Below are 72,089 nucleotides of genomic sequence, written 5' to 3'. Positions count from 1 at the left end.
CATTACATTTGTCTATGTTGCGGGTCAGCTGCCACTCTCTGCACCAAGTGCCTATCCGCTGCAGATCTTCCTGCATTTCGCTACAATTTTCTAATACTACAACTTCTCTGTATACTACAGCATCATCCGCGAAAAGCTGCATGGATCTTCCGACACTATCTACTACGTCATTTATATATATTGTGAAAAGCAATGGTCCCACAACACTCCCCTGTGGCACGCCAGAGGTTACTTTAACGTCTATAGACGTCTCTCCATTGAGAACAACATGCTGTGTTCTGTTTGCTAAAAACTCTTCAATCCAGCCACACAGCTGGTCTGATATTCCGTAGGCTCTTACATTGTTTGTGAGGCGACAGTGCGGAACTGTATCGAACGCCTTCCGGAAGTCGAGGAAAAGTAGCCTCTACCTGGGAGCCTGTATCTAATATTTTCTGGGTCTCATGAACAAATAAAGCGAGTTGGGTCTCACACGATCGCTGTTTCCGGAATCCATGTTGATTCCTACAGAGTAGCTTCTGGGTTTCCAGAAACGACATGATACTTGAGCAAAAAACATGTTCTAAAATTCTACAACAGATCGACGTCAGAGATATAGGTCTATAGTTTTGCGCATCTGCTCGACGACCCTTCTTGAAGACTGGGACTACCTGTGCTCTTCTCCAATCATTTGGAACTTTCCGTTCCTCTAAACCCCGGACACGGGTCATTGTCTTGTTGTCGATGGTTGCAGCGGCCCACAAATGCAGCCCTTCCGCGAATTCAGCGCAGAGAACCAGCATTTAAACACTGGTCCAGCTGAGTACATGTTCGACACGGTGGGCCACGCCCAGCTCCTGCCGTGTGTCTGCCTGTGAACTCTGCCGCCACAGGACCGTGGCGGAGGGACCTCTGCCGGTCTGCTCAGCCAGCGCAGGCAACATTGCGTCATCCGTCCGTCCCTGCTCCTCGCCGTCGATCCAGACTTCAATTCCAGGCAGCGCTGTCGCCGTGCCACTGGAACGACGCGATCTTTCACATTAGCTGTCTCAGCTCGCCTCACACACCGGAGACGCCAGTGCAGTGCTCTGTCTCCCGAGCAGTGTGTGCACGCCGGCTGCCGACTGTCGTACACCTGCAGCTACGACATCCGAGTATTACAAGGGAACTGCGGACCGCGCCGGACAATGAAGCGCCATCAGAAGAAGTCTGAACTGTATGAATTACTAAGTAATAAATAAAGAGTTGTTGTATCTTCACCAGGACCCCATCTGCTGCTGTCAACATCCACCATTTTCGAGAAAGCCCAGCTCACTCCCAGACGGCCTACCTCTCTCACCTGTATATATATCTATATATACATGCCTCACACGACCCATGGACCTTGCCGTTGGTGGGGAGGCTTGCGTGCCTCAACGATACAGATAGCCGCACCGTAGGTGCAACCACAATGGAGGGGTATCTGTTGAGAGGCCAGACAAACGTGTGGTTTCTGAAGAGGGGCATCAGCCTTTTCAGTAGTTGCAGGGGCAACAGTCTGGATGATTGACTGATCTGGCCTTGTAACACTAACCAAAACGGCCTTCCGTGCTGGTACTGCGAACGGCTGATAGCAAATGGAAACTACGGCCGTAATTTTTCCCGAGGGCATGCAGCTTTACTGTATGGTTCAATGATAATGGCGTCCTCTTGGGTAAAATATTACGGAGGTAAAATAGTCCCTCATTCGGATCTCCGGGCAGGGACTACTCAGGAGAACGTTGTTATCAGGAGAAAGAAAACTGGCGTTCCACGGGTAGGAGCGTGGAATGTCAGATCCCTTAATCGGGCAGGTAGGTTAGAAAATTTAAAAAGGGAAATGGATAGGTTAAAGTTAGATACAGTGGGAATTAGTGAAGTTCAGTGTGCAGAAGGAACAAGACTTCTGGTCAGGTGAATGCAGGGTTATAAATACAAAATCAAATAGGGGCAATGCAGGAGTAGGTTTAATAATGAATAGGGAAATAGGAATGCGGGTAAGCTACTACAGACAGCATAATGAACGCATTTATGTGGCCAAGATAGATACGAAGCCCGAACCTACCACAGTAGTACATGTTTATATGCCAACTAGCTCCGCAGATGACGAAGAGATTGATGAAATGTATGATGAGATAAAAGAAGTTATTCAGATAGTGAAGGGAGACGAAAATTTAATAGTCATAAGCGACTGGAATCCGATAGTAGGAAAAGGAAGAGAAGGAAACGTAATAGGTGAGTATGGAGTGGGGGTAAGGAATGAAAGAGGAAGCCGTCTGGTAGAATTTTGCACAGAGCATAATTTAATCATAGCTAACACTTGGTTCAAGAATCATAAAAGAAGGTTGTGTATATAGAAGATGCCTGGAGATACTGACAGGTTTCAGATAGATTATATAATGGTAAGACAGAGATTTAGGAACCAGGTTTTAAATTGTAAGACATTTCCAGGGGCAGATGTGGACGCTGACCACATTCTATTGATTATGAACTGTAGATTAAAACTAAAGAAACTGCAAGAAAGGTGGGAATTTAAGGAGATGGGACCTGGACAAACTGAAAGAACCAGAGGTTGTAGAGAGTTTCAGGGAGAGCATTAGGGAACGATTGACAAGAATGGGGGAAAGAAGTACAGTAGAAGAAGAATGGGTAGCTTTGAGAGATGAAATAGTGAAGGCAGGCGAGGATCACGTAGGTAAAAAGATGAGGGCTAATAGAAATCCTTGGGTAACGGAAGAGATAATGAATTTAATTGATGAAAGGAGAAAATACAAAAATGCAGTAAATGAAGCAGGCAAAATGAAATACAAACGTCTCAAAAATGAGATAGACAGGAAGTGCAAAATGGCTAAGCAAGGATGGTTAGAGGACAGATGTAAGGATGTAGAGGCACATATCACTAGAGGTAAGATAGATACTGCCTAGAGGAAAATTAAAGAGACCTTTGGAGAAAAGAGAACCATTTGCATGAATATCAAGGGCTCAGATGGAAACCCAGTTCTGAGCAAAGAAGGGAAAGCAGAAAGGTGGAAGGAGTACATAGAGGGTCTATACAAGGGTGATGTTCTTGAGAACAAAATTATGGAAATGGAAGAGGATGTAGATGAAGATGAAAAGGGAGATATGATACTGCATGAAGAGTTTGACAGAGCACTGAAAGACCTAAGCCAAAACAAGGCTCCGGGAGAAGACACCATTCCATTAGAACTACTGATAGCCTTGGGAGAGCCAGCCCTGTCAAAACTCTACCATCTGGTGACAAGATGTATGAGACAGGCGAAATACCCTCAGACTTCAAGATGAATATAGTAATTACAATCCCAAAGAAAGCAGGTGTTGACAGGTGTGAAAATTACCGAACTATCAGTTTAATAAGCCGGTGCTGCAAAATACTAACACGAATTCTTTACAGACGAATGGAAAAACTGGTAGAAGCACACCTCGGGGAAGATCAGTTTGGATTCCGTAGAAATGTTGGAACACGTGAGGCAATATTGACCCTACGACTTATCTTAGAAAAAAGATTAAGAAAAGGCAATCCTACGTTTCTAGCATTAGTAGACAGAGAAAGCTTTTGACAATGTTGACTGGAATACTCTCTTTCAAATTCTGAAGGTGGCAGGGGTCAAATACAGGGAGCGAAAGGCTGTTTACAATTTGTACAGAAACCAGATGACATTTATAAGAGTCAAGGGCATGAAAGGGAGGCAGTGGTTAGGAAGGAAGTGGGACAGGGTTGTAGCCTATCCCCGATGTCATTCAATCTGTATATCGAGCAAGCAGTAAAGAAACAAAAGAAAAGTTCGGAGTAGGTATTAAAATCCATGGAGAAGAAATAAAAACTTTGAGGTTCGCCGATGACATTGTAACTCTGTCAGAGACAGCAAAGGACCTGGAACACCAGCTGAGCGAAATGGACAGTGTCTTGCAAAGAGGATACAAGGTGAACACAACGAAAGCAAAACGAGGATAATGGAATGTAGTCGAATTAAATCGGGTGATGCTGAGGGTATTAGATTAGGAAATGAGACGCTTAAAGTAGTAAATGAGTTTTGCTACTTGGGGACCAAAATAATTAATGATGGTCGAAGTAGAGAGGATATAAAATGTAGACTGACGATGGCAAGGAAAGCGTTTCTGAAGAAGAGAAATTTGTTAACATCGAGTATACAGGGAGGCCAAATATCTCACGAAGTAAGCATCAAACGAAAAAATCTACAAAGAACGAAACTCGTCTAACTTGAAGGGGGAAACCAGATGGCGCTATGGTTGGCCCGCTAGATGGCGCTTCCATAGGTCAAACGGATATCAACTGCGTTTTTTAAAATAGGAACCCCCATTTTTTATTACATATTCGTGTAGTACGTAAAGAAATATGAATGTTTTAGTTGGACCATTTTTTTCGCTTTGTGATAGATGGCGCTGTAATAGTCACAAACTTATAAGTACGTGGTATCACGTAACATTCCGCCAGTGCTGACGGTATTTGCTTTGTGATACATTACCCGTGTTAAAATGGACCGTTTACCAATTGCGGAAAAGGTCGATATCGTGTTGATGTGTGGCTTGTTGTTACAAAAATGCCCAACGGGCGTATGCTATGTATGCTGCTCGGTATCCTGAACGACATCATCCAAGTGTCCGGATCGTTCGCCGGATAGTTACTTTATTTAAGGAAACAGGAAGTGTTCGGCCACATGTGAAACATCAACCACGACCTGCAACAAATAATGATGCTCAAGTAGGTGTTTTAGCTGCTGTCGCGGCTAATCCGCACTTCAGTAGCAGATAAATTGCTCGAGAATCGAGAATCTCAAAAACGTCGGTGTTGAGAATGCCACATCAACGTTGATTGCATCCGTACTATATTTCTGTGCACCAGGAATTGCATGCCGACGACTTTCAACGTCGTGAACAGTTCTGCCACTGGGCACAAGAGAAATTACGGTACAATGACAGATTTTTTTGCACGCGTTCTATTTAGCGACGAAGCATCATTCACCAACAGCGGTAACGTAAACCGGCATAATATGCACTATTGGGCAACGTAAAATCCATGATGGCTGCGACAATTGGAACATCAGCGACATGGTGGGTTAAAAAAATGGTTCAAATGGCTCTGAGCACTATGGGACTTAACATCTGAGGTCCTCAGTCCCCTAGAACTTAGAACTACTTAAACCTAACTAACCTAAGGACATCACACACATCCATGCCCGAGGCAGGATTCGAGCCTGCGACAGTAGCAGTCGCGCTGTTCCGGGCTGCGCGCCTAGAACCGCTAGACCACCGCGGCCGGCCATGGTGGGTTAATGTATGGTGCTGCACTATGGGAGGAAGCATAATTGGCTCCCATTTTATCGGTGGCAAAGATGTTTCATTGCTTGACAGAATGGCGATGTACTTCCAACATAATGGATGTCCGGCACATAGCTCGCATGCGGTTGAAGCGGTATTCAATAGCATATTTCATGACAGGTGGATTGGTCGTCAAAGCACCATACCATGGCCCGCACGTTCACCGGATCTGACGTCTCCGGATGTCTTTCTGTGGGGATAGCTGAAGGATAGTTGCTATCGTGATCCACCGACAACGCCTGACAACATGCGTCAGCGCATTGCCAATGCATGCGCGAACATTACGGAAGGCGAACTACTCGCTGTTGAGAGGAATGTCGTTACACATATTGCCAAATGCATTGAGATTGTCGGACATCATTTTGAGCATTTATTGCATTAATGTGGTATTTACAGGTAATAACGCTGTAACAGCATGCCTTGTCAGAAAGGATAAGTTCACAAAGGTACATGTATCACATTGGAGCAACAGAAATAAAATGTTCAAACGTACCTACGTTGTGTATTTTAATTTTAAAAACGTACCTGTTACCAACTGTTCGTCGAAAATTGTGAGTGACATGTCTGTGAGTATTACAGCGCCATCTATCACAAAGCGAAAAAAGTGGTCCGACTAAAACATTCATATTTCTTTACGTAGTACACGAATATGTAATAAAAAATGGGGGTTCCTATTTTAAAAAACGCAGTTGATATCCGTTTGACCTATGGCAGCGCCATCTAGCGGGCCAACCATAGCACCATCTGGTTTCCCCGTTCAAGCTAGACGAGTTTAGTTCTTTGTAGTTTTTTCGTTTGACGCTTATTTCGTGAGATATTTGGGTCGGTCACGATCAATGGACCACCCTGTAGATTTAAGTGACAGGAAGTCTTTTCTGAAAGTATTTGTATGGAGTGTAGCCATGTATGGAAGTGAAACGTGGAAGATAAATAGTTTAGACAGAAAGAGAACAGAAACTTTCGAAATGTGGTGCTACAGAAGGATGCTGAAGATTATATGGGTAGATCACGTAACTAATGAGGAGGTACTGAATAGAATTGGGGAGAAGAGAAATTTGTGGCACAACTGACTAGCTGTGCATTTCGTGCAACTGTTTCGGCGTCGTGATCGGCCTCATCTTAATGCGGCTGTTAGACACGTTAACATGCGGCTGGAGAAGGAACTGATGGGAGAGGGCATGGGTCACATTTTCGTGCTGCCAGTTGAGTCTATCAGTAGATCGGGTCTCACTAGGCATGGCCTGCACCTCAATATATTTGGGAATGAGATGCTGCCAAAGCTTATAGGTGACAGTGTAGTGGATGGTGGTATGATCACTCATGGAAAAATTCCTGTGGTAGTTGGCGTTATAGCTGCGCCTTTTTTAAATTGAAGTCAACTGATAGGTAAACCTGCTTAAAGGAAGTGCCTCTAAGGGCTCCCCTTCAAAGGACATCATGTTTGCAAGTAGAGAAGGAATTAGCATATTCCATCAAAATATAAGAGGTATTAGAGATAAATATAGTGAACTGCTTGTAGATGTTGACTCTGAAATTATTGGTATATCGGAGAACCACTTAAATAATTTGACAATTCAGAGGCTTCCTTCACCATGATACAGATCAGCTGGCTGTTTTTCGAGGAGTTGCTTGTTGGGTAGGGGAGTGGCGATGTATGTAAGAAACACTATTTCGTTTAAGGTTATAGACGTATCAATACACTGCACTGAACAGATATTTGAATGTTGTTAGGGGCAGTTGAATTTAGTGAAATTAAACTTCTAATTGTTATTGTTTACAGGTAACCTAACTGTGACTGCAGAGCATTTCTGCTCAAGCTATAGAGGGTTCTTGATTCACCTTATAGGAAGTACCAGAAATTGGTTATATGTGGTGACTTCAATATAAATTTTATATACGATGGTGCAAGAAAAAGGAAGTTGGTAGATCTCCTAAATTCATACGATCTGATGCAGACTGTGTTTTTAACAACTAAGGTACAAGAGAATAGTAGTACAGCCATAGACAATATTTTTGTTCATTCTTCATTACTAGATGGGCATTCTGTTAGTAAAAGCCTTTCAGACTACAATGCACAAAATGTAACACTAAAAGGCTTTAGTACACTAACCAATGTCACGTATAATTACAAACTATGTAGGAAAGTTAATTCAACAGCAATAGAGAGTTTTTTAAACCTCGCCAAGGAACAAGAGCTGCAGTATGTTTATAGTACCGATGGCATACATGTCATATTGATGCTTTCCTTAACACATTTCTCATGCTCTTTGAGAGTTGCTTTCCGTTAGAACATTCTAAATGGGGTACTTGCAGCAAAAGGCGGCCCAGGTGGCTGACTAGTGGGATAAGGACATCATGTAGAGCAAAGCAGGAATTGTATAAAAACGTTAGAAGTAGTCACAATCAAGTTATAGTAGCCCACTACAAAAACTACTGTAAGGTGCTTAAAACGTTATTAGGAAGGCAAAGAGCATGTGGTATGCAAATAGAATAGATAATTCACAGGATAAATTTAAAACCATATGGTCGGTTGTGAAGGAAGCGTCTGGTCAGTGGCACAAGGTTGACTATATAAAGTCAGTTCCTAGTGAAAATGTTTCTGTTATTGATAAATCAGATATAAGTACAGTGTTAAACAATCATTTTCTGAGGATTGCTGGTGAATAAAATAAAAAATTAGTTTCTACAGGGAATCATATAACTCTCTTGACAAATGTATTTCCGACATTGATGTATGAAATACTCCTCTGTGATACAGATAAGGGGAAGATTGAGTCAATAATTAAATCATTGAAGGCTAAGGACTCATATGGACATGGTGGAGTGCCTAGCAGAATATTAAAGTACTGTGCTGCACATATTTGACCTGTATTTAGCCATATTTGTAATTTTTTCTTTAGGAATGGTCAGTTTCCTGAACGATTAAAGTACTCAGTAGTAAAGCCGTTTTATAAAAAGAGACAAAGGGATAATGTAGACAATTTTAGTCGTATTTCTGTGCCATCAGTGTTTGCTATGTAATGATAATGGATCATTTTATATCACACGATTTTCTGTCAAATGTACAGTTTGGCCTTAGAAGTCGTTTAACAACTGAAAGGGCTATATTCTTTTTTCTGTGTGAGGTACTGGAGGGGGTTAAACAAAAGGTTTCGAACGCTAGGAATATTTTTTGATTTAAATAAGGCGTTTGATTGTGTTGATCACAAAATATTGCTCCAGGAATTGGACCATTACCGAATACAGGGAGTAGCTCACAACTGGTTCACCTCTTACTTTAGCAACAGACAGCAAAAGGTCATTTTTCACAGTGTTGAGAATGTCTGTGGTGTGGGGTCCGAGTGGGGTACAGTCAAGGGGGGGGGGGGGCGCTCCAGGGTTCAGTGTTGGGGCCACTCGTGTACCTTATTTATATAAACGATATGCCCTCTAGTATTACACGTAACACTAAAATATTTCTTTTTTCTGATGACGCTAGCTTGGTAGCAAAGGATGTTGCGTGCAGCATTGGCTCGGTTGCAAATAGTGCAGTTCATCACAGAAGTTCATAGCTTATAGAAAATAAACGAACGCTAAATCACAGCAAGACTCAGTTTTTACTGTTTCTAAGACACAATTCAACAAAAGCTGACGTTATAATTTCACAGAATGAGCATACGATTGGTGAAGCTAAACAGTTCAAATTCCTAGGTGTTCCGACAGATAGTAAACTATCGTTGAAAACCCACATTCAGGATCTATATCTACATCTACATCTACATGGATACTCTGCAAATCACATTTAAGTGCCTGACAGAGTGTTCATCGAACCACCTTCACAATTCTCTATTATTCCAATCTCGTATATCGCGCGGAAAGAATGAACACCTATATCTTTCCGTACGAGCTCTGATTCCCCTTATTTTATCGTGGTGATCGTTCCTCCCTATGTAGGTCGGTGTCAACAAAATATTTTCGCATTCGGAGGAGAAAGTTGGTGATTGGAATTTCGTAAGAAGACCCCGTCGCGACGAAAAACGCCTTCTTTTAATGATTTCCAGCCCAAATCCTGTATCATTTCTGTGACGCTGTCTTCCATATTTCGCGATAATACAAAACGTGCTGTCTTTCTGTGAACTTTTTCGATGTACTCCGTCAGTCGTATCTGGTAAGGATCCCACACCGCGCACCAGTATTCTAAAAGAGGACTGACAAGCGTAGTGTAGGCAGTGTCCTTAGTAGGTCTGTTACATTTTTAAGTGTCCAGCCAACAAAACGCAGTCTTTGGTTAGCCTTCCCCACAACATTTTCTGTGTGTTCCTTCCAATTTAAGTTGTTCGTAATTGTAATACCTATGTATTTAGTTGAATTTACGGCTTTTAGATTAGACTGATTTATCGAGTAACCGAAGTTTAAAGAGTTCGTTTTAGCACTCATGTGGATGACCTCACAATTTTCATTATTTAGGGTCGACTGCTACTTTTCGCACCATTCAGATATTTTTTCTAAATCGTTTTGCAGTTTGTTTTGATCTTTTGATGGCTTTATTAGTCGAGAAACGACAGCGTCATCTGCAAACAACCGAAGACGGCTGCTCAGATTGTCTCCCAGATCGTTTATATAGATAAGGAACAGCATAGGGCCTATAACACTACCTTGGAGAACACCAGAAATCACTTCTGTTTTACTCGATGACTTTCCGTCAGTTACTACGAACTGTGACCTCTCTGACAGGAAATCACAAATCCAGTCACATAACTGAGACGATATTCCATAAGCACGCAATTTCACTACGAGCCGCTTGTGTGGTACAGTGTCAGGATCTTGTTCAAAGACTTAATGCTGCCATTTTCGCAACTATTCGAATGCTATCTGAAGTGAGTGGTCGGTTGACACGAAAACTGGTTTACTTCGCTTTTGTCGTATGGTGTATTTTGGGGTAATTCTTCCCATTCTAAAAAAGATATTTTTGGTTCAGAAACGGGCGGTTCGGGCAATCAGTGGTGTAAGTTCACGAACCTCTTGTCGAGCCCCGTTCACGAATCTGGGTTTTTGACATTGGCCTCTCAGTATATGCATTCCTTACTGTCATTTCTTGTTAACAATATTACGTTGTTCCCAAAAATGAGCGGTGGCCGAGTGGTTCTAGGCGCTTCAGTACGGAACAGCGAGACTGATACGGTCGTAGGTTCGAATCCTGCCTCAGGCATGGATGTGTGTGATGTCCTTAGGTTAGTTAGGTTTAAGTAGTTTTAAGTTCTATGGGACTGATGACCTCAGATGTTTAGTCCCATAGTGCTTCGAGCCTTTTGAACCATCTGAACCCAAAAATAAGCAGCTTTCACTCAGTTAATACTCGGCAGAAATCAAACCTGCGTTCGAATTGGACATCCTTAACTCTTGTACAGGAAGGTGTGCAGTATAGTGTTGCAACCATTTTCAATGAACTACCCCTAGAATTCAAAAATCTTAGCAGTAATCCACGTGCTGAAGAGTTTCCTCATGGGTCACATCTTCTATTCGGTCGAGGAGCTCCTTGAAAATTAAACTGATTCTTGTTGTATTGTTGATTACGTTTACTTAAACTTACGGCTTGACTTTTTTCGGGTTCATAAATATTTTATTTTTATCTGCTATTATTTTTATATTATAATTTCATACTGACACGTTCCATGACCTTAGAGACTTGCTCCTCAATTTGGTCCTACGGAAACTGACGTGCAAATAATACACAAATAAAATAAAAGAAGCTCAGGAAGAAGTTTGTGTCAGTACAGAAATCCTCACTGTTTCCGAACGGTGTTGGCTTGCTTGAGAGAGAGAGTTAAGTGGCTTTCTTGTGTATAATGGTAGGTATAAGAGAAGAGCCCGGTTGGGGGGGGGGGGGAGGGGGAGTAATGTAAGGAGCATTTTTATCGGTCGGTCGGTGCTTGGAAAATCAGGAGCCCAGCCAGTCTAAATTCAGTAAGAGGCACAAAACTCGGCCATGCGAGGTTTCCTCGTAACAAATATTCGAGCAAAAAACACTTCATCTAGAACTCAATCTTCTTCTTCACCTAAAAATTTCATCACAAAACTCATCTTCAGCTCCATCACTGGACCGCTGAGAATCACTGGACTCCACTGCCAGAGACATTTCGGGCTGCCTTGCACTTGCAATAGTCATTGGTACCACTAATGACTGATTTTGCAATCACTTCTGCCTCCATCTACAATACTGTGGTGAGATAGAGCAACAACCAAAACACGATGTGTAGGGAAACCTGTTTTCAACACACACCACAAGAGTGACGTATTTCTTTCTGTAGAACTAACCTGTTTGCAAGTATTATCATGGCAATCACTGGGCTCTTCACAATTGCAATTAATTCACTTTGTATGATTATTATTATCTTCCCCCCCCCCTCCCCCTCCTACCTGACCCCAAGTCAAATATGCCAAGCTCTTATCATATTAAAGTTGCCACTGTTTTCAGTTGTTTTGTGAATAATTTTACTGGAATAATTCAAAGTAATTGTGATTCGTGTCTCATTTAGTAGTCATAAGTTTCCTCATTCATTGTTTTGGAAGGCACCATAATTTTTGTGACGTCTCCCAGGCTTACAATTCATTTAGCTCTGGGTCAGCTTGCAAATGTATATTTGGATGTCAGCATTGCACAGCAGTAAATAATGGAATGAAGGAACATGTAGAGACATTGTTAAGAAGGACAGTATGATAAGACGAACGATAAGATGTCTGGGAATAAGTTCGATCATACTGTATTTAAAGGGGACGTATCGAACAAACACCATTGGATTCAAATGACACCCAGAGATGAAGAGGTTGGCAGAAGAGAGGAATACGTGGCAGGCTGCATCGAACCAGAGGGCTAATGGTCCACACATTCACCAAAGCAGAAAAGTAAATAAATATCAATACGAGTACTCTGATGAGTCCATGAAATTTAGAGAGAATGATGAAATTCAGCTACAGTACTTTGTAGGAAAATTGATATATTACAGAAAACATTTTATTCTTGTGGTGATAATCCTAATTCATCACGGAACGCAACCGTTCTACACTTCGCCATCCACCTTACAAGCTGAATAACCGTTACAGCACGGGAAATTAGTCTAAAATATAGTGCACCGCCGGGAAAGACCGCAGTTAGTTCTAAATATTTTGTTGCCTCCATTGTCGAAACGAAGCTTCTAATTTTGCTATCCGGTTACTCGCCTTCTTTGTTGAAATCTGTCCTTTTTACCAACAAACCTTCACTTCTTCCACAGCTGGTTATTTTATCGCCACTGTCGAGCAATAGAGACCAAGAAATGAATTTGCTGGCCATCAGAGATTGTGTAGCGACATCGACTTGCACCGATCGTGACTCACGCCCGAACCGCGGCGGGCGCTGCGGAATGGTCGGAGCCACCGGCTAATGCAACGAGATACTACTCATCATCTGCCCTATATGTTACTATTATTTAGATCCGAATATTTTTTGCTATGTACGACACTGATGATAATTTGAATCTCGCCTCCAGTGTGTATATATTGTCCTCGCTGGATCACGACGCTTATGGCTTTCCACCCACTTTGTTGAAGTACGAGATTGTTTCTCCGACTTTCTTCGAAACTACGACATCTGAGCGTAATGGCAGCTCAGCTGCACTCAAGTACGTAGTACGTTACGTACAGTGATTGTGTATTTGCAGTGGTACAAAACGGTAGTGACATATCCATGTGCAGTTAATCTGCGCACCCGCAAGTTATAAAAGACAACCATTAACGTCTCTTTCGCAGAACATATATATATATATATATATATATATATATATATATATATATATATATATATATATATATATGAACAAATTTCACCTGTTACCTACAAAAACAGACATCGGATGCAGCTTAGTACGAATCTTTAGTTGTCAAGAATAATGGTACTCCTGAAAAGAGCTCACTCAACTGCGTGTTCTTCTTCAGATTCTCAATACCGGTAACGTTGATTTCTGAATGAGTAAAGTGGTTAGGAGGTAGCTTAACACTCAGGCATGAAATTTTTGACCTTCAAATCACATTCTTTCAGTAGGTATGGAGTAGGAGAGTCGACAAGAAACGTATGTTATTCATAATGTTTTGAGTGACTGTGGGGAATAAACCATTAATAAACACATGCACTTCGGATCGCCAAAGATTGCAATCGGTCGCTCACTTCAACTCCGCCACACACTAGAGATTTACCAAGCAGATTCAACCAGTGTTTCAAATGTCAGTTTGTCGTGAAGTTCTGCAATGGAAAATGAATTACGTACTTGGCCAGCGAGGATAGTGCGCTGATTAACAATTGCAAAAGAAAAAAATATGTAATTGGTATTGATGAGAGTTGTTTTGAATCATCTTTCTTGAGAGCTGTAAGCCAGGCCACAGAATATATTACATTTTTTACTGATACAATGTGTTGCGTACATTTTTCATTCTGTATTTCATAAATACATTTTTAAGCCCATTGTTCTTTCTTCAGTTATTAGTCTTGCAATTTAACTGCCGGCCGGGTTGACCGAGCGGTTCTAGGCACTACAGTCAGGAACCGCGCGACCGCTACGGTCGCAGGTTCGAATCCTGCCTCGGGCATGGATGTATGTGCTGTCATTAGGTTAGTTAGGTTTAAGTAGTTCTAAGTTCTAGGGGACTTATGACCTCAGAAGTCCCATAGTGCCCAGAGCCATTTGAACCATTTTATGTAATGTAACTACAAAGTATTTACACAACTAAGTCACATATTTGCACAATAGTTTTGTAGCCTCGAAATGTTATTGATAGTAGCTCTGATGGTCTCCATAAGTTTTGTTGAATACTGTACGTTAAAGATCACATGAAACGACAAGGGGACAGGGAACTGACACACGACTGTAACGCATCTAAACATATGAATAAAAATGCCCACTTAATAAAACCTCATTTTATTTTAAAAAAAAAAAACTTTACTAATGCGAGTAGCAATTTCGTATACGATTTAAGTCCATCATTTGTAGGATAGTACGCTCGATTTTCCATGAATTTCTACAGTATATGCTTCAAAATATTGCTTGCTGCAAAACTGAAGAGTACCAGTATCTATAGTTTTATATACCTCCTTAGTGGCAACTTCTTCTTCAACTTCAGTTTCGGTCGGGTTTGTTCTTCCTGAATAACTATGAATTCTCACTTCTTCCTTCTTCTAAATTCTTACTTCAAGTGGCCGCAGGAAAACGAAACAGACATATACAGCCACACTCAATACCCAGCCAAAAATTAGTCGCAGTTAGGCAGCCATATTGGTATACATAGCCGATTCGTTGCAAGCCATATGTCAGATTGCTTGGCAATAACGAGCGAACAGCGACCTATCGTTGCGATCTGAGATTTCCCCACTCACGTGCGGTATGCGGACAGATTGCGGAACCTGCTGCGATCCGTCGCTTCTGCGTGCGCCCCTCTATGTCACTCAGCATTTAAAGAAAGAAAAAGCATTTTAGCAGTGTCAGGCTGAACGCGGGTGTTTGCTTTGTGCATGACTAAGGAAAGTCCTTGAAGCATCAAGATTAGATACGCACGGTTTCTTTATAAGCGCAGCCGACAACGAGTTGCACAGAGAGTCCCGCACACTTTGTTGGACACGTAGTTTTCACGAGAGTCAGTTATGGGTGTGAAGTTCCTGAAAAAGGGTAAGTGGAGTATAACATGGGATTTTAAAACCTTTCGATCAAGGCCCCAATGCAGTTCCACTGCACTGAAGTATTATTGGAAGTAATTTTTGTATGCATGAGCCTAAAGTTTCGGTGACAGGAACGAATACCGAAGCTTCGAGGAATAAAATCTCAGCATACGCCAGAGAATGCGTAATCTGCCCATTTTTACGTTTTTATTCTCAGTATTACAATTAAGACGAATAGTACTAGCTTGATGCTAGTTTTGCATTCCTGCAAGTAATGACACATCTTTGTTCCATCACTTACTAGTATTATAATTGGGTTTTCGAAATGATATGACAGACAGCAGAAGCTTAATGATAATCTTTTGGTTCTGTACTTCCGTGTTATTTTTCTCTATTGTGAATATTTTCTTTCTTTGCTTCATTTTAAAGACAGTTTTTATTCAGTATATGAATCGGAAATATTGTCAAAATAATCTTGCATATCTCCGTTTTTCTATACGTAGCGTTATCATCGACATGCAGTCTGAGAGTGATGCATACCTTCCTTTGTTAACACATATACGGTTAACATTGATAATATTGAACATTCACTGACCAATGTCAAAAGTTCTATGAGTCAGTCACATATTTGTAAAAATATTCCCTTTCATAGCAGCCTAGTTATCAATCGAAAACGTACAACGACAATTGCCTTTCGAAATTAACCTGTGGTCTTGCAATTCCTGTTTGCAAGATATGGTGTATAAAACGAGCAATAAGTGTTTTATGCCAGTGCTCTTCTCGAAGTGCTGATTCTTTGTGAGAAAATTATCTTCCTTCAGGAATATCAGAATGTTCGAAGTGCCGTATTCAGTAGGATATGGTAAAAGACAGAAACTAAGAATTTGACCTGTAATTCTGTTTATCCGTTTCGTTTTCTACAACGCAAGTTACGCTCTCTATATAAGCGGCGCATGGCAATTGCAGTGACTTCTAAATCAATAAAATTGTACTAAGAAAGGGGTTAAATCCGCAGCGTACTGATTGTCAAGTTTAACAGCAATTCATTTAAGGCATGGCACCTTAGTCGCTTTGAATTTTCTAAATTGTATTTTGATATGCAGAATTTAATCCTCGGCTTCCTGGTACCTTTAGCTTCAGCATCAGACAGATCCACATGAGACTGAACAATGGGTATGCATGAGTTAAATTGCTACCTGTAAGTCCAGTAGCTCATATGACAAGACGTTAGTTTCATCGCCAGGATCGAATTGGAAATGGTTATAGGATTCTTCCAACCGTAAGAACTGAAATTTTTTCTGTCGGTTTCATACTAATCTCGTTTGTTTCTGTTTCCGTAACATTCTACGTATGGTAGAATTAAACGAAGGCGCTTTCTTGCGTTTCTTATTATCTTTTGGTACGCTTTCCTCTTATCGCTTTGGGACTTGATAAGCCTTGACCTCCTCAAGAATATGTCTCCGTACTTCTGTTTTCTTTTCTCTTGGTAGGTCCTTCCCTTCTGGTTAAATACAGTATACCTTTCACTACTCCTTTCGGCATCCAATCATCTATCATCCTCTTCATACGTCATACACGGGGTACACTCTGATATTTAATAAATATTACCAAATCTTTCTCTTGTGTAAGCTGTTGTAATTCATGATGCTACCTGATTGTCCAGCCCTCTGCATATCTCACAGGCCCATTGATTTTGCACAGCATTTTTCTTTCAAATGGCCTTATGTTGCTTATATCCGCCTCTGCTGTAGGCCTAGTTAAATCTTTCCGCTCGAGTTCTGATTTCTTATTTTAATATGATGATCTTTTGTTGCTATGTGGGATGGTGTAAAAAATATTTTCGTAATCAGAGGAAAAAGTTGGGGGTGAAATTTCGTGGAAAGATCTCTCCGCAACGAAAGACGCCTTTATATTAATGATTGCCACCCCACCCTGCCTATCATATCCCTACACTCTTTCTCCCATTTCGCGACAGTACGAAATGAGCTGCCGGTCCTTGGACGTTTTCGATGTCCTCCGTCAATCCTCTGATAAGCATTCTATACCGCACAGTGATACTCCTTAGCAGAGGACGGACAAGCGAACTGTAGCCAATCTCTTTAGTACTGCCGCCTTTAAGTATTTTGCTAACAAAACGCAGTCTTTGGTTGGTTTTCCCCACATAATTATCTTTGTGTTCATTGCAGTTTAAGTTATTCGTAGTTATAATTCTTAGGTAATTAGTTGAAGTAACAGCCCTTTAGATTCGTGTAGCCGAAATTTAACGGATTCTCTTCAGTACTCACGTGGACTCATTACTTCGTGAGAATAAAGTGCTAGCTGTGTTTCACAAGAATTAAGTATCCTGAATCTGTGCTGATTGTGTGTCAAAAGCTCGTTTTCCTAGAGGTAATTCGCAATGTTTGAAAACGTTATATGTACCAAACTCCAACTGCAAATGGGCGTCAGTGATTTGGCTCTATAATTTATCGGACTACTTCAACTTCTTTTCTTTGGTATTGGTGAGACCAGCGCAACTTTATAGTCTGGAAGAGGAACACAGCTCTTGAAGGCAGTTACGGGAGAGCAACCGATCGTCCGTTTATCATACTCCAGGATATTTCGACAGGACACCGGCCTACCGTCCTCGCGTGAGCCATCTAAGAGCGAAGAAGACTGATCATTCTGCAATTTATTAGTGGGCTGAGTGTATTGTGCGCATGCGTTAAGTTCGTGATGACACATTGGCCACACTACTTGGCGAGCAGCGCCTACGCTGGTGAAATTGCGGTATTCAGCTGTCACCAGGATTGGCCTTCGCCGTAGCTCTAGGCGTTCTAGGTCGTATTCGTTTATAGCTCTAATTCACAGAAATAAGGCAAGCAGTCGCTGTTTAACAGTCGATGTTTCTCCTGTTCTCGGCGGCCGACGAATTCGTTGGCAACTTGTGTTCCTGGAACTTACTTATGGTTTTCGATCGCACTAGACCAGCGTGTTCGAGGGACTGTTGTCGCCTATCGCTCGAGGACTGGAGGAAACGTTATGCGCGAATGGCAGAATCGCAGTGTCAGTTACTACAGCATTTCGAAAACAGCAAAAAATTTTCGTCTTCAGGTACTACTGCGGCATAATTCACTCTCTAAGGTGGAAGAATATATCTCGGCGAAAGTTGTTTGTCTTTTAGTCGCTTTTTTGAAAATTAGTTGTTAGTTTTCTTACTAGTTCGTAGCTTTTAAATCGTCATGACCGTTTATGCATTAAATTATTTGTCAACGTTGTTGATTTACAATTCGTGAGCGTAGATCTGTATTGCAATATTAGCTTAGTCTGTTTAGTAGTTCCTCGTTTAAGTAGCGTGCATTTTCGTAGAATTTTTGCGCCAGTTTCGTACACATGTCCTTTAATTGTTCTGATTCCGCTTCAGAGTATAGCTTACATCTGCAGTTGGAAAGCTGTGTGGAACATGGAGAGTTCTTGTTAGAGCTCGATGTATACGGTTTGTACACCCTGAAGGACGGATTTTGCGACAGGTTCACACACAGGATACGCATTTTCAAGCATTGAGGATGAGGCTGCAATATGACCTTAACTACCCTCTGATCCCCCCCCCCCCCTTCCACCCATCCTTGTCGTTGGTCGTTGCACAAAGCGCGCTGTCTGCATTTCCTGGAGGCGGATGGTGATATTTCTTGAGGCACTACATGCGAAAAACCCAGTGTCATCAGTATATTGTACTCGTGAGCTCCTCTCTTCCTTTGACTCAAAAAAGAATATGTTAAAAGTTGCGTTCCAAACAGCAAACGCCTAGCAACTGATGAGAACTGCAAAATGCGCAACATTTCCAAATAAAATTAATAAAGTAGGATAGTTGAGTAACTGAAGACGACCAGTATTTATAACTGAAACTGAACAAAGTTTATTTTACGTAATAAAATTGCATTCACTTGCGAATTGTGGCCTCAAAATAAAAGAACTAAAATAAGACCAGTTTTGACAAGAACAATTCGTCTACAAGGTCCATATACAAGGGCTGTTCAAAAAAAAAAAATCCCGACAATTCCTAATTTTGAGCGTAATTTCGTGTCTTGCAGCGATATGCGGTTAGCGTCCCTGCACACGCCTTTGTTTAATGTGTAACTGCCGGAAGTTTCATTCTTGTATGTCTGTTATTGTTCATTGCTGTATTGAGTAGAACGTTGTGTTACAGGGGCAACGCGTCTGAATTAAATTTTGCGTGAAGCTCAAGAAAATCTTTACAAAGACACACCAAATTACGCAGGACGCCTATAGTGATGAGTGCTTAAGCCGTACTCGGTGTTACGAATGGTTCACATGGCTTAAAAATGGCTGGACGGAAGTTAAAGGTGACCCTCGTTTAGGACGCCCTTCGACGTCTATCGGCGGCACTCACGCAGGAACGTCAACAAAATTGTGCGTGCCAATCGAAGATCAACTATCCGAGAGATTGCAGAAGAATGTAACATTTCAATTGGATCCTGTCATGAAATCCAGACACAGCATCTTGAAATGCATCGTGTTGCCGCCAAGTTCGTCCCTTGGCTCATCCGTCAAGACCTACCATTCTTGTCGTGTGCTTGTTCTTGCAAGGTCAGTAAGCAATATTTACGTCACAGCAAGCAAGAGTGGGAAAATGGGCGTAAGACAACTACCACTATAAACGAAATGAGCGTTTGGCGCCATTGCCCGAGGCCACTTGCGGGGCAGGTCCGGCCGCCTTGGTGCAGGTCTTATTACATTCGACGCTACATTGGGCGACCTGCGCGCCGGATGGGGATGAAATGATGATGAAGACAGCGCAATCCACAGTCCCTGAGCGGAAAAAATACCCGACCCAGCAAGGAATCGAACGCGGACCCATCGGACGGTAATCCGTCACGCTGACCACTCAGCTATCGGGGGCGGACTCTATAACTATACAATAAGTACTACTTTTGGCGAATAGCTAATCAAAATAACGTACTTCTCCTTGATTCCTGGTCTGTGTACAGAATTCATACTCTTTTGGAGCAAACTATTCCTCCTGAAAAATGTGTGACATTGCAGTTATATCACCTGGAACTCCTGGACAAATTCAGCCTTAAACAATAGCTAGTTTCACGATAATATCCAAGCCAGACTGTTTCGCGTTCGGTTTCATGTCATCACATTCCATCAATTCTCATCACCCCGTTGCTTCAATATTATTCCACATGCATTTCTTAGGAGTGGATGCCTACCGGAACGTCCTGCACGGCTTGTAACTCCCAAGAAGTTCGCCGTCGATCCTGATGGTGCGAACCTTAGTGATCATTGTAACGCGCCATTTTTCATTCGGTCTTCATGGTGCAAGTTAATGTCTTGTTTTGAGCATTTCTCGAACGTCGTCAATGTCTATGTTGTGAAATTTAATACCTTCATCCCTTAGAAATTAATCTCTGCAGCTTCCGGAAACTCATTTCCTGTCGCCCTCCTGATGCACAAGGTGGATCATTAGCAGCTAAAATTTTTTCTGTCATAATTGTTAACACAGTACTTTCAGATGAGCCTTATAAAAGATTCAACTTGAGACCTTGCACTCAGGGGGTTCCTTGTGAGTTGCAAATTTCACCTGAAGCATCGTTGGTGAAAATCATTGGGCTTATGTGCTGATTTTTGTGCCATTTTTCAGGTCTCTTATGCACATTGGCAACTGGTAGGATTTTAGAGGCGTAAGCCAAAGCTTTGTCGAAATAACTATAGAGTCTAATTTCCATACGGACTGCACTTGTTGGAAGACAACCAAGACTTTCCCACTTCTACTGCTGATGAAAACATGAGCCTTAGGAAGCCATAAATGAACCAAAAATATTGGCATCTTAACTAAAAAAACTTCCAAGATACGGAAACTGGTCTACATCTTATTGTTCCGTCGGTCACAGATTAATTTGAGTAGATACGTTTCTGCTTCTTTCGCAAATTGTTTTGATCTTATCGCCACTTATTGTTTTCGATATAGAACTGCTCACTCCATCCAGCATAGTAGTCATTAGTGGTAAACGTATGAATATTATTTTTAGCTTAAGTAATTCTCATGTTGACTGAATGGCCTTTAAATTGTAGGTGTAAATTTGGACTGTAAATTAACATTAAACCACCCCACAGAGTTTTTGTTTATGAAATTCAGAGAAGTTACGTATACCTCGGCATTAATTTTTTTTGATGCACTACGGCGTCAACCACCTATCATCGCAATAAAGATTGTATGAACGTCTTACAAAGTTGGGTAAAAAAAGGCTTTTATACAATGAAATATTTCATAGACTGTACAAAAGAAGGCCTAAAACTTCGACTTTTACTGTATGTAAATTTATGTGTCAACTGATATGTTATTATGGTTATCAATATTACTATGATTTATAGTTATGTAACTTACACTGAGCTTAGTTCTCAATATAGTATTTATTGTTATGAAGGTTACATTATTTTACGTAGCACTGTGCGTTAGTTACTTTGTACAAACTATGATGAGATCGACAGCATGTACGCCGCTAAAAGATGGATAGATAAACTTAAAAACTGAAAATCAAATTAATCAATAGATCACTAACGTTAAAAGCATCTGACCTGTACAGTAACACCTCTGTTGTTTCCATGTATGATGACACTTCGACTGTTTTCAATGCTAGAAGACCTTGCCTCGACAATATCAGTTAACACTAAGAGCATATATATCATGTGCACATTAGATATTGGTTATCTGACAATATTATGTGTTCTTAGTAAGTTATATGAATTATATATTCATTTCACCAAATTTGGTACGTGTATCCAAGACTGCCAAGCAACAATTCTGTGCAGTTCTGTGGCGGGAAAAACCACCTACCTATTATAGTTCAGGAGATAAGACGTTATAAACAATGAGACGGGTGAAAAAGTGCATCATCATGCATGAAGTTTAAATTTATTACTTCCGTGCTACTAATTCTGTTCACAATAAATTGCACAGATAGTATTCAAAAAATGGTTCAAATGGCTCTGAGCACTATGGAACTTAACATCTGAGGTTATCAGTCCCCTAGAACTTCGATCTACTTAAACCTAACTAACCTAAGGACATCACACACATCCATGCCCGAGGCAGGATTCGAACGTGCGACCGTAGCAGTCGCGCGATTCCGGACTGAAGCGCTTAGAACCGCTCAGTCACTGCGGCCGGCGATAGTATCCACATATGCCGCTAAATGCACCTACAAAATTATATCTTGGTAACACATATGATTCAGGAGATGTGACGTCATTAAACACTGAGATGCGGATGGAACTGTCGCATTATGCATAAAGTTTAAATTAGCACTGCTTTGCTACTCACTCTATTCGCAACATATTTCGCAGATAATACCCACAAATGTCGCTGAATGTACATACACATGTACTTCATTACCCGACACATAGTTCAAGAGATATGACGTCTTAAGCACTGAGATGCTTGAAAAAATGCCCCATCATGCGTGAAGTTTTAATACATTTATTCTTTACTACTAAGACACTCATACAGTCAGCTTAAGGCAATCCCTGACACGTGGCAGTGCTTTTGACAGTTTTAGACTGCGAAGCGCAAATGGTTGTAGGCGAAAACAATAGCCGTCTATACATCTATGAAGAGATTCTGCCATAGAGACGTTTACAATATCGGGTTGTAGGCAAGCGAAGCAGCTGTATTTATACATTTGTACATTAAGCATTATTTTTTTGTGACTGCTTCCCTACGCACGAACCATGGACCTTGCCGTCGGTGGTGATGGGGGAGGGGGTGGGGGGGAGGGCTTGCGTGCTTAAGCCTTACCGTAGGTGCAACCACAACGGAGGCCAGACAAACGTGTAATTTCCTGAGGAGGGGCAGCAGCCTTTTCTGTAGTTCCAGGGGCAACAGTCTGGATGATTGACTGACCTGGCCTTGTAACATTAATCAAAACGGCCTTGCTGTGCTGATACTGCGAATGGCTGAAAGCAAAGGGAAACTAGTACCGTAATTTTTCCCGAGGGCATCCAGCTTTACTGTATGGTTCAATGATGATGGTGTCCTCTTGTGTAAAATATTCCGGCGGTTAAATAGTCACCCATTCGGATCTCCGGCGGGGACTACTCAGGAGGACGTTATCAGGAGAAAGAAAACTGGCGTCCTACAGATCGGAGCGTGGAATGTCAGGGGGCCGGTAGGTTAGAAAACTTAAAAAGGGAAATGGATAGGTTAGAGTTAGATATAGTGGGAATTAGTGAAGTTCGTTGGCAGGAGGAACAAGACTTCTGGTCAGGTGAATACAGGGTTATAAATACAAAATCAAGTAGGGGTTATGCAGGAGTAAGTTAAATAATGGATAAAAAAAACAGGAGCGCTGGTAAGCTACTACGAACAGCATAGTGAACGCATTATTGTGGCCAAGATAGAAACGAAGCCCATGCCTACCACAGAAGTACAAGTTATATGCCAACTAACTCCGCAGATGACGAAGAGATTGATGAAATGTATGATGAGATAAAATAAATTATTCAGATAGTGAAAGGAGACGAAAATTTAATAGTCATGGGTGACTGGAATTCGGTAGTAGGAAAAGGAAGAGAAGGAAACGTAGTAGGTGAATATGGAATGAGGGTAAGGAATGAATGCGGAAACCGCCTGGTAGAATTTTGCACAGAGCATAACTTAATCATAGCTAACACTTGGTTCAAGAATCATGAAAGAAGGTTATATACATGGAAGCACCCTGGAGACACTGGAAGGTTTCAGATAGATTATATAATGGTTCGACAGAGATTTAGGAACCAGGTTTTAAATCGTAAAACATTTCCAGGGGCAGAGGTGGACTCTGAACACAGTCTACTGGTTATGAACTGTGAATTGAAACTGAAGAAACAGCAAAAAGGTGGGAATTCAAGCAGATGGGACCTTGATAAAGTGAAAGAACAAGAGCTTGTAGAGAGTTTGAGAGACAGCATTAGGAAACGATTGACAAGAACGGGGAAAGAAATATGGAAGAAGAATATGAAATAGTGAAGGCAGCAGATTATCAAGTAGGTAAAAAGACAAGAGTTAGTAGAAATCCTTGGGTAAGAGAAGAAATATAGAATTTAGTTATGAAAAGAGAAAATATAAAAATGCAGTAAATGACAAAGGCAAAAAGGAATACAAAGCCTCAAATAGAGATCGACAGTAAGTGTAAAATGGCTAAGAACGGATGGCTAGAGGATAAATGTAAGAATGTAGAGGCATATATCACAAGAGGTAAGACAGATGCTGCCTACAGGAAAATTAAAGAGACTTTTGGAGAAAAGAGAACCGCTTGTATTAATATCAAGCACTCAGATGGAAAATGAGTTCTAAGCAAAGAAGGGAAAGCAGAAAGTTGGAAGGAGTATGTAGAGGGTCTATACAAGGCCGATGTACTTGAGGATAGTAATATGGAAATGGAAGAGGACGTAGGTGAAGACGAAATGGGAGATATGATACTGCGTGCAGAGTTTGATAGAGCACTGAAAGACCTATGTCGGAACAAGGCCCCGGGAGTAGACAATATTCCATTAGAACTACTGATAGCCTTGGGAGAGCCAACCCTGACAAAACTCTAAGATATGGTGAGCAAGATGTATGAGACAGGCGAAATACCCTCAGATTTCGAAAAGAATATAATAAATCCAATCCTAAAGAAAACAGGTGTTGACATGTGGGAAAACTACCGAACTATCTGTTTAATAAGTCACGGCTAAGAAATACACTACTGGCCATTAAAATTGCTACAGCAAGAAGAAATGCAGATGATAAACGGGTATTCATAGGACAAATATATTACACTAGAACTGACATGCGAATAAATTTTCACACAATTTGGGTGCATAGATCCTGATAGCCTGTGTTCAGTACACAGAACAACCACCTCTGGCCGTAATAACGGCCTTGTTACGCCTGGGCATTGAGTCAAACAGAGGTTGGATGGCGTGTACTGGTACAGCTGCCCATGCAGCTTCAACACGATACCACAGTTCACCAAGAGTAGTGCTCGGCCACGATTGACCAGACCTTTTCAGTTCGTGAGAGATCTGGAGAATGTGCTGGCCAGGGCGGCAGTCGAACATTTTCTGTATCCAGAAAGGCCCGTACAGGACCTGTAAAATGCGGTCGTGCATTATCCTGCTGAAATGTAGGATTTCGCAGTTATCGAATGAAGGGTAGAGACACGGGTCGTAAAACATCTGAAATGTAACGTCCACTGTTCAAAGTGCCGTCAATGCGAACAAGAGGTGACCGAGACGTGTAACCAATGGCACCCCATACCATCACGCCGGGTGATACGCCAGTATGCCGATGACGAATAAACGCTTCCAATGAGCGTTCACCGCGATGTCGCCAAACACGGACGCGACCATCATGATGCTGTAAACAGAACCTGGATTCATCCGAAAAAATGACGTTTTGCCATTCGTGCACCCAGATTCGTCGTTGAGTACACCATCGCAAGCGCTCCTCTCTGTGATGCAGCGTCAAGGGTAACCGCAGCCATGGTCTCCGAGCTGATACTCCATGGTGCTGCAAACGTTGTCGAACTGTTCGTACAGATGGTTGTTGTCTTGCAAATGTCCCCATCTGTTGACTCAGGGATCTAGACGTGACTGCACGATCCGTTACAGCCATGCGGAAAAGATGCCTGTCATCTCGACTGCTAGTAATACGAGGCCGTTGGGATCCAGCACGGCGTTCCGTATTACCCTCCTGATCCCACCGATTCCATATTCTGCTAACAGTTATTGGATCTCGAACAACGCGAGCAGCAATGTCGCGATACGATAAACAGCCATCGTGATAGGCTACAATCCGACCTTTATCAAAGTCGGAAACATGATGGTACGCATTTCTCCTCCTTACACGAGGCATCACAACAACGTTTCACCAGGCGATGCCGGTCAACTGCTGTTTGTGCATGAGAAATCGGTTGGAAACTTTCTTCGTGTCAGTACGTTGTAGGTGTCGCCACCGTTGCCAACCTTGTGTGAATGCTCTGGAAAGTTAAATTTCGCGTCTGTAGCACGTCATCTTCGAGGTGTAGCAATTTTAATGGCCAGTAGTGTACTAACACGAATTCTTTACAGACGAATGGGAAAACTGGTAGAAGTTGATGGCACATTAGGACATGCCGTATATCGGAAACCAACACTCACAAATCTATATCTACATGCCAGTAGCTGCATCACCCTTCAATGAACATAGGTGTCCTTAAGACCTTAGTGCACAGGGCGCATTGTATATTCGATAAAAATAATTTGCAAGAAGATTTCACATGCCTCAAGAGAATTTTTAAAGCGAATGGATTTTCTCCGCAACAAATTCGTAGAGCATTCAATACAAAACATAGGATGCAGGTATGTGATGTGGAAGAAGATGGTAATTCCTTCACATCAAGTGCGCTTTTGCCCTATGTGGGTGCTCTTCCCTCGAAGATGGGCCGTATTCTTGAGAAACACTTTGTTAAGGTGTTCTTCTGGCCCCCAGGAAGATTGCAGCTTTACTAGACTCTGTAAAGGACGATTTACTGCTTCGTAAAGCGGGTGTGTATCAGATTCTCTGAGGAAATTGTGAGAAGTCATACACAGGTCAAACAACACGCACCGCTCATGAGAGATGTGTGGAGGATCGAAGATACACACGCTTATCACAACCAGACAAGTCAGCTGTGGCCGTACATTGTATTGATACAGGGCATTCCGTGAATCACACTGACGTGAAGATCTTAACATCCACCTCTTCGTTTTGGGTATCTGTCTTCAAGGAAGCTAAAGGGATTAGATTAGCTAATAATTTAATAAATAGAGATAATGGTTTTCCTTTGGACAAAGCATGGAATCTGGCTATTGGGGTAATTAAACCGTAGAGAAGTCGTCATGATATCACAGCCGCCGAACATACATCGATAAGCGTATCGAATGTCTGTACGCCTTCGCCACAGGCGGCGGCTCAAGTGTAAGCGTTTTTCCCTTTGCCGCCGTCGAGCATCTGTGACCCGCCGCGGTGGAGCATATACGGACGCGCTTGGCATCTTGTCATCAGTCTTTTGACTCACTCTGAGGATGGCCGGACGATACGCGGCCGAAATATCAGTGGAGGAAATTTTTTTTGGGCGGTTGCATGCTCGAAATTTGATGGGCTATTCATTACGACGCGAGAAGCTGAAGATGCACAAAAACTTTGAGGTTTGTCGATGACATTGTAATTCTGTCAGAGACAGCGAAGGACCTGGAAGAGCAGTTGAATGGAATGGACAGTGTCTTCAAAGGAGGATATGAGATGAACATTAACAAAAGCGAAACGAGTATAATGGAATGTAGTGGAATTAAATCGGGCGATTATGAGGGAATTAGATTAGGAAATGAGACACTTATAATAGTAGACGAGTTTTGCTATTTTGGCAGCAAAATAACTGATGATGGTCGAAGTAGAGAGGATACAAACTGTAGACTGGCAATGGCAAGGAAAGCGTTTCTGAAGAAGAGAAATTTATTAACATCGAATGTAGAACTAAGTGTCAGGAAGTACTTTCTGAAAGTATTTGTATGGAGTGTAGTCATGTATGGAAGCGAAACATGGACGATAAAGAGTTTCGACAAGGAGAGAGTAGAAGCTTTCTAAATGTGTTGCTACAAACGAATGCTGAAGATTAGATGGGTAGATCACGTAACTAATGAGGAGGTACTGAATAGAATTGGGGAGAAGAGAAATTTGTGGCACGACTAGAAGAAGGGATCGGTTGGTAAGACAGGTTCTGAGGCTCTAAGAGATCACCAGTTTAGTACTGGAGGGAGCGTGGAGGGTAAAAATCGTAGAGGGAGATTAAGAGATGAATACGCGAAGTAGATTCAGAAGGATGTAGGTTGCAGTGAGTACTTGGAGATCAAGAAGCTTGCACGGGATAGATTGCGCGGAAAGCTGCATCAAACCAGTGTCTGGACTGAAGACACCACAACAAAACGACTGTTTCATAATTTGAAAGCTATTTTCACGAATACTTGGAAATGAAATTTTTTCGATGTTACTTTACAAACGCAGTTGATGTTTTGTATTAGTTTCTTCTAGACTATAGGCAAAATGAATGCCTGGGCAGCTAGTATATTACATAATCAGTTTTTAATGTAACTGAAAACAAGTGTACTTAACGTGCTATTCCTGTAGCCGTATGACGCGATTTGAAGAAAATAATGCCGGAAGATCATCGTAACTGTGAAGAAACAGCATCAGCTGTGACAGACAGTAAAATCGTGTCTTTCATACGCCACTCAACAGCTATTGGTCACAATATACAGGACATTTATTAAAAAAAAAGAGACCCAGTTGTTAAGCAGCAACAGTAAATAGCTGACACGTACTTTAGGTATGGTTTTTACTCATTCTTATACAGATTCGATACTCTGATGTAGGTGCAATTTATCGAACGATTCAATGAAATACGAGGAGTCTCGGCAGTCTGATACCCCTGCACTTTAGCCCTACAAGTCCTACTGCGTCTGTTAACTCTCCGTCAGGCTCGCCCCGAAGAGGGACAAAGTTAAGAGCGTGGACGGTGGGAGTAATCCAGTTTAAAAAATAAACTTAAATTTTTGCCTAAACTCACCAGAGGTCAGACCTACAATAGCTTGAACCTCCCCTCCATACAGAAATTTACTAGATCCGATGCATCTCTGTGCCTCTCTACAGCGGGATGGCAGTCGGAGTTTGCACGGGCTGCACTTGATTCAGCACCACCAGCGGAAGGTTAAAATAAACAACAGTTAGCGACATGTTCAGGAAAACCCATCGTGGCCCATAATGTGAAACACATATCAGAGCAACTGCAGCTGATTTGATTTGTGTGTCGGCAGGTGACCCGCAACCGCCCCCGGTGGAGGCGGGCAAGCTGCGACTCTACTCGATGCTGTACTGCCCGTACGCACAGCGGGCGCGGCTCGTCCTGGCTGCCAAGGGCGTTCCTTTCGAAATGGTGGACATCAACCTGAAGAACAAGCCGGAGTGGTACAGCAAAGTGCATCCGGAGACAAAAGTGCCCGCTCTAGAGATGGGTAGCGGCGAGGTGGTCGTCGAGTCGCTCGACATTTCAGACTATTTGGACCGAAAGTTTCCAGAGCCACCACTGTGGTCTGCCGATCAGGATAAGAATCTTCACCACAAGCAGCTACTGGAGACGGTCGGGAAGGTTAGTCACTTTTACTGAAGGGAGCAGCCTAGTAAAACATAATGTGCGATTTTCCCATCTTACATTGAACTTTAACCTTTCCCGGGCAACGCTGATGACTTTCGGAGCACGCGCCAGAGGAAAAAAAAAAAAAAAAAGAATATCCCAAACGAAGCCTGAGTCGATGCGTAATTTGAGCTCCACCTGATCTTTCTCTTTTTGGTGGCCAAGTAAGACACAGCATCAGTTTCATACACTATTTTAATGTGTTAGAAATTTCGCTATGCTTTCATCGCTGTAGTTTCGTGCATGTTCTGCGGTTAATTTTGGAAATCTGTAAAATTAATATAACGATGCGACATATGTAATTTCCCACATCTATTACTCACCGGGTACTTAATAACGCTAAATGTACAATGCAGATTCTTCTGCGGTACAAACGAGTTATTAAATCTTATGGCTCAATGTTAATTGTACAATAAATAAAAATTACAAATCGTATAACCTGCTTTAGTGTGTTTTCTGTATCTACATTTACATGAATACTCTGAAAATCACACGTAAATGCCTGGCAGAGGGTTCAGCGAACTACGTTCAAAAGAATTATCTATTATTCCACTATCGAAAATTGCGCGGAAAAAACGAACATCTTTGTCTTCCCCTGCATGCTCTGATTTTCCTTATATATTAATATGAAGCTCATTTCTTCTTATTTAAGTCAACAAAATGTTTTTGCTTTCGGAGAAGAAAGTTGGTGATTCAAATTTTATGAGAAGATCCCGCCTCAAGCAGAAACCCATTTTTTTAATGATGTCCACCCCAAATCCTGTATCATGTCCGTGACACTGACTTCCCTATTTTTCGATAATATAAAACGTGCTGATCTTCTTCGAACTTTCTCGGTGTACTCCGGTAATCCTATCCGGTAAATACCCAAGACCGCGCAGCAGTACTCGAAAAGAGGAAGCAAGAGCGTAGCGTGGGCAGTCTCTTTAGTAGACCTGTTGCATCTTCTAAGTGTCTTATCAATAAATCGCAGTCTTTGGTTCGCCTTCCCCACATCATATTCTGTGTGCTCTTTCCAATTTAAGTTGTTCGCGTCCGCAGCTCGTGGTCGTGCGGTAGCGTTCTCGCTTCCCGCCCCCGGGTTCCCGGGTTCGATTCCCGGCGGGGTCAGGGATTTTCTCTGCCTCGTAATGACTGGGTGTTGTGTGCTGTCCTTAGGTTAGTTAGGTTTAAGTAGTTCTAAGTTCTAGGGGACTGATGACCATAGCTGTAAAGTCCCATAGTGCTCAGAGCCATTTAAGCCATTTTTTTAAGTTGTTCGTTGAATTTACGGCCTTTAGATATAACTAATTTATCGTGTAACCGAAGTTTAACGGATTCCTTTTATCAGTCAAGTGGTTGACATCACACTTTACATTACTTAGACTCAATTGCCTATTTTCGCACCAAACACATATCTTTTTTAAATCGTTTTGCAATTTGCTTTGATCTTCTGGTGACTCTACTAGACGATAGACGATAGCATCATCTGTAAACAACCTAAGACGGCTGCCCATATTGTCTCCTTAATCGGTTATACGGGTACCCAACAGCAGAGGGTCAACAATACTACCTTGGGGAACGCCAGAAATCACTTCCGTTTTGTTCGACGACTTTCCGTCAGTAACTACGGACTGTGGCCCGTCTGATAGGAAATCACGGATCCAGTAGCATAGCCGAGACGACAACGACGCAATTTGAATACAAGCCGCTTGTGAGGTACAGTATTAAAAGCCTTCTAGGAATCTGGAAATACAGAATCAATTTCACATCCATTGCCCATACCACTCAACACTTCGTGTAAGTAAAAAGATACTTGTTTTTCACAAGAGCGATGTTTTCTAAATTCGTGTCGACTGTGTGTCAGTAGACTGTTCTCTTAGAGGTAATTCATAATGTAGCGTTCTCGCTTCCCACGCCCGGGTTCCCGGGTTCGATTCCCGGCGGGGTCAGGGATTTTCTCTGTCTCGTGATGACTGGGTGTTGAGTGATGTCCTTAGGTTAGTTGGGTTTAAGCAGTTCTAAGTTCTAGGGGACTGATGACCATAGATGTTAAGTCCCGTAGTGCTCAGAGCCATTTGAACCATTAACCAATTCATAATGTTCGAAAACATTTCATGTTACAAAACCCCGCTGCACATCGACGTTAATGATATGGACCTGTAATTTAGTGGATTCTAACCCATTTCTTGAATATTGGTATGACCTGCGCAACTTTCCAGCCTTTAGGTACCCATCTTTCGTCGATCGAGCGGTTGTATATGATTGTTAAATATGGGGCTATTGCATCAGCATACTCTGAAAGGAACCTAACTGGTATAAAGTCTGGACCGGAAGATTTCCTTTTATTAAGTGATTTAAGTCACTTCACTACTCCGAGGTTATCTAGTTCCAAATTTTTTGTGTTGGTAGCTGTTCTTGATTCGAATTCAGGAATATTTACTTCGTCTTCTTTGGTTAAGGAATTTCAGAAGCCTGTGTTTAGTAACGCTGCTTTAGCAGCACTGTCATTGATAGTATTTCCATTGCTACCGAGCAGAGAGGCATTGGTTGTGTCTTGCCGCTAGCATACATCACATACGACCAGAATTTCTTTGGATTTTCTGCCGGGTTTCGAGACAAATTTTCGTTGAGTAAACTATTATAAGCACCTCGCATCGGAGTCCGAACTATATTTCGAGATTCTGTAAAAACGTCGTGTCCCAAGAGGGACAGACATGGGCACGTTGCTACCACACAGGGAGCTCACCTCTGTCGATCTTCTCGATGAGTGGAAGTATGCATGGGCTGCTTGCAGTCTCCACCAGCTGTAGGAGACAAGCTAAACAGTTGGTGCGTAGTATGGAACTCGGTGAGGATTTCTTAAAGAAGCAGGGAATTAATTCTAAGTCCCTTGACTACTGAACATTGAAGGTTCCTCTGGCACTGGCACTTCCCATCAGTTGCCCATCTACTTGATCTAGCTCTATCTCCGTAGCAACGGCGGTGCCGAGGTTTACGTAGAGACCAAATTCAGATGTCAGTGACGAGCGACATAGACGCGGTGTCGACTGTACACTGCTGAGTCCCAACCTGACCTGAGTATTGCTGGACCCCTATTTATATCACCAAAAGCTCGTCACGAGGAGGTTCCTCTAAACTGTGACACACGAGGCGGGTCACACAAGTACTCAGTACTTCTCCCCCTGCTACGGCCACATCAGTTCTTCCTGCCGCTAGTGCAGCCCGTCCCTGAAGCTATTTGTCTAGCTGGCGCCGTGAGGTCAGCGGAAGCTGTAATCGCTTTCAACGCGCATCCTGGCAAGTGGCCGACTCCTAGCTCGGCTATAGCAAGAATTGTTCTTAACAGCTCTATTTGAGATATTCGATGAGATGGAGATTTGCGGCATCTCCCATCACTGGGGAAATTTCATAAGCTCTGTCCTCAGAGGTTATCAACTTTCTGTTCCTATCCCCAGTGCCATATAGATAGTCCTCCATTTGTTTCATTCCATCACAATTTACATACAGGTCATTGTACATGGATAATATTTACAAGGAGACATTGCTCAACAATGACAATATTCTTTTTACATGAAATATCCTTTCCATTCATTGTCCACTGGTCGTAAAGCACAACGGCATACCTTACTGCATGTACAGTTTCAAATTACATATCTTTTACCATATTTACATATTTCAGAAAAATTTGCTTTTGCCGTTATTATACTCTTTACTAATCTTAATGAGCTTACAAACCTTTACATTGCTATCTTTGCTAGATACGTAATTTTGGTGATTCCACAACTGAAGTCACAGCTCTCCCCTCCGTTTGTGGCGTTTGACTCCGCTCTCTCCAACGTGCTACTTTTGGAAAAGGCGAGAGTAGGATCGACTTTAATTCGTCTTCGTCGTCATATGAGTCAGAGGTATGCGTGTGAGCGTATCTAACTATTTCTCTAGGTGGGCTACTGTTCACAACAGTGTTTGTTACACAGCACCCTCTACTCATCTCATACAACCCTTTACCACACTTTTTGCAGCATTGTAATATGCACATAAACAGCAAATTATTACTAAAGTTACGCATCTTGAGTAACCCCACAGGGAATACGTAAACATCGACCATCCTCGGAAGGTGGTTCGTTGCTGATATTCAGTCTCATTTTGAAGATTTTTGGTTTTGTGCCCAGCTACATTCGTATCATCTAAATGTCTCACTATATCCTTCAGCAGCAAAACTACTTCGGACACCTTTTGTTTTTCATTTTCCATTTTACAACAGTCAATATCTACATTTAAGGTGGGTGCTATATCCTTTTTACTACTATTCCGACTGTAACATGATTTGCGCTCCATACGCCTTGCATTTACTCAAAAACTTCAGTTTCCCGGTCGTTCGCACAGTGAGGTCTGCGGTTGGTAGATCATTACTGTTAAGCCTTCGTCCTTCAGGATGACAAACAACCATTCGTTGTTCCGTAACTGCGTCCAGATACTTTTGTTCAGTATTATGTACTTCAGATAGCAATCTTTCGGTATCTCTCGGACGAGTTACAGCATGCGGGCTTCGAACCTCTTACGATCATAAGTAGATATTAATACATATTTGGTGCTTCGTAGTTACAGATTTACAGGGTAAATTATCCTGGACAGTGCGTGTACTGCTGTTTTGCTTCATCAGTCACTGAGAAATCTTTTCCTGAAGCTATATACCGTCTCTTAGTATTAACAAACTCTGCGGAGAGTGGCCACATCTTGTACAATTTAAAGTCATTACTATCAACTAGAGGTACATTTAACACATAACGAAAAGTACTGCCAGCTGGAAATACATCTAAATCTTTTATTGTTGTTGTTGTGGTCTTCAATCGAGAGACTGGTTTGATGCAACTATCCATGCTACTCTATCCTGAGCAAGCTCCTTCATCTCCCAGTACCTACTGCAACCTAAATCCTTCTGAATCTGTTATTGTATTCATATCTTGGTCTCCCTCTACGATTTTTACCCTCCACGCTGCCCTCCAATACTAAATTGGTGATCCCTTGATGCCTCAGAACGTGTCCTACCAACCGATCCCTTCTTCTAGTCAAGTTGTGCCACAAACTTCTCTTCTCCCCAATCCTATTCAACACCTCCTCATTAGTTATGTGATCTACCCATCTAATCCTAAATCTTTTATCCGCAACAATAAACTTTGGTCCTCGGTGAGTTCAGTCGGAAATTTGTTATCTTTTAGTTCAACATCAATTAAGTCTAGATAATTTACCACTTGCACAGGATTTACTAAGTGTCGTTCGAAGAGACTCTTCTTTGTGTTCACAACTGCTGCTATTAAAAGGTCATATGATTTCAAGAAGCCAAAAGTGAAACATAAAGCCGTGCATTGCCACTGAAAGCTCTCTCTGTCCTGTCAGAGACGCATCTTCTCATAGTATTCTGATAGTACAGCTAAAGACGCACAGATGCTTCCACCGCAACCTGTCTAACATTCGACAATACGTTCTTCGCGTTTGCTTTTATTTATCACACTCTGCTGAAATTCCAGTCTGTTCTTTTAATACGACAAGCTCGGAATGCATATATATAAATCATTCATTGTCTCGTTGAAGCTCGATGGCTAGGTTATACATATGGATCCAAAATTCCCCTCAGATCCACGTCAATGAAGTATTCAAACTAACTGTGCTTTGGCTTTTATGGTGGAGAATGGCAATTTTGGAAGCACTCAGATTTGTGTCAGCAGCCCCCTTCTTTAAGATATTAATTGTGCCCATCTTTCAGACTGGCAGTATAAGATTCAGCACCGGACATTTAATATAAGAGCTAACTATTGTCTACTTGTTGAATAACGGAATACGTTCACAATGAACGGAGGGAGTAGATACTTCATCTGACATGGATAAATTCGCACTCTGGCATCCTCTGCAATGAGGAAGTTGATATATTAGTGAACGTAGTTGCATCTGTCGGCACTGTCCTTGATTTGAAATCACGTGTACAGACTACTTAAGTGATCTCAATACCCACGGAAACTATCAGTAGCAAGAGATGTGGCATATACCCTAACAAAGGAACGGTGGTTATTATGCAGCGTTACAACCTCAAAGTCTTACAAGGCCAAGGTTCACAACGACACGTTTAGACTGATCAGTGACTTCCACAATCACTCGACAACACCTCAACCGCGTCTTTTCTCCATAATCAACACTTACGGTTCTCTTGCATGTGAGTGTGATTCTCAGTTGGAAGCCGATGTAAACGTATTGTTTTCGTGTCCCAAATTGGACTGTGAAAGATGCGAATTTTTGAAGACATTGATAATTATGAGATACCAACTCCTACAATCAGAGTCTTCTCTTTTGTTCAGTAAAGATATTTGCCTTCATAAAGTGACTGCTAACTTTCTTGAGAGTGTAGGGAAAGTCTTTAAGTTGTAATAGTACTCATATTTTAATTTGTATGTATCAAATGATTAAATTTAGAAAATAGAGTAAACTGATAACACAAAAATGCCTAATGTATTTTCTTATGCTATTTGTCAACAATTTATTGTGGAAGAAATTGTGACAGCTTGAACTTTTATATCCGTATATATTTACTTATATATTATCTTCAGATTAAACGTATACCGCCAAAGCCGACCAACAGCGTGGTTAGATTTTGATGCAGAATTGTGATTGTTTCAATTGTTTGTTATTTGTTGTAACAGCAGTCTTGTATGATGTCATCTGTTATTGTAAGCACCCACCCGTTGTGCTCTGACGAATGCTTCATATTGCAGGCGTTCCCATTGTACAAGAAGTTCTTCAGTGCCATCACTTCACAGGAGCTGGATGAGACAGTGTCCTCTATGGCGGCTGTCATACAGCCCTTGGAGAATGAGCTCTCAAAGACAGGATCCAAATTCTTCGGAGGTAAGGCATATCGGCTGTCATCCGAGTCTAAATAGTTAATATGTTGGTAAAGTAGTTATTCCTCACAGTGACTGTGACGATAATACGTGATATCATACGCAAAAACCGCTCAAAAACTAAGGTGCAAAAGAGCAGCAGGAATGCGGTGAGCGTTGGAGATCAAATATGCGTACCGGCCGTTACTCAGAATGTGCCCAGTGGGGGCCACGCACCCTTCCTAAGGCATGACCTCTTTCTAAGCCGCACCCATGCCTAAAAGGATCATCGTGAGTGCGTGGTCACAAAAGGCCAATGATGTTTGCGATTTACAGCATTCGACGCCGCCCCCCCCCCCCCCCCCCCAATATTGTCTACCATCCATCCGCAATATTAGCTGCTAATGACCCCCTACCTAACAGATCAAAACGAAAATTTCTGTTCCGACACTGACAATGTTGAGTGTTTATGGAAAAAGTTCAAGGCAATCGTAAAATGCGTTTTAGACAGGTACATGCCGAGTAAAACTGTGAGGGACGGGAAAAACCCACCGTGGTTCAACAACAAAGTTAGGAAACTACTGCGAAAGCAAAGAGAGCTTCACTCCAAGTTTAAACGCAGCCAAAACCTCTCAGACAAACAGAAGCTAAACGATGTCAAAGTTAGCGTAAGGAGGGCTATGCGTGAAGCGTTCAGTGAATTCGAAAGTAAATTTCTATGTACCGACTTGGCAGAAAATCCTAGGAGGATCTGGTCTTACGTTAAATCAGTAAATGGCTCGAAACAGCATATCCAGACACTACGGGATGATGATGGCATTGAAACAGAGGATGACACGCGTAAAGCTGAAATACTAAACACCTTTTTCCAAAGCTGTTTCACAGAGGAAGACCGCACTGCAGTACCTTCTCTAAATCCTCGCACAAACGAAAAAATGGCTGACATTGAAATAAATGTCCAAGGAATAGAAAAGCAACTGGAATCACTCAACAGAGGAAAGTCCACTGGACCTGACGGGATACCAATTCGATTCTACACAGAGTACGCGAAAGAACTTGCCCCCCTTCTAACAGCCGTGTACCGCAAGTCTCTAGAGGAACGGAAGGTTCCAAATGATTGGAAAAGAGCACAGGTAGTCCCAGTCTTCAAGAAGGGTCGTCGAGCAGATGCGCAAAACTATAGACCTATATCTCTGACGTTGATCTGTTGTAGAATTTTAGAACATGTTTTTTGCTCGCGTATCATGTCATTTCCGGAAACCCAGAATCTACTCTCTAGGAAACAACATGGATTCCGGAAACAGCGATCGTGTGGGACCCAACTTGCTTTATTTGTTCATGGGACCCAGAAAATATTAGATACAGGCTCCCAGGTAGATGCTATTTTCCTTGACTTCCGGAAGGCGTTCGATACAGTTCCGTACTGTCGCCTGATAAACAAAGTAAGAGCCTACGGAATATCAGACCAGCTGTGTGGCTGGATTGAAGAGTTTTTAGCAAACAGAACACAGCATGTTGTTATCAATGGAGAGACGTCTACAGACGTTAAAGTAACGTCTGGCGTGCCACAGGGGAGTGTTATGGGACCGTTGCTTTTCACAATATATATAAATGACCTAGTAGACAGTGTCGGAAGTTCTATGCGGCTTTTCGCGGATGATGCTGTAGTATACAGAGAAGTTGCAGCATTAGAAAATTGTATCGAAATGCAGGAAGATCTGCAGCGGATAGGCACTTGGTGCAGGGAATGGCAATTGACCCTTAACATAGACAAGTGTAATGTATTGCGAATACATAGAAAGAAGGATCCTTTATTGTATGATTATATGATAGTGGAACAAACACTGGTAGCAGTTACTTCTGTAAAATATCTGGGAGTATGCGTGCGGAACGATTTGAAGTGGAATGATCATATAAAATTAATTGTTGGTAAGGCGGGTACCAGGTCGAGATTCATTGGGAGAGTCCTTGGAAAATGTAGTCCATCAACAAAGGAGGTGGCTTACAAAACACTCGTTCGACCTATACTTGAGTATTGCTCATCAGTGTGGGATACGTACGAGATCGGGTTGATGGAGGAGATAGAGAAGATCCAAAGAATAGCGGCGCGTTTCGTCACAGGGTTATTTGGTAACCGTGATAGCGTTACGGACATGTTTAGCAAACTCAAGTGGCAGACTCTGCAAGAGAGGCGCTCCGCATCGCGATGTAGCTTGCTGTCCAGGTTTCTAGAGGGTGCGTTTCTGGATGAGGTATCGAATATATTGCTTCCCCCTACTTATACCTTCCAAGGAGATCACGAATGTAAAATTAGAGAGATTCGAGTGCGCACGGAGGCTTTCCGACAGTCGTTCTTCCCGCGAACCATACGCGACTGGAGCAGAAAAGAGAGGTAATGACAGTGGCACGTAAAGTGCCCTCCGCCACACACCAAAGGGGACGGAACTGGTGGTATCCAATGGTGAACACAGCATGAGGCTACGGAGCGTAGACGGACTGCTTAGTCAAACAGTAACTCACAACAGTGATATAGTGATAGTGGCACTGAAATAAAGCAGAGTAATGGCAACGATAAAAAAAGAAAACATAGCCTTATATCTCCAACAACAGCTGCCGAAGTTAAGATGTTGTCAGATAGGAAACCAAGAATTTCGCAGAGTGAGAAAGAGGTGGCAGATGAAATATTAGCGTATCCGCAAGAAGAGTCATTGAAATGTGTGGTATCGTACACGTTCGACTGTGCAGACAATGTACATGAGGAGTACAGTGGCGACGGTAACTGCTTAACAAGTGAAAGTAATACTGAAACGGTGTCCAGCCATGTAGTCCATGTAGTTAATCATCCTGTTCGGACAGGGAGCCGCAAATACCGTCTCCAGTGAAACGTAGTAAAGGGCATCGTTGTCCAAAGAGCGGGTACTAAACATAATTACGTGCATGTAAGATCATCCGCAGCGCAGTCGATAAACAAGTATGAACAGATTTCGAACATATTGGCCATGTAGTGCAAAAGAAAAACTATGGATATTCAACGGAGGAGAAGACGTACTTGTTATAAAAACTGGTGTTTGCTCGTTTCAAGGACGCTCGATACAATTTCCAGGCTATCCATGATAATGACCTACTGCGTTATGCACATCAAAGTGCACGCGACATAGATTACAGTGATTTGAAGGGGATGGTTGCATAACTTACAACAGAACTGCAGAACAGGAAGACGTAAGATAACGGAATTTCAAACAAAGCATCAACTTCACGATGCACAAAAAACTACGGAATCCACCAGAAAATTTGTAGATGAAATAAACAAATGTATCCCATTATTGAGTAAGGAATTTGTTTTCGTCTCCGACCAGTCGGGATTTGAAGAGGAAGTGCAAGGAAATAAAAGGAATCCTGGAAGTTAGAGGTACCAAAGGAGTTGTATCAAGATCAATTAACATCAGTGCCATAACGCATTCCTATATAATTATGCCGAAAGTTAATCTAGATGGTAATTAGGCTAGAAAATTATTAACTGTGCTGCGAGAAGTTGTAAGTGCTCTACCCCCTACAATTCTTCTCGTGTGCGTGTCCGTGTAAGAATGTCAGGGAATGTTTATGTCAGCAAGCAAGAATGGCAAAATGGGCGCAAGAGAACTACAACTATCGTATGAGAACTGCTTTTGGCCAATAGCTGGACAAAATACCTCGATTTTGCTTCATTCCTGGTCTGCGTATAAAAATCATACTCCTTTAGAGCAAAATATCCCTCCTGAAAAGTGTGTGACGTTGCAGTTCATGTCATCTGGAACCACTGGACAAATTCAGGCTCAGGATGTTGGTCATTTCCATGCCTATGAAACATATTATCGCACTATCTCCAGCTACATCTTAAAGGATAGCCAGTTTCACGATAAGCTCCACAACAGACTGTTCCACATTCGGTTGCGTGCCATCACATCCCATCGGTTCTCATCATCCCATTACACCAATATGGTTCTTCGTGTTTTCTTTAAGAGCGGATACCTAGATGAATTTCCTGCACGGATTGTAACCCCCAAGGAGTTCGCATTTGATTTTGATGGTGTGAACCTTTGTGATTACTGTGATGCGCGATTTTTCGTTCGGTGTTATGGTGAACGTTAATTGTTTGTTTTGATAATACGTACATCCCATGAAAGTTTGATCTCTGCCCCTCTCGGACACTCATTTTCTGTCGCTCTTCTGATACCCGTGATGAGTCAGTAGCAGATAATATTTTTCCTACCGTAACTGTTAACACAACATTTTGACGTGAGACTTAGTAAAGATTTAAGTTACGACTTCACATTCAAGAGGTTCGTTGTATGCCATGCTCTCGTCTCTAGGCCGCACTACACTTCCTAAGCCACACCCTCCTTTCTACGCCATGCCTCCCTTCCCCTCCGCTCCCCTCTCTTCCAATCATATCCCATTAGTTTACTGGCCATTGAAACAGAACAGGCAGCCACAGCCCCTTAAGTTACGAGCCTTCCACTCAGTACGTATCCCCGGAGCTGCCATCTTGGCTATGTTCAAAAGCTTTTGACCGATATGAATTTTGTGTACGTTGCCGCGATTTTCAAAAGAATCCGAAAGATATGAATTATTTATCAAACATACATGAATGTAACATATAGTATTTCCACTTTTAGATGTCTGTATTATTTATCAAAAATATGGCAGTTTCGTCAACAGCACAAAATGCTTATGTCAACTGTCTGGTGTAATTCCACGTCTAAAATGTCTGTAAAAATACTTGGAATTCGTCAGGAAAACACACACACGCACGCACACACACACACAAACGCACGCGCTCGCACACACACGAAAAAGTATTCTGCACATATCTCCAGCATTCCAGACTTGAGTGCAACTGACGAACCATCTCTAATGTTAGAGCGTCTGTGAAGTTCTCGAACACAGGATGTACTTCCTAAGAATAGTTAGGTGCATTTTCTCTGGTTTTTCGGCAGATACTTGCAATTTACTTTTTGAAATACATAACAGGAGGCAGACCAGAACAAATACTGTGCATAACATTTTTCATGTGGCGACCAGTTTCGACGCAAAGCGCTGGTTTCTTTCCCATTGCAGATAAAACGATTTTTAAAGCTGAGTTTCACATTCCGATTCGACAGACTGGACCCAAATTAGGCTATTTCGATGTATGTTTTAGCGATATGCATAAACAGTAATGGTAAAACACCAAGAACAACCAGTACTGCAACAGCGACAGCACTGCGCGTGTCCACACCGGCTGTTACTGCCACGCACCATTGCTGTTTAGTCGCTGCTGGCGTACTGGTTGTTCTTCTTGCTGTACTGTCCTTGTTAATGGATTTCGATAAAGCGAATATCGCATTAGACTAATCTGTGACAGCCATATAGCTCGGGTATGTAAAGTTCGGCTTTAAAAATCAGCTTGTTTGTAATGGAAAACAAAGCGATACTTTCCATTAACAATGGGCGTCACATGAACGATGTCATAAGCAGTTTTTGTTTTTCGCTGCATGAACTGCATGAACGAAACTGCAAATACCAGCAGAAACTTCACCGATAATGACACTGATGACTCTTAAGAGGGACACCTGGTACATATAAGCGCCTTTCAAGAATTTCCATTTCCAAGGCCATATACGCTACCGGCCATTAAAATTGCTACACCACGAAGATGACGTCCTACAGACGCGAAATTTAACCGTCGGGAAGAACATGCTGTGATATGCAAATGATCAGCTTTTCAGAGCATACACACAAGGTTGGCGCTGGTGGTGACACCTACAACGTGCTGACATGAGGAAAGTTTCCAACCGATTTCTCATACACAAACAGCAATTGATCGGCGTTGCCTGGTGAAACGCTGTTGTGATGCCTCGTGTAAGGAGGAGAAAAGCGTACCATCACGTTTCCGACTTTGATAAAGGTCGAATTGTAGCCTATCGCGATTGCGGTTTATCATATCGCGACATCCAATGACTGTTAGCAGAATATGGAATCGGTGGGTTCAGGAGGAATGCTATGCTGGATCCCAACGCCCTCGTATCACTAGCAGTCGAGATGACAGGCATCTTATCCTCATGGCTGTAACGGATCGTGCAGCCACGTCTCGATCCCTGAGTCAACAGATGGGGGCGTTTGCAAGACAACAACCATCTGCACGAACAGTTGTACGACGTTTGCAGCAGCATGGACTATCAGCTCGGAGACCATAGCTGCGGTTACCCTTGACACTGCATCATAGACAGGAGCGCCTGCGATGGTGTACTCAACGACGAACCTGGGCGCACGAATGGCAAAACGTCATTTTTTCGGATGAATCCAGGTTCTGTTTACAGTATCATGATGGTCGCATCCGTGTTTGGCGACATCGCGGTGAACGCACATTGGAAGCATGTATTCGTCATCGCCATACCGGCGTATCACCCGGCGTGATGGTATGGGGTGTCATTGGTTACACGTCTCGGTCCCCTCTTGTTCGCACTGACGGCACTCTGAACAGTGGACGTTACATTTCAGATGTGTTACGACCCGTGGCTCTACCCTTTATTCGATCCCTGCGAAACCCTACATTTAAGCAGGATAATTCACGACCGCATGTTGCAGGTCCTGTACGGGCCTTTCTGGATACAGAAAATGTTCTACTGCTGCGCTGGTCAGCACATTCTCCAGATCTATCACCAATTGAAAACGTCTGATCAATGGTGGCCGAGCAACTGGCTCGTCACAATACGCTGTTCGGACGCCTTTTGGTAATAACGTCGCCATAGTTCATATTTCCACATTTGCCGCACCCAATCCAGGAAGACACGAGTACCACACTAATCCTTTACTGTGTCCGTACTTATCTACCCGCGTCAGAGTCGCGCTACGTTGCATGTACCGAGCAGCAACGCCCTGATACGGAAACTTTTTGATTGCCCCTTATAGATCCAGATCATGTTTCTATCAGTTACACAAACATGGGACAGTATAAAACAATTAAAAATCTGTTGCAGCAGGATATCGTTGCGACATAAAATTTTGGTTTGTAGATTCATTCAACTTTCTGGCGTGCTCTGCAGAAAAATGTCTCGCATACACTGACGGAAAAAAATCGCCACACCAAAAAATAATTCATGCAGCATAATGAAACTTCGGGAATACATTTGTCTTGGTAACATATTTAAGTCGTTAACATTTGCAAGATCACAGGTAAATGTAAGCGCGAGATAAGCCATTGCAAATGTGAAATGCTGGTACATTAATAACTGGTGAACCGCCATAATATTGAGTGCAAGCATACAAACGTGCATGCGTTGTGATGTAGAGGTGTGGGATGTCAGTTCGTGGGATGGAATCCATGCCTGTTGTATTTGATCGGTGGATATAGGGACGGTTAATGCTATTCGTGGTTGACGCTGGAGTTGTCATTCCATGATGTCCCACACTCGACGGGAGACAGATCTGGTGATCGAGCAGGCCAAGAAAACATGTCGACTCTCTGTAGAGCATGTTGGGTTACAACTACAATGTGTAGGAAAACATCCCCTTGAATGCTGTTAATGAATGGCAGCAGAACAGGTCAAACCATCTGACTGACGTACAGGCTTGCAGTCAGGGTGCGTGGCATCACGACAAGAGTGCTCCTGCTGTCACACGAAATTGCAGAATAGACCATAACGCAAGGTATATGTCCTTTGTGCCTAACAGTTAGGTTGATTGCACTGCATCATCAGCTGGCCTCCCTGTAACCAGCACAGTGCCATCACTCGCAGAACGAGCATTCATCAGGAAACACAACAGACTTCCACCCTGCTCTCCAACGACCTCTTGCTGACGCCACTGAAGTCGCAAATGGCGGTAATTTGGTGTCAGTGGAATGCAAACTACAGGGCGTCTGGCTCGGAGCTGTTCCTGAAGTAACCCATTTGTAACGGTTCATTGTGTCACTGTGGTGCCAAATGCCGCTCATATTGCTGCTGCAGATACAGTACAATGCGCCAGAGCCATACCGATGGTCTTCGCTCTTGGCAGAGCAACGTGGCCGTCCGGAGTTCGGTCTTCTTGCAACAGCAAATTCTCGCGACTGCCGCTGCCTGCAATCTTATACAGTGGCTGCATTCCTGCCAAGTCTTTCTGCAGTATTGCGGAAGAAACATCCAGCTTCTTGTATCCCTCTTATACGATCTCGTCCAAATTCAGTGAGGTGTTGATAATGGCGACTTTTCCCCTTGAGTAACATCAACTCACTATGTCCAGCCTCAAAGGTAACTAACGTTCTCGACTGTTGCGGCGTGTATTTGAAACAAAACTGATTGGCATTCTCATAATGGCGCTACTAGTGCGACTCTCATGAGCTTGGCACGAAACTGAAGTAGATATTATCTTTAAGATTAGAAACACGCCATCCAACTTTCGTTTATGTCGCACCACTCCTTCTTGGTGTTGCGATTTTTTTTGCGTCAGTGTATTTAAAACCTGGTGATGTGCAAAATGACAGCGAGCATTTTAACGTAATTAATGAAAAAGATATTTTCCATATGAGTGTGTAACTGATGAATCCGTCTTGTTAGAAGAACAGTTGGCACCAATTGAAGCTTTCAAAAGCTAGCGGAGCAGTGAAACAACAATCAAAGAGATGAAATACCAAAGAGAGTGCAAAGTTTGGAGTTAGTTTTAACGCAAGGGATCAGGAGATTACTCCAATTTACATTTGGTGTCTGATGTCTTGCTTTTCGCGTATATACGTGAAAACCTCTGTGCACTCTTTCTTGAAACAAACGAACTAGATCAAGTCCATTGCCTGAATTCATTTGGTTTATAAGGAACGATAGAACATAGCTGTCAGTCGTAATACCATTTTTTTATTCTTGTATATCAGACTGCAGCTATAAATGGCCAACTTCAGTGCATCTGGATGAATTATAATCCAACAAACTCCCAGCAGTAGAAGTCACCGTATGACTTTACTGGTGTACAGGCAGAAGGAAACTCTTTGACGATTTTTTCTGCAATTTTATACAATTTTTATATTTTTTTGTAAAACTGTACCCTTTCTAAATTCCAAATCTTGTGGAAAAGGTAATTAAATAAAAATAAAGTGACATGGTAGTTACCTTTCCTTAAAGCAATAACGAAAGCATGTCAACATAAACTGGATAATAATATATTGAAAAGAACATCAGAAAACTGAAGCGAATATAAAACAGGATTTATCTCTCTAAAAGCTTTTATTTCACTTAGATCCTGAAGACAGTAGAAATAAAATGATCTGCAAACAATCCAGTACGTCAATAATACCTTTATGACAGTGGACACTGTTCACAATACTAAGTAATATCGTTGTTTTAGATCTTCAATTTGCTCTCATTTAGATCACAGTAGCAGGCATTCCATGTGAACTTGATGCATACTTTGAGAACTGTGTTGGAACTCTCATTACCAGTGCAAGCTGTTTAACTAGCTAAAAGTACTATTGTTTTATAAAACTGCAATGGCTGAAGCTATTCCCAAGTTGGGCAATGTCTTTCGTTTCAGAGACAAGAAGATTAATGCTTCTGATCAGTGTGTGAGGTGTCTATTGAGCCAGCGGTTTTCCTCTTTTACACAGAATTTCGTACTTCATAATATCATTACTGTCAAACACATCATCTTCTACATGGACGGAGAGAAGGAGACTTCATTACATCGGCAGCCTCTGATTTCCAATCATTCAACTCACAAGGCGTATAGAGATGAAAAACAGCTTCATCATTAGATAATATCTTTACACATTCTTCAGGAAATAGGAGTTTTTTCACATTGATCACGGCAAGAAGCCTGCGAATACGGAAAATAGTAGGAAAGATTAGACAATATAATGAATTATTTTGCCTACTGTATGATCACTTTGCTATGAAATCTAACGATACAAGGTCACAGAAAAAAAACTTTTACAACATGCTCAATTACAATATTTGTAATATTACATGTATCTGTTGGGTGCGTGTGGAGTGTAGAGTAATGTTAGTGTTGTGTGGTGATGGTGGTGATGTTAGTAGCAACAGGGCGAAACTTGGTGCCGTCACGTAGCCTGCTCCTTGCAAATAGCAAGCTCGTAAATAGGCGTGCTTAACATCCCCATCCGAAGGACAGATCACCATCAACAGTGTCACATGCCCTCACTTCATGAGACTCTGCAGAGAGATTTCGTATTTAAACCAGTAGATCGGCTCAAAGGCTAGTGATCAGGAACATTACACTGTAACTTCTCCTCCCCTCGCTAGCCTAATACCGGTAGTGAAAATTTTTTCAATCATCGGGAGTCGAATCCATTTACTCCAGTCGAGCACCACTGCACAAGCGTGCATTAGTGGTCTATGCGCTCTCTCCATTTTATCGATCAGTGTGTTTACACTTACTAGACCTCTAACTGCCACTAGGTTCCAGTAACTCATAATGGCAAATGTTTTGCTGGCCTGTTGTTGCTTTCGCATTCATCTGCTACCTTGCTTTACATCCAAACATGGGCGTTCACTAGCTACTGGTGAATTCCTTATGGCCTTGTGGCGCTGCGCAACGCTTTGAGATTACTATACACCTGTCAGACACTGATATGGATTGGTTACGCAAGACCTAACGTAATACCCAGCGTCAGTTAATCACGACTTCATCCGTGACTATCACTTGTCCATTCGCCACAGTTGTTGGTGCAGCACATGTTCAGTTTTTCCTCGTGTTCCAGTATTAGAATGTTTTCATGGGTGAAAACATGCGTTTGATGATGTTCACTGCTACGGAAGAAATATAAAGTCTCACGGATGTGTAATTACGAAGCAGTGCTAAAAAGTAATACCTCTGAATCTTTTACCCTGTTCTCAATATAGATTGAGGTATTACAGGTCATGCATATTACTCATTCGACTTTCCCGCTTCGCTGACGCAAGCTGCAATCCTCTGCCGCTAGAGGGGGCCAAATTGTTGCGTGTAACGTGGTGGTGTGTAACGTAAATACATACACTACTGCTACACCACGAAGACGACGTGCTACAGACGCGAAATTTAACCGAGAGGAAGAAGATGCTGTGATATGCAAATGATTAGCTTTTCAGAGCATTCACACAAGGTTGGCGCCTGTGGCGACACCTACAACGTGCTGACGTGAGGAACGTTTCCAACTGATTTCTCATACATAAACTGGAGTTGACCGGCGTTGCCTTGTGAAACGTTGTTGTGATGCCTCGTGTAAGTAGGAGAAATGCGTACCATCACGTTTCCGACTTTGATAAAGGTCGAATTGTAGCCTATCGTGATTGAGGTTTATCGTATCGCGACATTGGTGCTCGCGTTGGTCGAGATCCAATGACTGTTAGCAGAATATGGAATCGGTGGGTTCAGGAGGGTAATACGGAAAGCCGTGCTGGATCCCAACGGCCTCGTATCACTAGCAGTCGAGATGACAGGCATCTTATCCGCATGGCTGTAACGGATCGTGCAGCCACGTCTCGATCCCTGAGTCTACAGATGGGGACGTTTGCAAGACAACAACCATCTGCACCAACAGTTCGACGACGTTTGCAGTAGCGTTGACTATCAGCTCGGAGACCATGGCTGCGGTTACCCTTGACACTGCATCACAGGCAGGAGCGCTTGCGATGGTGTACTCAACGACGAACCTGGGTGCACGAATGACAAAACGTCATTTTTTAAGATGAATCCAGGTTCTGTTTACAGCATCATGATGGTCGCATCCGTGTTTGGCGACATCGCGGTGAACGCACATTGGAAGCGTGTATTCGTCATCGCCATACCGGCGTATCACCCGGCGAGATGGTATGGGGTCCCATTGGTTACACGTCTCGGTCACGTCTTGTTCCTTTTGACGACACTTCGAACAGTGGGCGTTACATTTCAGATGTGTTACGACCCGTGGCTCTACCCTTTATTCGATCCCTGCGAAACCCTACATTTCAGCAGGATAATGCACGACCGCATGTTGCAGGTCCTGTACGGGCCTTTCTGGATTTAGAAAATGTTCTACTGCTACCCTGGCCAGCACATTCTCCAGATCTCTCACCAACTGAAAACGTCTGGTCAGTGGTGGCCGAGCAACTGGCTCGTCACAATACGCCAGTGGTATCGTGTTGAAGCTGCATGGGCAGCTGTACCTGTACACGCCATCCAAGCTCAGTTTGACTCAATGCCCAGGCGTATCAATGCCGTTATTACGGCCAGAGGTGGTTGTTCTGGGTACTGATTTCTCAGGATCTATGCACCCAAATTGGGTGAAAATGTAATCACATGCCAGTTCTAGTTTAATATATTTGTCCAATGAATACCCGTTTATCATCTTCATTTCTTCTTGGTGTAGCATTTTTAATATCCAGTAGTGTATGTCAGTGTGTCAGAAACAGCGCGCTGTAATTAAGTTTCAGGAATTCAAAGAGATCGTCCACACATGGGGCATGGCATGGCAATGCCAGACGACACACGAGTGCTGTGACATCTTCAACAATCTGACACTTTGGCTTCACCTATCATCGATCATCCTCCATACAGTCGCGAATTGGTCCCATTCGATTTTCGTCTGTTTTCAAAACGCAAAAAACACTTTCGAGTACTTCGTCTTGAATACGATGAATCAGAGGGAGGTTGTGGCTCCGTCAGAAAAGTAAAACTTTCTACAGTGTCGGAATCAACAAACTGATCTCTCGCTTTGAGAAATGTGTTCATCGCCGGGTGACTATGTTGAGAAATAAATAACCAGACATCAGGAGAAACGATGAAGAATATTGATAAAGCTTGCTATATTTACAAAGCTTTAAGATCTTTCACACAAAAAGTTCAGAGGCATTGCTTTTTAGCATGCCTTTGAATTTCAATGCAAAACTGACCGGAAAGTGGTTAAAATGTGTGAATCATGGAATGTCTCCAAGACTAAATCATTTCAGACGGAAAAGAAATCAACACGAGGTTGAATTAACCTGCATTAATTTAATACCATGTATTGCATAATGCATTGCATAATTGTGGTCGGCATGTCGGTGGTCTAGTGGTTAAGCTGTCTATGGATTTTGGGTCCCGGGGTTAATTCCTGGCCGCGTCACAGGTTGTGTTCAATCGGAGTCTGGGTGTTTCATTTGTAACCATTTCACCTCATCTTCATGAGATAGATGCATAGTCGCCAAAATGGCCTCAAATATAGGACATTGGACGACAAAATAACGCCAGACGGGGTCTCTTTGTCAATAACGTAATACGATCACTTCATTTTAAAAAATATATATAATCGTCCCTTTCGTCTATGTCTGTATAATCTTAATGCTGTAAGATATTAAACTTGATGTTCAATTTAAATCAGCAAGTGTCCCTTTAATGGAATAAATTCTCATAATTCACATTTATGATTTCTTGCCTGATGGTTTTGCTTCCGGTTTTGTTCGGAAACTTACTGGTCTATCAGCACTTGCAAGTCGCATAAATTACAGAAATAATGAAAGCTCGAGACGAAGACACGAGAAACATGTTCGATACTGATCACTTAACGTTCTCTCGAAATATTCAGTCTTACTTATCAAATGGATAAGTAGGCAGTCCCCTGCATCATGTATATTAAGTAGGGAACTTCGCATATGCTATACTGACTGTCTAAAACAACTAGCCTATTTGATCGGGAAATGTCATCTTGATGGTGCACATCGCCTTGGTCGAAGATAAATCACTTCTTGCGTCACTGCTCACAGGAAACTGAGGCGTACCTAATGAATGGACATTGTTTCAGGTTATAAGAGGTAAACCAGTTTATTCTGGAGTTTAATTTAGATTTAGCATTTCACAAATTATGTTTAATTTACGCTCACTTTATTCGTCTGAGATATTACTGAGAAATGAAATTGTCCTGGTCACTGTGACGTACGTACCCTTTGCCTGAGACGTGGTGTGTCCTCACGCTGCTGCATGTGTGTGTGTGTTGCAGGTGCGAGGCCCGGCATGCTGGACTACATGATCTGGCCGTGGGCGGAGCGCATTGAGGGGCTGCGTACGATGCACCCAGACGTCAAGCTGCCGCTGCGGGACTTCCCCAGACTCGTGAGTCTATTCTGATCGTCTCGTTCATCAATCATTGTCGTAAAGACCATGGGAGGACTATTCCTGTTACTATGCCTTGCATAATATCCGTAAAAAAACCCGAGACAGAGATATGTGCGACCCTTAATTTCGGTAGAGAGTTGGAACGTGAAATCCACGTTGTAGATAAATAATTTTCGATTTTTCAATGCCCTACAACACGGTAACTGATCTTTCTGCTGTTAATGATTCTGAACTGATGGCGGTGCATACTATTTTCTGTTTCTAATATTTTGTAAGGCAAACCAAATCATACGTTAAGTTTCCCTTTTAAATAAATACTGCTGTATTTTCAAAATCTTTCGACACTGCTTACATTATCTGCTAGTCTTGACACTGTTCTGCCAAGTGCATTCAATCCGTCATCGAAAATCGATACAAGATGGTAACATCAAATCACTCTAGGCGTCGCTGATATGAATGCAGATTGCTTCAGCACCCCTAGCTGCTAAAATCATTTTAATTCCTTCATTACATGTATCGGTAACGAATAACATATAACTCGTTAGTTGACATACAGATGTTCTTACCAATATCGTTTTATACAACCCATAATTCTCTACCTGGCCTTCAAAAACCAGGTGCGAGAATTCCATATTTTTTCTCCTGCTATGTGCAAATTATTAGTCCGACAGAAAAATAATCAGACCGTTTTGGTAAGAAATTTGATGTAGCTTAATTCTGTACTGGGATACATTTTTGTTAGAGACCATAGTTTTCCAGTTGTTCTAGAAAAACGTACAGAGATGAACAAACACCCCCCCCCCCACCCACCCCCCATTCAGCCCCCACTGGTCTAGATATTTAGTACGTTGTTCGTGGCACTCACTTCTACCACTGCACAAAAACTTGCGACTGTACGAATTATTTCCCAAATTCGACCTTTTTTGGTCTTCGTTACGACACTTAGTCGAGCATTTACAAATCGCAAAACTGACGTTTGTGTAGGTTTTGCCTAACAATACTGTTAGAAAACCTGACTGGTCAACGATGAGTGTGGGTGTGGAGGTGGCTTTGAAGTTCAATTTTGTACGCTTTTCCTGAACAGCTCGAAAACCGTGCCCTCCAGAGAAACGCATGCCAGTAAAAAATTTAACTACATTAAATTTCCTGCAAAAAGATCCTGTTCCTTTTTTTCTGTGAGCTAATAGTTTGTGCGTAACGAGCGAGACAATAGGAAAATCTCGCACATGGTTTCTGAAGACCAGGCATAACATTGCGGGTTGCATCAGTAGGGGAAGCTGAATCACCTTCTATACAGAATGGGAAAGCACTAAAGAATGCTGTGTGTATTCCTGAGAGCACGCTCATGGCTTATTTGCTGGTGTAGACATACGATGTGAGTTGTATTTTGTGACGCAGTTGTTACTTTTACTTACCCAATCCACCAACTACCTCTTCTCCTCGTGGTCCTTGGTCCACTATCTGGGATATATACGACCGCTTCTGTCACATTTTAGCTAAACGAAACGCCATTCTAATAAATTATAGGCAGTTTAGCGAATTATTAATATCGATAAAGTAGTGAATGAATACATCCTGTAAGGTTAATAATGTTGACTAACACCAAAGAATTATATTTCAAATCGAATAAATGCTCAGTGACATTTCTCAAATATCAATAGATGGTGATCACACATCACTTCGGATTCAATGATTTTTAATACAAATAATCGATAATACATTCAACAGTACAATGTAAACGCGAAAACCTAGTGTACGAGAGTTCATTTCTCAAAGCAATAATTATAAAACTGATTAGCAAACTTTCTAAGTCCGGCAGGACTGTTCCTTCAGGAAAAGATTTGATATATTTTTCATCTCTGTGCAAGCAATGACAGTCAAAAATTGCAGTAAAACTTCACTGCTACCTCGATTCTCAGAAGGGCAAAATTTAAGTTGATGCAAGTGTCCCAAAATTTATCACTAAAACTGCCATCGGAGTCTGCAAAAATTTATTCATTGCGTGGCAATGCTCTAACATTTCTATCTTTGATATGAATGATTTGGTCGATCTGGACATGTGTCATGTCATACATCTACATCTACGTGATTACTCAGCTATTAACAATAAAGTGCCTGGCAGAGGGTTCAATGAACCACCTTCATGCTGTCTCTCTAACTTTCCGCTCTCGAGCGGCACGCGGGAAAAACGGGCACTTAAATTTTTCTGTGCGAGCCCTGATTTCTCATATTTTATCGTGATGATCATTTTTTCCTATGTAGGTGGGTGCCAATAGAATATTTTCGCAATCGGAGGAGGAAACTGGTAATTGAAATTTGATGAGAAGATCCCGTTGCAACGAAAAACGCCTTTTTTTAAATGACTGCCACCCCAATTCACGTATCATGTTTGTGACACTATCTCCCCTACTTCGCGATAATACAAAACGAGCTTCCCTTCTTTGTACTTTTTCGATGTCATCCGTCAGTCCCACCTGATGCAGATCCCACACCGCACAGCAATACTCCAGAATAGGGCGGACAAATGTAGTATAAGCAGTCTCTTTGGAGACCTGTTGCACCTTCTAAGTTTTCTGCCAATGAATCGCAGTCTTTGTTTTGCTCTACCCACAATATTATCTATGTGATCGTTCCAATTTAGGTTATTTGTAATTGTAATCCCTAAGTATTCAGTTGAATTTACAGCCTTCAGATTTGTGTGACTTATCGCGTAATCGAAATTTTGCTGATTTCTTTCAGGACTCATGTGAATAACTTCACACTTTTCTTTATTCGGGATCAATTGCCACTAGATTAGATTAGATTAGATTAATACTTGTTCCATAGATCTTGAATACGACACTTCGTAATGATGTGGAACTTTTCGCACCATACAGATATCTTATCTAAATCATTTCGCAAGTCGTAGAACTAAACTATATAGACGATACAAAAAAAATTGTTATATCCCAAAGAACTGACGATTACTCTCTCAATATTTAAGTTGATTGATTTTATACTTACGAGGAAATCATGATTTCATAATTATCTCCAAAGAAGTTACTTCTGCATTTTCAAAATCGTTGTGGAACAGACACATTACTGAAGTTGATAATATGAAATTATTTCCTTATACGATTAAGTCTGACATGTATCCACCTAAATTATTAATATCTTAGGAAATAAAGCAGCAAACTACTGAAGAGTCCAGGAAGGGAGGCCTCTTGTCGGTATCAGGTGCGTCATAGCAGTGTGCAACGTGTACACGATAGCTCCAAGGACCGAACATTGTAGCACTCCAGGTTAGATAAGACGTACTGTGGACAGTCCGGCCTCGGCTCCCTCACGGAAGATCCTGTCGTCGTGATAGGAGCTGATAAGCTAGACACCCGATCCGCGTTGAAGTAACTTCAACAGGAGGTCGTCTGGCCACACTGTGAAACGCTCAGGAAACGACCAGGAGCACCGCCCGAAGTACTCGGGTCTCCTCTAACCGCATGAGTTGACTTTCGATTTAATGCTCCTTCCAACACCTGAACTGATCCTCTGATAGGGCAACCTTGTTGCTCGTCCCAGATCTTCAATCAAAGTCATATCGTGAAGGATCAGGTGAAAGTTATCTGCTGTTTCTTTTTGATCGCATGAAAGAGCTCAGAAATCTACATCTGCATCAGTACTCTGAAATCCACCTGATGGTCTCTGGCGAAGGGTACTTCCGGCACCACTAAGTGATTTCCTTTTCCCTGTACCCCTCGCGAACGGCGGGTGGGAAGATTGGTTCAAATGGCTCAGAGCACTATGGGACTTAACATCTGTGGTCATCAGTCCCCTAGAACTTAGAACTACTTAAACCTAACTAACCTAAGGACATCACACACATCCATGACCGAGGCAGGATTCGAACCTGCGACCGGAGCGGTCACGCGGTTCCAGACTGAAGCGCCTGGAACCGCATGGCCACAGCGGCCGGCGGGTGGGAAGAATCATTGCTGGTAAGCGTCTGTATTAGCTCCAATTTCTCGAATTATCTCGTCGTGGTCATTTCACGAGATGTATTTGAGGGAAAGTAATATGTTGTCCAACTCTTCCCGGAAACTACCCTCTCGAAATTTCAGTGGTAAACCTCTCCGTGATGCACAACGCCTCTCCTGTAACGTCTGCTACTGGAGTTCGTTGAGCATCTCTCTGACGTTCTCCGGCCGACCAAACGATCCCGTGGCGAAACGCTGCGCTCTACGCTGGATCTCTAGCTCTTCTATCAGAAGAACTTGAAGAACACATTGGAGGACCACTGTAATAATAGTGATGAAGCAGTGCAAGCAGAGGTGAGGTTGTTGCTTCGTCAAGAAAGTCAAACATTCTAGAGGGAGGGTATTAACAAACTGGTCTCTCGTTGGGAGAAATGTGCTCGTCACCAGGGTAACTGTTGAGAAATAAATATGTGGACATGAAGAATATAGATGCAGAATGTTAATAAAGTTTGTTTTATTTAAAAAGCTTTACGATTTTTCAAAAAGATCGAAGACATTTCTTTCCAACATGTCCTCGCATATATTAGTTAATAAATATTGTTTGAATAAAATTAATGAAAATAAAGCTTCGTTTAATTAAGCGATGGTTTGGTAAGATTTAATACACTCAACGTAAAACATTTAGAGAAATTTGCTATTACATAGACAAAATTCTCATCGTGGCACGAATTAAAGAAACTACTGTCGTATCACAAACTTCTGTTTACTTTGATGTTAGCGCTGTATACGAAAAATTTATAATTACGTTTCCTTTCCAGTTGGCGTGGGGAGCAGCCATGAAGCAGGATCCCGCAGTGAAAGCTTCACTCATGAGTGGAGAAGCGCACGCCAGTTTTATCAAGAAGATCATGGACGGCAGCCTTGACTACGATAAGCTATAGCAGACACAGCGTCCCGTTTGCTACCACATCACTTTTTTACAGCATCGCAACTATATCATCTTGGCAGATGGCCTGCAGCTTTTCGACATTTGGCGTTGATTTCACTGACCGACATAAACATAAAAGCTGTTAAATAGAGTTTCCTTACTCAAAATATGAGAACATACACATGTAAATGAAATAAACTTACATGATGTTTCATTGTTTTAAGGTGTCTTTATGTTTTGTTTTGTTTCGTCGTTCCTTATTTCTTGAGTGTGATTAAGGAGACCGAGGACAGATCTTTTTTACTACGTCCTGAAGCTCAATTATGTTTTACTGCAGCGTATTAATGAGCTATTGCTGTGATTAATTCAGGACAAACGCTGAGGAAAAATGGAAGTGTAAAAGCATTGGCAGTTCTACCACATATTTCTAGCAAAAAGCAAGAGACGTATTTCGTGTATCGTTGGTAAACGTCACATGTAGGATAAATGTAGGATGTATCGTGAAAACAGCACCTATATTATTCGTACTGCTGCTGCTTATGAGCAGACCCACTTAACTATCGCAGACCAACACCGAAAACTAGGCAATACATTTGCGAACTATTTTTCAATGACACAGTTGAAGTTTTGAGCTTCCCTTCTTTCTTGTTCCTACACTAACGTAAGAAAATAAACGACGAGTACAAGTAAGTTTTTCACTAAATCTGAGAAGCTCTTACCACTCAACAAAATGTTTTGCAGCAGAAGGCTGTTACAGAGTTGTTATTTAGTGAGTGGACTGTTGACCAACCCACTCTGATGCTGAATAATCTCCACCCGTGCATCATTCGTCTGAAAGTGCTAGGAGATGTTGCACAGCGTTGTCTCGTATTATGGTTCCGTTCTGACTAGTTCCTAGACTTGGCTGCGCCATCTGGTGACAATGAGTGGAATGCGAAATATTTTAGTGGCCCAAGAAGAGTATAGCAAAAACACAGCAGATTTGAGACACGTGGTATATACCATTTTGAGTTGTGTAGTATGTGAGATAGTGACGTAAATGGTTAAAACTAGTTGAAAAATTACAAAACTTCGGCAGCTTTTGGTGGTACACATGAAAATGTCCAATCTTAGACAAAAAAAAGCAGTATATCACGAAGAAATTATTCTAATGGGACGGAAATCGGTGGATGTGATGTACACGTACAGAAAAACAAATGATTACTGTGTCAGAACAGCTGCATGATTTTTTCAAGAGCAAGAGCTTCACAAGCTGAGTAAGTCGGTAACGCATTGGTACACCTCCGACCCTTATGCAAGCAGCTTGCCACTGATTGGCATAGTTGCTGAATGTCCTCCTGAAGAATATTCTGCCAAATTCCGTCCAATTGGCGAGTCAGATCGTCAAAATTCCGAGATGGGTGGAGGGCCCTACCCATAACGTTCCAAACGTTATGATTTGGGGAGAGATCAGAAGACCTTGGTTATCAAGATAATGTTTGGCAAGCGCGAAAAGCAGTAGAAACTCTTGCCAGCTACGCATTGACGTTATCTTGCTAACGAAAGTGCAGGATGGCTAATTACGAAGGGCAACAAACCGGGGCGTGTTATATCGTCGACTTGCCGCTACGATGAAAGGGTGTCGCGGATGACAACCAAAGAAGACTTGCTATGAAAAGAAGTGACACCCCAGAGCATCACTCCTTGTTTTCGGGCATGTAGCGGGTGATAGTCATTTTGGTATCAAACCTTTGTCCAGGGCATCTCCAGAAACGTCTTCGTTGGTCAGCGGACTTAATTCGAAGCGGGACTAAACTCTGAAGACAATTCTACTCCATTCAACGAGATCCCACGCCGAAGACGTGTCTTGAGAAGCCATGGAAAGCAGTGGGATATCAACCTGACTGTCACCCACCATATGGACCGATATCCCGGAATGATAGTCTGGGGTGCTATTTCTTGTCATAGCAGGATCCCTTTGGTTGTCATCCACGACACCCCTACAGACGTCGAAGATATTCTACCTTCCGTTTTGTTGCCCTTCATAGCAAGGCATCCTGCGCTTACAATGCAACAAGAGAATGCCAGCCCGCACAAGACAAGAGTTTCTACTGCTTGTCTTCTAGCTTGTCAAACCCTACCTTGGCTAGCAGGGTCTTCGTATATGTCCCCAACTGAGAACGATAGGAGCAATATGGACAGGGTCCTCCAACCAGCTCGGGTTTTTGACGATCTCACGCGCCAGTTGGACACAATTTGACGCGATATCCCTCAGGAGTACATCCAACAACTCTGTCGGTCAGATGTGGACCAACGCGTTATTGACTTACTCACTTTGTAAAGCTCCTACTCTTGGATAAATCATCCAGTTTTTCTGCAACTGTAATTATTTGTTTCTCTGTGTATGTATATCACATCCAGCGATTTCTGTCCTGTTCGGGTAATTCCTTCATGGTGAGCCTTTCTGTTATCTTGGAGTGTATTTTATCGAAGTCGTGGAGCACAGCCTAATGAACACAACGTCCCTAACCTTCCTCTGATAAGAAATTCTGATTAATATTTTAAACTTGAATGTCATAACGTTCGAAGAGCAAGATAATATTCTTTGAGGTGTGTACCCTTAGGAAACTTAATACGACTGTTAAGGTCATCAGACTGCGTAAGTACAGGTAAATTCAGGTATAAATGGAGACTGTTCGCTGATAATTCTGCATATTACGCAAAAGTATCGTGAGTGGTTCAATGTAATGATGCAGTTGGTGGACTAAGTGACAGATGCCTTTAAATATGGATAAATGCCAAATAATACGAGAAAGAAAGAGGGTGCAACAGTATTCACCTACAAAATTGTTGTTAAACTTCTAGAGTCTGCTATATTGTCTAGACAGTACAGGTGTGATGCGAAATGGTAGGAACCCATAAAATCTCTAGTAGGAAAGGTGAATCTGCTGCTTAAGGAAGCTATTGGGCATCTGTTATGGGAAGAGTGTCCGAGGTGTTGTTCAGTCACTTGATCAGAAAGGATTTTCTTCCTCCGCACACTATGACTCGTTCCATAACGTATACGGGGTTATGTTTTAAGCGTATCTAATGAATGTAGATGACTGTAAGGGCTGTGTGTATAATGTAGTATCATTTTGCATGATGATGAAAAAAGGGAGAGGTTAACAACTACCACCTGCGGCACACCAGTAGATCAGCAAATTAAATATTAAGTTTTTCTGTGCTTTTCCGTTGTTTAAGTCTTAAATTCCTTAGTGTTTTTTTTTTTTTTTAAAGGTATAATATTGCGATTTTGTAAGTGTAAACTGTAGATTCGCACAGTCTGTAGCACAGTTATTTCTATTGAACGGCCATCGACGCACCTCAGTATGGCTTCAGCCTACGTTGGTGACGCATCAGAAAGGTATCTAGTTAAATACACTCCTGGAAATGGAAAAAAGAACACATTGACACCGGTGTGTCAGACACACCATACTTGCTCCGGACACTGCGAGAGGGCTGTACAAGCAATGATCACACGCACGGCACAGCGGACACACCAGGAACCGCGGTGTTGGCCGTCGAATGGCGCTAGCTGCGCAGCATTTGTGCACCGCCGCCGTCAGTGTCAGCCAGTTTGCCGTGGCATACGGAGCTCCATCGCAGTCTTTAACACTGGTAGCATGCCGCGACAGCGTGGACGTGAACCGTATGTGCAGTTGACGGACTTTGAACGAGGGCGTATAGTGGGCATGCGGGAGGCCGGGTGGACGTACCGCCGAATTGCTCAACACGTGGGGCGTGAGGTCTCCACAGTACATCGATGTTGTCGCCAGTGGTCGGCGGAAGGTGCACGTGCCCGTCGACCAGGGACCGGACCGCAGCGACGCACGGATGCGCGCCAAGACCGTAGGATCCTACGCAGTGCCGCAGGGGACCGCACCGCCACTTCCCAGCAAATTAGGGACACTGTTGCTCCTGGGGTATCGGCGAGGACCATTCGCAACCGTCTCCATGAAGCTGGGCTACGGTCCCGCACACCGTTAGGCCGTCTTCCGCTCACGCCCCAACATCGTGCAGCCCGCCTCCAGTGGTGTCGCGACAGGCGTGAATGGAGGGACGAATGGAGACGTGTCGTCTTCAGCGATGAGAGTCGCTTCTGCCTTGGTGCCAATGATGGTCGTATGCGTGTTTGGCGCCATGCAGGTGAGCGCCACAATCAGGACTGCATACGACCGAGGCACACAGGGCCAACACCCGGTATCATGGTGTGGGGAGCGATCTCCTACACTGGCCGTACACCACTGGTGTACTGAATAGTGCACGGTACATCCAAACCGTCATCGAACCCATCGTTCTACCATTCCTAGACCGGCAGGGGAACTTGCTGTTCCAACAGGACAATGCACGTCCGCATGTATCCCGTGCCACCCAACGTGCTCTAGAATGTGTAAGTCAACTACCCTGGCCAGCAAGATCTCCGGATCCGTCCCCCATTGAGCATGTTTGGGACTGGATGAAGCATCGTCTCACGCGGTCTGCACGTCCAGCACGAACGCTGGTCCAACTGAGGCGCCAGGTGGAAATGGCATGGCAAGCCGTTCCACAGGACTGCATCCAGCATCTCTACGATCGTCTCCATGGGAGAATAGCAGCCTGCATTGCTGCGAAAGGTGGATATACACTGTACTAGTGCCGACATTGTGCATGCTCTGTTGCCTGTGTCTATGTGCCTGTGGTTCTGTCAGTGTGATCATGTGATGTATCTGACCCCAGGAATGTGTCAACAAAGTTTCCCCTTCCTGGGACAATGAATTCACGGTGTTCTTATTTCAATTTCCAGGAGTGTATTTATCTTTCCTTGCACTTTTGTAATTAATTCTTGTTAATAGTACTAGGACGGATGACTATGTGTGCTTGCTGTGTGCGGAAGCTGGCTGCAGTTCACGAACAGGTGAAGACGTTTTTGGCTACGCTCAACGGTGTACAGGCTGTTGCCTCAGAGTGTAGCGGTTGCGGAGGATCTGGCGCGTTGCATGTGGCACCTCGAGTATCGCTTATTTCGCCAACCGGCTCTGGTGTCAAGACACCTTCCAGTGCACGCGACTCGGGGGATCCGCCTTCACCACAGGATAAGTGGCGGGTTGTTATGCGGTCGCGACGCTTGAGGTGGAGATTGAATATGGAGGCTTGCCGTCTGGCCTAGCCCAGTCGCCCTGTGGTTGGATGGGTGGTCGCTTCTTTAGCAGGGTCTGAGCATCCACACAGGGAGAGGAGTCGCAACCAAAGGCCCTGTCGATAGTCTGACAGTCTTGGTTGCAGATTTCTTGACATACGGTATAGGGTGGAGAAGTGTAGGACTCCGTTTCAGGGGTCAGAGGTGCCCTACACAAAGAAAGCGGTCACTTGGGTAGCAGAGTGCTTATGGAGTGCACATGCAGGTCCACAGGCTAGCCGGATATCTGCTGTCTTTTGATGACACTCGGCAATCGATACGCAAAGAGCGTAATCAGACCCGCATTCAGAGTAAAGACACTTCGACTGTCAAAACTGTAATAGTAAATCGACGAAGTATTCGACATCAAAGTTCCTGAATTCACTGCCCTCCAGCAATGTTATAAAAAACGTTTTGTTCCAGCTCAATAATTTTTTAAAGAAGTTAGAAATGGTTGCATTATATCAGAGAAACCTGGAGGGTATTTTTCTCGATATTTCTTTCTTGTTTCTCATTTTGCGCTTCTGGTTTTTTCTTGTGCTGGTGGTGTGTCATTTTTTGCTGCTGCTGTCCCATTTGTTCTGTTTGTTGATTGTTGAGCTGCCAGACGAGAGGTACCAGGTGAGAGAGAGCTGCCAGTATAGCTACGAGATGTTCTTGAAGAATGCATAACAGCAAATGATTTGGCCGAACCATTATCTAAAGCACTAGATTTGAGCACAGGGGCAGGCATAAACTGTCTACAAATCGTATATATAGTAGATATTTGAGTTATATATTTCATTCAAATTAAGATGTTTTCATCGATTTACTCCAGATGCAAATACACTATTGCCTTTACCTTGTTGAGTTTTTTTTTTAGAAGAGACGAACTGTTAGCAAAAGATAACATGAATTGAACACTCCAGATTAAAAAGGAATGTTTTGCTTGGAAAACGAAGTATATTACTACACGTGTTTTCAATGGAGACTGCCTCCGTGTCATCTATGAATGAAGTTATCAATTGCTGTGCAAACAGTACAGACGTGCTAATCAAATGAGGCGGAGGTAAGTAGCCAGAGCGAAGCGGAGGGCATGGTTTGACATCAATGTCAGTCATGCCCACTTCCTGAATATGTCACTCGAGTCAGTTCACTCACGCATGTGGGATATATATACTGCTACTACCACCTGCCAGCTTCCAAATGGATCGATTTTTGTTTATTTCTCAGCCAAATATTAAACTATTTTAAAAATTCAGGAAGCTTCCATAATTTACACACTTCCTTGCTTAAAAATTTTTAGTTGTAGGTCTAAGTTCCATATTTATTGTGGAGAAACATCATTTCATTCATTCTTAAGATAAAGTGCACACAGTTTACATGATCAAATAATGACAAATCAGACAGCTGTTTAATTTTTTGATTTGTCTGAAATGTAATGAATGTAAAGTAAGGCATATCTGATTCTACTAAGTTCCAGAAATTCGTAATATCTAATTCAAAATTCTTCTTACCACTCAATGCAGCGACTTCCGTAGTTAGTAGTTCATAAAAAGGTATTGGAGTTTTGGGATTTTTCATTATATTTTCTTGTTGCTCTTGTCCATAATTTGGCTCAAACTTAACAACATATCCCATAGATTCTACAACAATTCTACATTCATTAGGAAAAGAATCTCTTATTTCAATTCCAGCATCGTTGAAAACAGACCAGCTAAGAACAGCATCTCTAGCACTAGAAGACCATGCAAAAATTACAGACCCCCTTATAATTTCTGAAAAATCGACCAAGATTTCCAAATGGATAAAGCACCTCTTTCTTCTTGTTCTTTATTTTTCCATTATAAGTGTATGATCTTCTATGGTTATTTTATCAGCAAGAGATGAAGTCCAATACAACAAAACTGACAATAAAATAAAAGAGTGTTCAGTTCTAGAGGAAATATTATTTCCTTTCTTTATGGTTATAGAATGAAATAGCTTTGCCACATACTTACCTATTAATTTTTATTGGATGTTGGGTAATCTGATCCCTATGCTTCAACTATCCATTTGATATGTGAATGTCAATTTCACTATCCTTGTTAGGAACATTTAGGTTGTATTTACTTTTGTCATTCAGAGGGAATAAGTATAGCTTGTAAGTTTCTATCTTATTCATTTAATAAGGCAACAATTTTATTAAGTCATTTTTAGAGCAATAGTTACACAAGCACCACTTAAGTCAATTAAATGGTCATTCCATCAGTTACAGTCATTTATAAACTGTGAATTTTATTGTCAACTGCAATAGATGCAGGATAATGTAGTTCATAAATTAGCAGTCCACACCATTCATTATTAGGTTTGAATGAAGCAATAATGTTACTTTCTAAACGAAAATGATCTGTATGCTTTACAGACATTTCATTAGCTAGATTAAAATTTATTTTGATTAGTTTGAATGAAATAATTTTAGGAACATCATTAGCAATAGTCTTTTCATTAACAAGAACAGTTTGGCCACTAAATCCAAATGGACTTTCAGTACTGTAATTTATATCCATACACAATTTAACATGACTTTCAATAATAACTCTATTTAAAATTTCATATTCCCTAATGTGAATATATTTGGCTTTTTTGAATGATTAAATGTCTCTAAGATTTTGAAAGTGTATTGACCAACAGGAATTATTATTGTCTCTCCAGTACAGTACAGTTTATTATTTTTTGATATAGTTATTTGGAGTTAGAAATTTTTGTGACAACTACTTGGTCCAACATTGTTGTAGTTTTCTTGTATACGAACTGACAGTCCCTTTCTGAGAACAGATGACTTCCCAGGCAAATGAAATAAGTAACTCATTTACTACAAACAAAAAAGTTATTAGTTAAAGGAAAACTGGTTGGAAACCAATAATAAGAAAACCAGTGGAGATGTCGAAAAATAAGCATGATAAGCTCTAGCCTAAGTCTATTCAATGTGCAATAACAGGGCCAAGCAGAGGTGGAAAACTACACTAATGATCGACAATTGTATTCTGGCTTCAGGATGGCTGAATTGGAATAAAACCAACTATCTGTATGTTTACTCTAAAAACTTAGATCAGCCAAAATATCAAGATTTTATAAAAATGTGTAAAAAACTGGAAGATTAAAATAATCATATGATTACTACTTTTATTCAGAATAATCAAGAAATTATAACAATAGATGAATGTCAAGGTAATTCACTTGTAGTATTCAATGATTCCATTCTCGAAAATTAGGATTTAGTTACATAATATTTTACTAGAGACAGAAATAAAGGAATGAGATTGTTTTTATTCAAAAATAGTAAAACAATTAGTAAGACATAATCTAAATTTTTAAATATATTTACACAAGATGATACAAATATAAATCATATTTACCATAAGTTTGTTGATGGTTATTTAAAGTTTGATCACTTTCAAGGAGATTGTAGTAAATGCTGAAATGATGATCAGTTCGAATTTTTTGCAATAGATATAACTAGGAAACCCACTGAAGGTAAATACAAACATCAAATTAAAAGTTCTTTATCACATAAAAATAATTTGTTAATATTTTTCTGCAGTAAATCGTTGCAAAATACAAAGTCCGAAAAGTTGTCAGAAAAGCTGAATGAAATAAAAAACTGAAAAATTGAAAAAAACCATTCAAGCTTTGGAAACAACAACCAAGAACAGAATATGTAAAATTTAACAAAGACAACCAGCCTGTTATTGATGCAATCCAGCAGGTAAAACAAGGAATATCAGGATTAGATGATAATTTTGGTTGGTTAATTGGTTGGTTTGATGGGGGAAGGAGACCAGACAGCGAGGTCATCGGTCTCATCAGATTAGGGAAAGACGGAGAAGGAAGTCGGCAGTGCCCTTTGAAAGGAACCATCCCGGCATTTGCCTGGAGCAATTTAGGGAAATCACGGAAAACCTAAATCAGGATGGCCGGATGCGGGATTGAACCGTCGTCCTCCCGAATGCGAGTCCAGAGTCTAACCACTGCACCTCCTTGCTCGGTGGGATTAGATGATAATTTTCTGAAAGCTATTGCAGCAAGTAGAGAAGCAGAAAAACAATTGATTCCATATCATGGGGTTTTTCTAGGATATAAAAGTCCACATTACTAATAGTCTGATGATAAATGTTCTATGTTTGATTATACATTAAATGATTGAGGAATACGGACTCCACTGAAAAAAGATGAAAAATTTAAAATAATATGAAAGTCCACACTTTTATCACACATTAAGTGGATCAGAAATGCATGCTGCACTGAATAATTGTGCAGAATAAAAAAAGTAAAAAAAGAAGAGACTGTTGTTAAAAAATAAATATAAGTGAAAAATGGTAAGTACATCAACCATAGCAAAGATGAAGTTTTTCGATTAATACTTGTTGGTACATTTAAATTCGTTGGTTGTTTGCCAGATGAACTCAACAGAGATAAATTAAAAATCATTGAATAAGAATATGAAGGCGCAGGTGGACAGATTAATCTTTTAACTAAAAACAGATTACTATGGATTATTTGAACACAAAATTGAATACTGTTGATTTATAAAATTACATGAAGATATTGTACCAGTCATGAGCATTATATTCTGATAATAATCCAAATGAAACAAAAACAAATGAAAAAAATGAAAGTTTAACTAGAAGAGATGAAGGAATTAATCCATTAGATGAAGCTTGTAAACAATATGACATTGTCTATAAACGTCATAAAGATTTAGAGAAAAGACATGAAGCAGATAAAGAACTTCAGTTAGCTCTAAAAGAGAGAATACATGCTTCTGATGCTTCATAAGGAGAAAAATTAGCTGCAACAGCAGTTAGAGGAATAATGTATGGAAAAAATTAGGTATAGACATTGAACTTGATGAAAATAGTTGGGGACTATAAAATATTCATTCTCATAAAATTTTTATCTACATAAAAGAATAACTTCAGTACTGTTTACAAATTGCTACCTAGTGGGAAAACTAAACAAAAAGCAATTAAAATTAAACTTAATAATGAACAGTAGCATAGCATTGAAAGTTTTTAATTGATGGTCAAAAGAAAGAGATTAAAAAGGTAGAAATTTATTCATAACATTAGGTATACCCACCGTGAAAAAACTATTGAATATCTAACAAAAAAGAATAAGGCTCTAGATTAACACAACAAAAAGCATTTTTTCCACTAATTTTTGCAATATTATTATAATGAACTGTCTGCAGCTCGTAGTCTTGGGGTAATGTTGTCGCTTCCCATGCACGGGGTCCTGGGTTCGATACGGGTGGGGTCAGGGATTTTCACTGCCTCAAGATGATAGAGTGTTGTTGTGTTGTCTTCATCATCATCACTGATCCCCATTACAGTTGGAGGAAGGCAAACCACCTCCGCTACGACCTTGCCTAGTCAGCGGTGCGGGTCTCCTGCATCGTTCCCTATGCTCCATTTGTTCATTAGATGATGGATCAGCTGCTGTTGCAAGTACAATTACAATAAAAATAAAGGTGATAAAGAATTGGAAGACCAAAAAGGGCATAATCAAAGAATCGATAAAAAAAGGTTCTGGTTTAAAAAACGAAAGTCCAACAAATAATCAGTATGCATGCAAAAGCATTATGTAATTTCGATACAGAAAAAGTTGCAAAACAATAAATATTAAACACTTTCAAGGTGTCTTCATGATTAATGAATTATCACACAAACCAAAAAATAACGAAGATGAAATTGGAAATTTAGATTTATCTGATTATGCACACTCTGGATTTGTTACTATAAAACAAATAAAACAAAAATTGTTTTTGATTCATTTGGTGGCAACATACCAAAACAGTTAGTTAACTATTTGGGAAAAAATTACTATACTACAGTTTTTAGAGAATACAAAATTTTGACACAGACATTTGTAAGCATTTCTGTGTATTTGTACTATAACTGTTGTCGGATAAGTATAAATTCAATAATACTTCCAATTTAATAAATGAACATATCTGGATATAAGATAAATTAACAAACTATTTCTAAAATTTAAGTCTTCAACTAAAATAATTAAACAATTTCAAAAAGAATTACGTAACATTTTCAAAGTAACTAATGGTATATTGAATTTACAGGTAGATATAAAAGATCCTGCAAATGGCTGTGATGTAGATACCAAACAATACTTAGAAAGTGAATTAAATATAATATTACCAAATCTAAATACACAACTTTTCTAATAAAATTCAATAATTGTGTTACCACAATACATGTCAATCAGATTTATAAAGATTACTTTACCAAAAAGGAAGTAGAAAAAACTTTTACAAATTATTTCTTAAAGACACATTTCACAGCATGTCTTCAAAATAAAATGTGTGACAAATATAAAGGGAAATTTAAGTTGTTACTGGTGATGAAGCATTAAAATATAAATTTGACCATGATGTAAAAATTGAGAGAAGTTTTATTTTTGAAGCCAATGTATATAGCAACCTGTCAACTACTTATTTTAAAGTAGAGATACAAAGGTATAATGTCGTTGAGTTGTAAATTTTGTATTCTACTCAACCAAATAATCCATCAAGCTAAAATAAAAATGAAAGATAGATTTTTTATATCTCTAAATAATTCTGTTAACACTGCAAATGTTTCAGGTGATTACTCATTTTACTGACTTGGTATTAGAAAATGATCAATTATAACAATAATTACTACAATTTTAGTTCCCATAAATGGATAACCATGCCTTGTGCCTGAAGTTCAGAAAGTTTACTGACACACATAATCCTCACAATATAACAACTAAAATGGAAGACACAACTTGGAAGGTTTTTGCATAATATGCAAGACGAAAAAGAATAAATTTCTTAAAAAAATTTGTAGGTGATGGAGTGAACAAATCAAATACTGCTAACAGTCGAGAGGAAATAAGTTATACATTATGTACATCAATGATAAAGAATTTTAAAAGATGAAATACTCTCACATTTGGTGTAGATGATTTATAGCACACTGATCTATTAGAAAGGGACTCAGATGTGTTTTCAAAATTTGTTTTCGCTGTGCCAGTCAAAGATAAATTGGATAAAAATGTAGCTGTTGCTTTTTAAAAAATATTTAGAGACAGAACTCCAAGAGAACTACAACCAGATAATGGTAAAGCGTCCTATAATCAAGAATTTTAAGAACTTATAAAAATATAATGTATATAATTATTTAAATTTTACTGAATTAAAGGCATCTGTTTTTGAAAAATTCAATACAATGCTAAAAGAATAAATGTGGAAGAGATTATAAGTGGGTGAACCTAAACAACAAACATTATAATACAAAACATTCAACAAAAAATGAAGCCAAATGAAGTTATGGCAAAAATTATAATTCATCTGGTGTTGTATCTAATGGCAAACAAAAATTTAAAACAGGAGATAAAGTTACGATTAGTTAACTCAAAAGAACTTTTGAAAAAATAATTTACAGCCCTTCAGACAACAGAAATTTTCGAAATTGAAATGCTATTCTTTCTATGTGTCTTGTTGAAAGAAAGGAGATGAGGCAAATGTTAAATGGCTGAGATCTGATCATTCACATAATAGTTGCTTAAAAAAGATAACGTTAATTATTAATAAGACAAAATTTTATGTATAAATGCAGTTTGTTACTTTAGAATTTAAAGTTCTTTGAAATTCGTTACAATATTAACTTTGCTGTTTGTGTTATTAAGGAAAGTAAAGTATATTTTGATATTAAAATAAAAGGTAATAAGGATGACATGAGTTCTGAATTATTTGAGTATTTTAAATTTGAGGTGATTGAATCATATTGATTTAGAACGTTTAGTTTATTAATCGCAAACAAAAATTGATGGTATACAGAATTCAATTATGAAAAATGTAATTGTGTTTCAATTTTTATTAAAGAATAAACTAGTTTTCAAATTAACTCAATCTCATGACCAATTATTTTATCATTAATCAATTGTTCTTGAGTCGAGTCATCCAAAATAATGAATAGACTATCCTCCAATTTTCTTTCATTCTTTAGTTCATGTTCATTAGATTAGGAACATAATTAATTCTTAACACTTACTCACAATCTAGATGTCTATCTTGAATATGAGCATTTGTTTTTGTAAATACATTCTTTGCATTTAATGACATAATAATCATACTCACAGTCAGCATAAAATAACTTTAAAAGAAAATGCGTATGTCTTATATTAATATCATTAGTTGCTGTAACATATGTGATTTTATAATACATTACAAAAATATGAACTGCATATGCATTATTGTCTCTCTAGGAAATGACCTTATCCCTAGGAAAGTCATATATAGGAGAACAAAAGCACTGCATGAGAATGCAAAAAGAAACTTATGTACAAAACATGAATGTTTGTAGATTACAATAACCGGTATTGATCAGAAAACATTCTGTGGCAGATACAAAGTAAAATTATCAAGAGTAGGAACTGACTGGTATGCACAGGACAATAGATTTTAAGTTGCAGAAAATGTTCAGTTACTCAGAACTAACAACTAACATGTAAAACATAGGAACAAAGATAATAAAGAACATATATGAAAAACATAAACACATTGTATGAGGAGAATTTATAATATCAGAAGCAAAGGACAAACAACAAATGTATCATGGGTCATGTAGAGGAAAAAGAAAGGGAATTAAGTGCACTTCAAAGTCATATTTCATCCTAATATCATGTACCACTCTAGTGTGCTGATAAACTTTCTAACTATTGTACTGTATGCATACTGTACTTACTCTGAACTATAGTACTTTTTCCATAATATCCTTTAGCTCAATTTACTTGTCAGAAACATCATATTCATATTATAATACGTTTCACATCAATTTACCTGCCCCACCTAACATACAACATCTCTCTTCAACCAAATCATATACACTCCTGGAAATGGAAAAAAGAACACATTGACACCGGTGTGTCAGACCCACCATACTTGCTCCGGACACTGCGAGAGGGCTGTACAAGCAATGATCACACGCACGGCACAGCGGACACACCAGGAACCGCGGTGTTGGCCGTCGAATGGCGCTAGCTGCGCAGCATTTGTGCACCGCCGCCGTCAGTGTCAGCCAGTTTGCCGTGGCATATGGAGCTCCATCGCAGTCTTTAACACTGGTAGCATGCCGCGACAGCGTGGACGTGAACCGTATGTGCAGTTGATGGACTTTGAGCGAGGGCATATAGTGGGCATGCGGGAGGCCGGGTGGACGTACCGCCGAATTGCTCAACACGTGGGGCGTGAGGTCTCCACAGTACATCGATGTTGTCGCCAGTGGTCGGCGGAAGGTGCACGTGCCCGTCGACCTGGGACCGGACCGCAGCGACGCACGGATGCACGCCAAGACCGTAGGATCCTACGCAGTGCCGTAGGGGACCGCACCGCCACTTCCCAGCAAATTAGGGACACTGTTGCTCCTGGGGTATCGGCGAGGACCATTCGCAACCGTCTCCATGAAGCTGGGCTACGGTCCCGCACACCGTTAGGCCGTCTTCCGCTCACGCCCCAACATCGTGCAGCCCGCCTCCAGTGGTGTCGCGACAGGCGTGAATGGAGGGACGAATGGAGACGTGTCGTCTTCAGCGATGAGAGTCGCTTCTGCCTTGGTGCCAATGATGGTCGTATGCGTGTTTGGCGCCATGCAGGTGAGCGCCACAATCAGGACTGCATACGACCGAGGCACACAGGGCCAACACCCGGCATCATGGTGTGGGGAGCGATCTCCTACACTGGCCGTACACCACTGGTGATCGTCGAGGGGACACTGAATAGGGCACGGTACATCCAAACCGTCATCGAACCCATCGTTCTACCATTCCTAGACCGGCAAGGGAACTTGCTGTTCCAACAGGACAATGCACGTCCGCATGTATCCCGTGCCACCCAACGTGCTCTAGAAGGTGTAAGTCAACTACCCTGGCCAGCAAGATCTCCGGATCTGTCCCCCATTGAGCATGTTTGGGACTGGATGAAGCGTCGTCTCACGCGGTCTGCACGTCCAGCACGAACGCTGGTCCAACTGAGGCGCCAGGTGGAAATGGCATGGCAAGCCGTTCCACAGGACTGCATCCAGCATCTCTACGATCGTCTCCATGGGAGAATAGCAGCCTGCATTGCTGCGAAAGGTGGATATACACTGTACTAGTGCCGACATTGTGCATGCTCTGTTGCCTGTGTCTATGTGCCTGTGGTTCTGTCAGTGTGATCATGTGATGTATCTGACCCCAGGAATGTGTCAATAAAGTTTCCCCTTCCTGGGACAATGAATTCACGGTGTTCTTATTTCAATTTCCAGGAGTGTATTTAGTTTCATTTGACCAACCTATTCACGTAGTTTACTACCTTTATTTCTCTGTTCTCATTACTTTCTTTTTGTAGGCGCACCTGCTGCATTCTCAAATTCCTGTCTTCCCTACACCCACTTTTCATATTTATGACATTCAGCTTATTTATAGCCTCTAATAGTAAATTCTATTTCTAAGTGAGTTCATAAAATTACAGATGCCACAAAACACCTATAAGCACAAAAATAGTTCATGAGAAAACCAAACAGATTATTGAGATGCTGCTATACCTGCAGGACGGGACCGGTAGTTTAAGTTGTGGAAATGGGTCAAAATAAGTGGCTATCAGTTACACTCAAACATACAACGTTTTATTTGATCAAACATTACAAGAGCCAAGAAAAATTTAAAAAAAACGCAGCTTTAATTTTGGAACTTAATTAGGGGCTGAATGTGCCATACAATCCGATGCCTTAAGGGCAATACCACTTTAATATTAAAACAGCTGAAAGCCAATAACTTAAAGTTCAACCAAAATCAGAAATTTAAATGGCAAAACCTTATCTTAAAACAGTTCCTTAATTAGGCTGAAGGCCCAAAGAACCTGGCACTTTAAGAGTATACAACTTAAATTCAAAATTACATTAGTTTTAAAAATGCCAAAGGCTTTACGTAAAACAGTTCTTAAATTAGGCTGAAGGCCCAAACCATCTGACTCCTTAAGGGGAAAAAAAACCTTAATCTAAAAATCGGATAGAAGCTATACAAATACAAACAACAAGAACAAACAAGAAAAGGCAGTACACCCAAGGGCGCTCAGAAGTTCTGAGGGTCGGTCTGGAATTCAAACACTAATGCTTAGGTGAGACAAGCAGTCAGCCCAACCATTGTTGATCCAACAACAACGCAACCGACAGACAGTCAGTGGACCCACTGACAAGATAACCTCCACTTCACCCAACCAGCACACAACAGGGAGTTCAATCAAACAACATAGACGGTATTGCTGCCCACAACCAATTATACACTGAGTTGTCAAACTACACACCGTGCTTGACAGCGACAACATGATGAGGAAAATACACTGCCTGAATTTACGTCAACAGCCAGGGCAGGTAACCGGAACATTAACGGCAACAAGGCAGAAGATTCGGCAGGTGCACTTCAATTCAAATAACGAAATACAGTTAAACTCCACTGGAAGGTGGCTAAAATTTGCAAACTTGAAAACCCATGATGTTGGTTGCAGGAATATCCCAACAACTGTCAACGAACTCCAAATGACACAATGTGAAGAGTCGTGAGTTGCTGGTAGAATAAGTGAAAACTCGACTTTCAAGTCCAGATCGGTGAGCCACGAATCTCATAGCAATGAGAACAGCACCACACACTCTGGCGCCGCACAGAGGCTGCTAGCGGGCCCAGCCGAACTGCACGCCACAGAGATTTCCTTTCTTCTCCACGCCAACCAACCAATTACCGGGCCCGGAAATGGCGAAAGGATCAAATATATGTCGGTCGATGAGACGGCCAACTGAATAATCAACCAGCAGTCGTCCCACTCCAATCTCCCACCATCGGACAATTTA

At 41.5% G+C, this 72,089-nt stretch overlaps 1 protein-coding gene across 1 annotated transcript; it reads left to right on the top strand.

The window, feature by feature from the left end:
- Nucleotides 1-14,939: 14,939 nt before the first annotated feature.
- LOC124547348 (pyrimidodiazepine synthase-like) lies at nt 14,940-55,254 on the top strand. The gene is made up of 5 exons (XM_047125100.1): nt 14,940-15,026; nt 28,874-29,205; nt 35,994-36,126; nt 50,038-50,150; nt 54,922-55,254. Exons 1-5 carry the CDS (start codon nt 15,002-15,004, stop codon nt 55,042-55,044), a joined length of 726 nt encoding a protein of 241 aa, XP_046981056.1. The 5' UTR covers nt 14,940-15,001; the 3' UTR covers nt 55,045-55,254.
- Nucleotides 55,255-72,089: the final 16,835 nt, after the last annotated feature.

Source organism: Schistocerca americana, chromosome 1, assembly GCF_021461395.2.
Source record: "Schistocerca americana isolate TAMUIC-IGC-003095 chromosome 1, iqSchAmer2.1, whole genome shotgun sequence".
Lineage (NCBI taxonomy): Eukaryota > Metazoa > Arthropoda > Insecta > Orthoptera > Acrididae > Schistocerca > Schistocerca americana.
This window is presented reverse-complemented; position numbering and strand designations above follow the sequence as displayed.

Coding starts and splice junctions, on each gene's coding strand:
- LOC124547348 (XM_047125100.1), top strand. CDS start 15,002: ATGGGTGTGAAGTTCCTGAAAAAGG. Junction 29,206..35,993: donor TACTGGAGACGGTCGGGAAG/GTTAGTCACTTT, acceptor TTCATATTGCAG/GCGTTCCCATTGTACAAGAA. Junction 36,127..50,037: donor AGGATCCAAATTCTTCGGAG/GTAAGGCATATC, acceptor TGTGTGTTGCAG/GTGCGAGGCCCGGCATGCTG.